This window comes from Coturnix japonica, chromosome 1 (assembly GCF_054131305.1).
Source record: "Coturnix japonica strain WE chromosome 1, WE-NBRP24, whole genome shotgun sequence".
Lineage (NCBI taxonomy): Eukaryota > Metazoa > Chordata > Aves > Galliformes > Phasianidae > Coturnix > Coturnix japonica.
Window position 1 is genome coordinate 13,125,908 of NC_140663.1, and position 59,745 is coordinate 13,185,652.

A 59,745-nucleotide genomic window follows, 5' to 3' on the forward strand; every position below is an offset into this window, starting at 1 on the left:
CAGGTTCAGTCTGTGCTGGGTTCTTTCTCAGTGATCTTCTGATGGATCAATAGTGAGGTGGCCAGCACTGCCTGTGGTCACCTCCTCCAGTGCACCATGCTACCAGGTCCTCTCAGGACGATGCTTCTCCTCCCCAAGGCCACAAATACAAGAGTAGAAATAAGGGATCAGGTGCAACAAAAGCTGTCTACAAAAGCTCCTCCCTGGAAACGGAGCAATGAGCAAACGGACTGTCATTAACAAAGCACAGCTTTAATAAAAAGGTAGAAAGCTTACATCTCAAAATGACTCATAAATAAACGTAACTGCATTATATAGCATATCTTTTTTAAATGTATTCATTATAATAATATATATTTTCTGAGTTACAAAAAATCCATATAAATAGCAAATTATCTTCTGGGTGCAGAATACAAGGACGCATAAAAAATGGGGGTACAGATCTGAAAGGAATCCTGAGTCCACACACCACGAGAGGCAGCAGATGGGACAGTGACACAGCTGGGCTCGGCAGCTGCTGCTGTCCACGTACAGAAGTTCTTCAAAACTGGGAGCCCACAGGGTGCTGCTGACCCTGCTGCTCCGGACAATAAACTCTGGAGTGGTTCTGTGTTCTCCGTGCAGGGATTTCAGGAGAACTCTATGGATTCTTTTGGTATCGCAACAAGAAAATGAGCTCTGTCTTCTGATGGATGGAATGGAGGCACACAAGGCAAGCTGCACCAAGATCCTGCAGCATGCTTCCTTCTTTGTGGTACGAGCGGTAGCAGCCTTTCCAGCAGGAGTTTCCTCTCTGTTCCTTCCCATGGCTTTTAGAAGTGAGCTGTGCAATAGATGTACGTGGATGGGAATGTTCTTGACTCCATGACTCCATTGCTCAGAACGAGGCAGGCTGCATGACTGCAAGAGGGCGCCAAGGTTGCAGGGCTGGTCAGCGTAATTCAATTTGGAATTCAGAGGAATTGTATTATTTTAGCACAGTTTGGTTTTCTGTTTGCAATGGAAGATGTCAACTGCTCATAGAAGAAGCAAAGGCTGTAATCTGCCCATTGCGCTGCTCCTCGTGAGAAGTCTGAATGCTCCTTAAGTTCAGTTATTTGTATAAAATATAATGTTTTCCTTTGTTTGGCTGAGGTCAAGAGCTCGGACATGAATAAAACATGAATCATCAGAGAAAACTCATGCTTACAGACTGCAATAAGGAAACAGAGCCTTCAGATTCTTGATTTCCAATTTAAGAGGGACTAAAAACTGGATGAACAAAGTTATCCTGAAGTCGAGCCGCAGCTCCTCCGTGCAGAACTTCATGAGTAAACAGACACGTGATAATGCTTCAGATTATGAAACTCTCAATGATTTTCTGTCCTTTCAAACATTATGAATAACACCCTTCTTTCTTCTCAGTACACAATGACTTGGGAAGATTTCTTTCCTGGTTTGAGTTAAGGAGCCCAGCAACAAGAGGCTGTGAATATTGCACGGTGAGTTAGGATACAAGTCTAGAAAAGAGACTTGCACTTGCAGGGGTTTTTCAGTCCAAAGTGAAGCTTTTCATTTTTTCAGCTAGTTCCTGTCTCACTTCTATATGTTTCTTCAGGTTTTGCACTTCGTGGGGGAGGTTAATGTCCCACACTGACACACAGGACTGTAATTCTGGGGGAAAAAAAAGACAATGCAACAGAGCAAATTACTGTGTGAACAGAAGTCTTGCTGAAGAAGGGCATCAGTGTGAGCATCAGTTGTAACTGTTCTTAGAAAAAAAGCAAAACAAATCAAAGATGGAGATTTTATCTTCCTATTCCAGTACTCGCTATGCTAATTGTCAGGAAGCTCTTCCTGATGTGTGACCTAAATCTCCCTCGCTGTAATAGAAACTGCTTAGCCTTTATCCTGCCCACAGGGAATAACATGTTGAATTATTATTCCCTTCCTCTTTATTTACATATTTGAAGCCTGTTATCATATCTGTTGGATGCTTTCCTAATATTAAGTAATTTATCTTCAGCATTTTCCCAGAGGCCGCATTTTTCTCCTCTGGACTATTCCTAATAGTTCAGATCATTCAGCAGTGTCCCAGATGGATGCACTCCTGCAGCAGAGGTCTTATCAGAGCTCAGCAGAGCACAGGAATTAATTCCCATGTCTTAGAGAAGCCACTTTTCTATTGGCATAAGAAAGGTTTTTGTCCCTTCTGCAGGAACATGACGCTGTTGACTCATGTTCCACGTGTGATCAAAATAAACCTTATTTTCAGCACCACTGCTTAAGCCGACCATTTCCTCCTGTTGGTACGGCTGATCCCTCCTAATTACGTTAGAGGTCTCACATCTGTCCTTACTGAACTGTATCCTATTCCTTCCAGACCATTTGTTCTATCTGTCAAGGTTGCAGTGAATTCCGGTCCTGTCCTCCACTGTGCTCGTGGCTCCTCTGAGCTAAGTGCTGTATGCCAATCTGAAAAGCAGACGCGTTATTCCTTCATCCACATCATTCACCATAACACTGAGTATTCCTGGAGGCCCCTCTCGAAACCTGTTTGACACGCTCCACAATTAGACATGGGCAGTTATTCTCCAAATAGAGTTTTCCAGAAAATTATGTACCCTCCAAAGAGTAGCTCCATCCAATCAATTCAGGCAGCCATTGTTTGTATGGAGCCCAGAAACATAACCAATGACAAAAATGAATAATAATTTTCAAAAGAGTAGATCAAATGTTGATCGCCAGCTCTCCAAACACACCTCAGAGGGTGGCCAAGCGTCATAGTTTCTGCTTCACTAATAATACAAATTAATAAAGCACAGTTCAGGTACCTTTGTGGTATTTGTCATCTTCGGTGTCGCTCTTGTAGCAGTATCCCAGAACCACCACCACGTTCTTCAGGCTCCCTTTTGCAAGGAAAGAAAAGGTCAGATTTTAATTTTGATGGGAGGTTTGTAATTGAAGGACAGAAAGAGGAGCTTACAAACGCTGCTAAGATGACAGAAACCACAGTTTTGCTTTGGGCCCTTTATTCACAGTCATCCACCGTGAGGAAAAAAACCAACATGAAAATAAACAATACAGTTAATGTCTCTGTTTAATGTAGGGGTTGACCAGAGTTCAAAGCCTGGATCAGCTGTTCAGCCTGCTGAACGAGCCTAAGAAGAAAGCACCCTGCTATTGGCCATGTGCAGAGGCAGCACTTGCAGAAAACAGGCATCACAGTGAAGGCAGAAGAGGCTGCAAACACTGTTCCAATGGTCAGCAGAAAGCGCCAGATACTACAGATACTTACATATAAACTGTCCTCTAAAGATGAAGTCTTGTGTGTCATATATGAATTTTCAAGTGACAGAGTTAGAAAAAGGCACGTTCACTAATCCATACATAAACTGAAGACAAAATTGATATCTCAACATCTGACAAATCCCTTTTTTTCTGAAAATAGTTACATTGCCATTATATATTTTCATGTTAAAATGAAGAAGGGTTCAGCAGCCATGGCACCATTTCCAGGGCTTCTGTGCTTACAAAGTCTTTGAATGTAGGAGAAAAGCCCGGCCTTTATAAATAATTGCTGGGATAAAATGATCAAAAGGAAAAAGTACACATCAAACGGCATGGATCAGCCCCTTGCCATCCTTGAGTTGTGTGCAAATGCAACCAATCTATTTCTCATGAAGTATTAACTTTTCTCTCGATAAAATTTTGATTAAAAATGCCATGTAGTCTGGAAGCCAAGCATATGAGACTCAAGGCTTAAGTCACACCATATTACTTTATAGGATATAATCGTCCTATCAATGAGAATAACGCGAGGCAGAAACCTTATTTTTATAGTAACTATTCTATCTATCTGTACAAAACACTAAAAATAAGAGTCCCTTTACAGCACTAATACTGTAGCTATCAGGAGAGCTTCACCAGGAGAGAAACCAGAAGCATAAAACTTAAGATGGGGAATCAACACAGACAGACAGAGATTAAGACAATGCCTATAGGACAGAGGACAGTGAGAGCTATGACGAAGCATGGCACAAAGAATACAGTGAGGGTGGGCGTGTTCTTATGCTGAGCAGTGATAAGCCAGAGGAGAGCTGTTACTTTCTATGGCAGCCTGTTGGTATTCATCTAACACTGGTCTGTCTGACACAGAGTGAAGTTGACAGCAGTAGAATAGCATGAATGAACAGCACACGGAAAATGCTAATCTGTTCCTGGAACAGCACATCAGACAGAAGCCAGTGATCCTAATCCTGGCCCCGATTTCAAAGTGCTTGTCATTTGATGGCTTTACTTACCTAGCTGAGCTGTTAGCATGACTCGAATAGAGTCACAGAAGTTATCTATAACCCGTACAGGGCGACGTGTTGATAAATCAAGCAGCAGGATATGTCCTCCTCCTGTCCCTACCCACAGCGCAGTATTTTTCTGCAGGCAAATTGTCTTCACTCTTCCAGAATAAGCAACTTTATGTTTTGATTCTTTGTTCAGTTTTTCCACTTCATCCCTAAAAGCGTGGAGAGAAATTGTATTAAATTTTGGTGGCACCCATCCCATAGCTGCCAGAACGTCTCCCTCAATGCCAGCCTTTTAAATGATCGTTCATCAAGACAACTGCAAATAGCTCATTCTGATTTAATTTAAACAATCTGAGATGAAAACTACTGGGCTTCTAAGAGCCAGACAGCGTGCTGGAAAATGTCTTTAAATAGGAGGCAGCTTCACTTCTCTGTTTTCCCTCAGTTTGTGGGAGGAGGAGGAGCACACCTAGAGCTCCTCCTAGGCGCCACCATAAAAATCAAATGGATGTAGAACACTAAGGAAGAGGAACAATTTAAAGGCAAATGTAAATTGCTGTCACTGCTACTAAAACTCTGATGTAAGGAGAGGACATTTTTTATTAGGGGATGCAGGCAGTGAAAATGAACACAAGGCGTGATTATCTTACCCGATCAGCTAAGGACAGCAAAAGACTTTCTTCTTCAATAGAGTTAAATTAATCTTCTTGAAATCACAGCTTGTGAAATATATAAAGGTCTTAGAGAAATGAAATTCCAGAAGAGAGGAAAGACATCCTCCCAATGATCTGGGCAAGCCCCTTATCTCCAGAAATGTGAGGTATATATATCGAGCACATCATATCAGTGCACTGGAGAAGGCAACCTTAAGTCAGCTTTCAGTGCAACAGGTCATCAGTTGGACAAAAAGGACTTACTTCAGAAAATGTGCACAATCAATTAGTTCAGAAAGTTTTTCCGTCTTCTTGTCCCAGATTTCCACAAAATGGCTGTTTTTCTTTGCCAAGTAGATGGATTTATCTACTGCTATGGAAATAATGTTTGCATCACTGTAAGCGTTATGACAGAACCTAGAAGAGAAAAGAACTCCAGTCAGAATCACAGGAAACATCCAGCAGAAAAAAAAGCCCTGACTATAATCAAGTTGTCTGTAACTCTAAGGAGATTAATTCAGCCTTAAATCCCAAGTGGGCTGGGATACAATTGCAAGGGCTCGCTGTAACCTTCCTGCACTTTGGTGTGAATTCTCACAGCAGTGAGGTTGATCTCCCTGGAGATGTATTCCAAATCTCTCCTACCGATCTGCTCAAATCACAAATACTTACATCACAGCAAGGCAAACTCCACCTTTTTTTTTTTTAACCACCTTTTCAATATCTGAAGCTGCCTGACAGCTGCCGCAGGGCCCACAAGACCATAAAGGTCACTTACCAAGGATGACTCAGCCCAAAAAGCAGCAATGAGATTGAGATCACTTTGCTCTGCTCGTCTCAGTGCAGCCAGCTGCCTTTTGGTCTGCTTTTCTCTACATACGAATTTGGCTCTAACGCCAAATCTACACATCAAACAATTGCTAGCCCTGTAATTAATCAGAGTTATCTTATTCCACTGTCTCTTCAGTTTATCTCGGAGAGCAGCTCCAAATCACAGACACCTGACAACAGACACAGCAACGCTGCTGCTTTCCCTAATGTTACTTGTTCCTGACAATTTCATTTCCTAAGCTGCACACAGTTTTGCTCCTACAAAGCTTGAAGTATCCCTCTGACATGCTGTTCATCTTGCCACTGAACTGAATTCTACCAAAGTTTTAGTTTCTTCCGTTATATTAACATGTTATTTTCCAAAGCAAATTCATTTCCTAGAATAATTCTCTTTATTAGTATAAAATCAAACACTGTATTACAAGCTCAGGAAAAAGGCCCATAACTTCAGAGCAGGATTTACCCAGATCAGAATTACAGCTCCAAAAACTACCTGAACAGAGAGAGGTCAGCAGTCAAACATGATTTACCCCTACAGGGCAAAGATAGGCACACGTACCACACCAACACATAAAGAGAAATGCTGCTCAAAATATGTGAATGTAGCTCTGAGTAAAGTAACCAAAGCTTCCACAAATGCCATCCAAGGAGAAAAGTTTTCATTAGTATTTATACACTTTTAAAATATATACTGACACCATAAATCCTTTATGCACCAACAACGCATTTGCCTTGTTTAAAAGCAGCAATGAAGACTTTACACATAACTCAGTGATGTTGTTTTAATGCACACTGTATTTCATTGATATTATGGAAGGAAAATAATGGGAAGAAGAATTTAAAAGCCCCAAACAGAACCAGACATCATACCAAAGTACCACCAGAAATCTTTGACACAAACAAGAAAAGAGCCAAGTGACGATACATAAAGGAACTTACAGTTGGCTTGACTTTGTTTCAATCAGCTTTTGGACAGAGAAATCACTAGATAAAGCGATGAGCTTTGTTCCACAGCCTCCCCAGATTGTATTTTTTTCAGATAAATACGTGGATTCACTTAAGCACATGAGTGGTGTGCTAACATTTCCTATAGTTAGTATCTTCAGAGGTGTTGCACCCTTACACTGCAGGAAGAAATACACTCTCCATTAGAAACAAAGAGCAGACAGACACACAAAATAGGAACTGTTAAAGCAGCGCCACACAACCCACAGAATATTCACAGCCAGATTTTCTGAAACATTCTGTCTCCAGAATGGCAGGGACCTTTATGAATGCCCAAAGAATACAGCCTGTGTGAACAGAAATAAAACAGAGCTGGGACTCATAACTTCTACAGCTGCTGGCCCAGTCCAAGAAAGCCACATTGATATCCTAGAGGAAATCCAGATCAGGCCATATTCTAGATCTGCAGTGCACTGCAGCTCCGTAACTGCCCTAAGTTGCCTATGGGCAGGAGCCAACCCTCAGGAACCAGCCGACAGGAATGGCTACTGGCATCTCTTTATCTGTGAACAGAACTTTGACCTCTAGGGAATCTAAACAATACTGTTTCCTTGAAGTATCTGTTCTACAGAGGGAAACTGTTGTGTAGATTGAAAAGAAAAAAAGGAACTAGAAGAGCAATAACTAAAGGAGATGGTCTCAATTAGAATATTCTAAATAGTAACTGTTAATGCCACTCTCTAGTCAGGCCTATCAAAGTCACAGAGTCATAGAAATGTTAAGTCCTAAAACAAATAATTTCCCTCTCTTAACTACTGGTTAAAACATTTATTATTTATGTGCAGCTCCCCTCAGACTGTACAGAAAAAGGATTTTTAATTTTACAGAAGTGATTTTAAAATAAGTTGCATGAAATAAAACCACTATCAGTAACTGCTTTACGTATTGCCGGCAGCGTTTTTAGAACAGACTATAAAGAATAAATCTACCTTAACTGCTCTGTCTTCAAACACTGCCAGTGTACCATCAGCTGTGCCCACCAGAAAGAAATTCTTCTGTTTGCTGAAATAAAACGAAACAAAATAAAGCAATGAATGCACGAATCAGGTAAGACAAAATTAAATCAGTAACCGCTGGTGCTTCAGAGTTTCACTGAACCCTATAAGCAAATAACCACCACCTGTGATCAGGAACGTAGTTTCCAGTTACACTGGGTACAAAAGTAAGTGAAAACATGGACAAAATAGGCAATTGTTGGAACAAAACCATCTCATGAATGTACAGCTGTCACTTTCTGAACATCTCTGTTCAGTGGCACTTCTGAAACGTAACACAAAATCTTTAAAAGCCACACATACCTTTGCTTTGAAAGTGAATTACAGTATAAACAGGTGATAGAATCGGACATCTTCTGCAGACGGTGCCGTCTTGTTTCATCTTCTGTGTTAACTGCCCACAGAGAACCAGAATGGGTTCCTGCCACAATCCAGTTTTCTTTCTCAGTAGGAAGAGTCACCAACGCCAAACTTAAGATTTTACTATCTGCAATATCCTGAGTCAGGAAAAAAAACAACAAAACACTCAACAACCCGGTTATGTTTTCAATGCAGGTAAACGCTAGTAAATCGCTGGTAGCAAAAATAAAGTACAATCTTCCTGGGCATTGGATCTACCCCTGAAGGTGTTCTCCATGACATCTAATTCTTGATTAGCAGAACATGTCTTCAGCTGTTCTATCTATCTTCAGAGTGCTGGGAAGGCCGCCTCAAATGGTACACTGGAAAATTTCTAAGATGAACACTGAAAAAAATACTTTATCTATCTCCTTGTTCTATATTTCCTATATTATGAAGGTCTCAAAAGCCATCAGAGCATTAAGCAAACGAAGCTACACAATATTGTTTCAATTTAGCTGCTAACACTAAAGCTACAGGTTTAACTTTTCTTTCCATTTTAGTTTTAGAAAAATAAGGCATACAATTTATACCAAGTCTACTAATTCAAATGTATCACGGTCAACAGATGGCAGATACTTTATGGAAATTCAATTTAAAAAGCTTAGATGATGAGTCATACTCAGTTCTGGAAAATGAAGAGAAACATATGGATATCACAGCTCATCAAGCCTGAGTAAAACTTTCCTATTGGCACAAGACTGGGATGAACAAAAAGCAAATTAAGAGAGTGAAGGTTATGACCCGAAGTGTCAGAAGGAGGTGATGTACCTGGGAAGAGAGGAATTGTTAAAAGACAAGCTGGATTGTTAGGGGACATGGAGACACAAAGGGTTGTACAGCTATTACTTCTTGTCCCAGCCTCCATGCTAGAAATAGCTTCCATAGAATCATAGAATGGCTTGGGTTGGAAGGGACCCCAAGGATCATCATGTTTCAACCCCCATTTCAGTGTAAGAAAGAAACATGGTGTTGGAAAGATAGAATTAGTCAGAAGTTCAAGCAGGAGAGAGGATAAGAGAGTGTTTCTGTTACATTTCATAGATGCAAGAATGATTCATTTATGAGAAATCTTTGTTCTTGCCATGATTTCTCACAGCTGAACTGTCCAGAAGCAATATCCTACTGTTCAAATACAGTTAACTCTTCTGAAACAGACCTGGGTGCCAATGAAGTTATAATAAAGGACAACTTTCACACATACCTCACAAGTATGTCCATCTGTATTTAGGTTAACAAATGAAAGCTGTGCTCTTTCTGTGTTCCCGTTGCCTATCCAGACTCCTGCCTTCTTGCAGCTTTGATTGGCAGCTACCATGCACTCTGCTGTGGAAGTGCTGGGTATTGAAACAGACCTCATCAAACAGATAAGCTCTGCAGAATTCAAAATCTCATACACCTACAAAGAAAGCCACAGTATGCACATGGTAATAACAAGGGCTTGTACAGGGATAAATAAATAACAAGGAACGGATAACAATGTTTTATGGAATACAGACATAACATCTCAGCAAGTGATAAACACACTAAGCAATACCTGGGAAGATGTTGGTCGTTCCTGAGGGTTTTCCTTCAAACATTTTTTAATTAAGAGTTCAACTTCAGGCCAGGGGGCACATCCATATTCTTTGACAGGATCTTAAATGAAAAATAAGATAATTTCTTAGCCAGCCTCTTACAGCAGAACTGCAAGTTCTGAATAACTTTCTCCTTATTTTAAGAACTCATTTAACTTCTTAGAAAACTGCTCTATGTAATACCACGCTCTGAGGCAAAATGTCAAATGAACAGCTTGAAACTGCTCATCTGCTACCACAGAAAAATGAGAGTCACAGAGTTAGAGTCTTTTTCATTAAAAGCAGTTAAAGTAAATGGATTCGGTCCCTTTTTCATAAGGAATGGATCAAATATGTGTGAGTTATGTTATGATTCATGCTGACCACTGCAGGGCATGTAATTTCTGTCTGTAGTCTTTTCAATTCCTATTGTCAATTCTTTTCTTCCCCCAGATTTATTCTCCTGTGTTTGCTAATACAGATGAACTTTCGATAAACTGCTTAGCAGTTCAGAGAAGCAACTCCAAATAGTATTTTTGATGTAAGGAAATTTTAATCCCCACTCAGAGCTTTGGTTGTGTATCTTATCACTATAGGCGCTGACCACTGTAGGAACAAATCACTCATGAGTAACAGTGCTTGTATTGCTTTTCTTTTTGACTCATCAACATGTACAGCAGATACTCCAGTCCTCCATTAAGCACGAATAAGGAATGAATAAAACACACAAATGAACATATTCTGCTCAGCAAACAGTGGGCTCTGTTTACTTGTGAACTCAGCCAGTCCTTTCTGTGGTGGAAATACATACATGATGACCATGTATACAGATGGAGCTGTATTATCTCCAGAAATGAATACTTCTGATTGTCATTATGAACTGGACTATTCTCTTTATAGAGTAGAAAACATATGAACTCTGTCTCTCAAATGGAGAAGATGTATCAGATCAACTGCCCTTCTCAGATGGAGTTTTCAGCCTTAAAGAACATTTCATATCCTCTATTGCAGGGCAATAAATGAGAACAGCATGAGTTATACTGTTATACATCACGTCCACCCTGCTTAGCCTTTCTTCAGCAACAAACAACCACATATTGCAATGCATATGCTGTTTGAAGAATGTTATATAGGAGGGCAGGGACTTCCAATGCTTGACACATTAAAGGGGATTACTATTTAAAACCTTTAGATGTGGTGGCTGCTCTTTAAGGGATTTATGTCTTTTTAAAGATTGTGAGATAAGGAGCGCCTCAATAATGGATGTTTTAATGTAATGTATCATGATCAAAGAAGAAAAGTGGATTTATCTTAACACATTGCATGATATACATAAACAAAGTAGTAGGTAAGGGTCAAGTCCAGACATGATTTCAGAAGATACCTCTAGCAATGCTCATTTAAGTTAGGTCTGGACAAAATTGTAAGTGTGGAAAATCTCTATTTCTTAATAAAATCAACCAGTTTGTTGCCTTGGAATTGCAACCAACATATGTTGAATAGATGCCTATTTCTCACTGTGTGAGACTGTGTGGAATGGGAAGTTTCTAAAAAGTGTTATTTTTTTAGGCTCTTCTGCTCACCATCAAATACAGCGTAAAACAAGAAACGTTACTTTAGAGGAGGCAGAGCAAATGGCCCCCTTTCATTCCAGATCTGGTAGAAACAAGACATACCTGGCAACTTTCCTTGTATTGCTAACTCATCAAATTCATTTGGAAACTTCACACCTTCCATTATTCTACCTCCTCCTGTTAAAATGTCATAGAGAAGCAAACCGAATGAATACACATCAGCTTGCTGATTGTAAATAACATTTCCTCTGGCAACCTCTGGTGCTCGAAATCCTGTGAATAAATAATACATGAATAGTTATGATTCATACCAAATTGAAGTCACCTTTATTCTTGTAAGAGTAAATGCTTACTGATGAAAATATCAGAGGAAGGAAACCCAAAATGTCACACTATTTCTGGGCTGGAATAGTTTGCACATGGCAGACTACCCAAAATATCAGTTATCAATGTAAAGGAAGGAGATGGTTCAGCAATTACAGACCTCCTGCACCAATACATATAAAATAATTAATTTGTAATGGAAATTAAAATGAAAGACAAGTCTGCAGTCTTTTTGAAGACCTAATGCTGAACAGATGAAGCCGTATGTCATAAACAATTTAAAGGACCTAAAGGAACCATTCAGGGTTCTTCAAGTGTTCAGTGGTTTAGAATCGATGCTAAATAATCCTCTTTCACGTGGGAGAACAGTGCAGGTATTCATTGTCTTAAATAAATAAAAAAAGACCTATCTATGCATTAGTGAAAATTAAAACAACAAACACTTTTAGAAGTATAATTGCAATATCTCAAAATCTACACTAAAACAAGACTAAAACAAGACCTCTGCCTTCCAACTCCTTCCAAACGAGTCTATGATTCTATCATTCTTAATTCTTCTAAACGGGGTTAAAGCACAAAAACAGTATAAATCTCGTACCATGATGTGTCATATAACCATGAGTACATTTGTGGATTTCAGCTACAGTGTAGATAGGAGGTACTTCTTACAAACTTAAACAAAACTGTATTAACCATTTCTTTGAATCAATGTAAACCAACGCATTTTTGCAGACCTGGTGTGCCTTCAGAGGTTTTTATTCCCATCCGGCAGCAATACTGGGCAATGCCATAGTCAGCTATTTTTGCAATGACAGCAGCATTGGGATATAGGGTAAAGAGTAAGACGTTGTGAGGCTTTAGATCACGGTAAATGATCATTGCTGAATGCAGGTACCTGTTAAAGAAAAATGTATTTATTAGAATCACTCATAATTCAGGGATACGTGTACACACAAACACTAGATGCATCATCCCCATAACAGTGAATTGCAGAAAATGTTAAGTATCACCGGCATGACCCTGCCTTAGTAAATAGTAACTTCAGAATTGTTCTGATATAGTAATTATTGCCACACAAACACTGCAGAATTTTAGTGCCAAGTCGTATCTGCAGTGTCAGTGCCTATTTGACAACAACCTCACAAGTTGAATTTTCCATGCAGATTTTGCAGAATATCTGGTTTCATGGTCACGCTTCCATCACTTCTGAGGACATTCATGGACTTCCGGAAATGTAGAAATGTACTGAATTAATTTCTGTGATACTTTAATACAGAATCCATGGCCACACAGCAAATTCCAATCAACGTTTTTGCCATATCTCTACTTCTATGAGCACCACTTGTTACCAGAAACACCAAACCCACAACCAAAAATCAGGTAAAAAATGTTGTGCTATATATTTGATAATATATATCTGCTAATCAATCAGAAAAATACAGGTATTTGTCTGCCCAAGAAATGTTCTGCTGAAGGTGTAAGAAAAGATTAGCTTCTCATTTTCAGTATGTCTGAACTGCAGTTGTATCCCATTTTTACAGCAGCACAGAAGTCACATTTACCTTAAGCCATCAGCTACATGTAGAGCAATCCTGTGCTGAAGTGTTCGAGTTAAGTTTGCTTTGTCTTGTTGAAGCAAACGATCAAGAGATCCTTTAAGGGCTAATTCCATCACCAGCATTCGGGGACGGACAGCAGCAGCCAGCAAAGACACTAAGCTGGGATGATGGAGGTGACAAAGCACTGCAAGCTCCTGAAAATTGTAAAATCAGATGAAATACTGTGGGCAGCACAGCTCTGAAATGTTTTGAAATAGTCTGGCACGGTACTTAAGTTTTCTAAGCCATTTACCAGGGTTGGTATTCCACAAGCAGCACTACAGCAAACAAAGCATCATTTCTTACTTGTCTCAGGAGCCTGAGGGAAGTATGTTTATTGAAAATCTTTACAGCAACTTCTTCTCCACCATAGGAAGCACGGTACACTGATCCAAACCCACCATCACCTTTTCAAAGACAACATTGAAAAGAACATTAGAAACAAAAGCTTATCAGCCATTTCTCAAAAATAGCTGAAAGGGTCCTATTTTAAAATGTGTGGATCATCCACTGCTAAACATCGTGATCAATAATCCAAGCACACTAAATACAGTGTCCTAGTGTAAAAGTTAATGGGAAATTCAGAACTGAATAGCCTGAAATTCTGTGTATCTTAAAAAATACATTGCCACTGAGGAGAAATCTCTAAGTTGTCTTTCATACGTTGCAGAACTGATTTCAACAGATTTGTCAGTGTAAGAAAAGACCTACAAAATAATGCTTACCCAAGAGAAATTCAGGAGCTTTGTCAAATTCCAGCTCATCGGTGTTCAACATAATGTTTCTAGGCAAGTCAGCCAGGATCAGATCAGGAGCAATCTGAGCAATGGGAATGGTATGTCTTGGCTGCTCTGGGTTTACTAAGAGGTCTCCTAAGAAAAATAAATCAAAGGCAATGGTCAGCAATCAAAAGGCACTGAAAGATGCACAGATCTCTAGAAGTGTACACGATGAATATACCTATATATATGTGTGGATGTGGATACGGGTGTAGCAGAACAGCAATTGTCCCATTCAATTTCTAAAGTGTCTTACATGTTTAAATATTTTCAAGGTTCTGTATCTGTACTAAATAAATGTGAAAGCAAGTGTTGCCATGTCACAACACCCAATTAACCCAGAGGTGTGTTTTCTATCTACAAAAAGAAAGGATTCTGTTAACATGTGAATACTACCTTTCAAGTTACTGCTGTACATGATCCCAAGAGATCAAGTAACAGTTTTACTATGTGCTAGATTCAATTACATGAATGAAATTGCATTATCAGTGTCATGACAGAAATACTCTTCACTGTTGCCATTTATACACTATTATACTGAGCAGCTGCAATCTATCCCATATTGTACAGTTACACAGACGTCTCTTGGATTAAATAAAAAAAAAAAAAAGGAGTAAGTTGATTTTGCCTTACATTTTGAATTATTTCCTATGGAAACAATGACACTTTTAAACAACATGAAGCACCCAGACATTATAAAGCAGATGCCTGAGATACAAAATTTATCTACGCACTTCAAATGTCATAAACATACATACCTTCTTCAGCCTTTTTAAGTAAGTCATCAAGAAGTATTTTCTGGTGTTCTTCACCGTCCTCAAAACTGTACAGAGCCCATTTCTTCAACAGTGTTTCCCCTTCACCGCATACATCTATATCCAGCAAACCTGGAAACCATTCTTCCATAAGAGAATCAATGTGATCCACAACTTGTCCCAAAATGATGCAACCTTCAACAAACCAAAACGGAAATTACAGCCTCTATCTGCCAAACTTACAATTACAAAGCTAAACTTTGCATTCCAAAAGGCAAAAGCACAACAAACCAAAAAGCCGAGCTGCAATCCAACTCGAGCACAAATCAGGCTCAAGAATAATTAACCTTTTCTGCAAGAAGGTGCTGTGATCTTCAAAAAACTGTCTGGGTTGTTGTCAAATACGGCTGATTCCACCAGACAATAAGCTTCAGGAGACCAGTTCAAGTAGATGCCTTGTCTCCAATACATTCTGTTAGGACGAAGAGCTCGTGCTAGAAAACATAAAAAGTGATTAAAAATCTGACTGTACACTTATGTCAAAGTAAACAAAATGGAGGCTGCAACTTTGCAGTCAGAACAGCAGTGCGCTCTGGCAGCCCGGAAAGCAAATGGGATCCTGGGCTCCATCAGGAGAGGGGTGGTCAGCAGGGATATCCCTATCTACTCTGCTCTTGTGAGGCCCCATCTGGAGTACTGTGTCCAGGTGTGGAGCCCTCAGTACAAAAAAGACATGGAGATTTTGGAAAGAGTCCAGAGGAGGGCCACAAAGATGATCAGGGGGCTGGAGCACCTCCCCTATGAGGACAGGCTGAGGGAGTTGGGTTTGTTCAGCCTGGAGAAGAGAAGGTTGCGGGGTGACCTCATTGCAGCCTTTCAATACCTGAAGGGAACTTACTCCCAGGAAGGGAGTAAACTCTTCGAAAGGGCTGATAATAGCAGGACTAGGGGAAATGGTTTTAAGTTGAAGGAGGGAAGATTTAGGTTGGATGTTAGGGGAAAGTTCTTTACTAGAAGAGTGGTTAGGCCCTGGAACAGGCTGCCCAGTGAGGTTGTGGATGCCCCGTCCTTGGAGGTGTTCAAGGCCAGGTTGGACGGGGCCCTGGGCAACCTGATCTAGTAAATGTGTATGTTTGGTGGCCCTGCTAGGCAGGGGGGTTGGAACTACATGATCCTTGAGGTCCCTTCCAACCTGGGTAATTCTGTGATTCTGTGATTCTGTGAACAGCCCCGCAAATGCTGAGTATGTGTCAGCTGACCTTCAGTTCTATAAGGCTACGCTACAAGCTAAATATTTAATGAGATGGTAAACAATGCAGGGATCACATGAATGCTTGAGTACATTCAGCTTTAAATATAGATTATCTTAGGCCACGTGTGAAAAAAATCAGTGATTTAAGCTGTACCTCTACCACACATATATGGTATAGCAAGATGCAACTGGAATTCTATACTCAGGTGATGGTTATAAGTAGCATTTTTAGATGCATATTTTGCACACTTTCCTCATCACCAGTTTTCACAAATCACATATAAAAAATCAAAGACAAATGAAACTGCGAAGTTCAGGAGCTAAACTTCAAGTCAATACACTGAAATAGTAGAGAACAATTACTAAAAAGTCACCACTTCTGACCAATGAAGAGCTTTTGAACATTCATATAGGGAGAACAGATTAACCCATCTTTCTGTGAAGAAAACTTATCCTTTCCTATATTCCTTCTGAAATCAAATGACAATATTGCACACATATGAAAAGTTAATCTATTTCTAGCACTCAGAGGAGAGAAACGGGCTTCTTACACTTTCACTTTCTTTTGCGCATCACTGTGGAGATCTCATGCAGCAATTGCTCCTGGCTACTTCTCATAAAAATACCACTGCCATTTTTCTTACATTTCTTAGTGGCCCAGAAAATAACGAAATCAAAATAGAACTGGGGATTAGACATTTAGAATGTACGTGTTCATGTTCGGAGGAAATATGCTCGCTACTGCATTTGAAGCAAAAGATTTGTACCTCTTCCTGACAGCATATAAGGTGATATTTCAAGTAACCTGTTGATCAGCCTGGACCAAAATCCCATAGGAAAGTATGGCATCTCATAAAGTCTGATGATAATTTCTGAATTTTCACAGTGAGGAAGCTCTATAACCGGTCTGTGATCAGACAAACTGAAAGAAAAAAAATATTGTACCTTGTTTAATGATGTACTTTATCCAAACTTATTAATGGCATACATTACTTAACGATGTAAAATGCATTCATTAATGAATGAATAATACAAGGAATCCAGCTGCAGACAGTGTATTGTCTTATTCTGTTTGTTTGTGATAAAGTAAATTTCTGCTATAATCCAAACTCATCACAACCTCACAAATAATTTCTTCATTAAGAAAAACAAGCACTATTTAACACATTAGTGAAATCTGTACCTGAGGTAGAGAAACCATTACCTGCTTCAGACAGCAAAAAGACCACATTCAGAACATCTTTTTGGTTGCATTTAATCACCGTGCTGTTTTGGAGAGATTCTGCCTCTGAATACCTTCACAGGTTCTGACTTCAAGCAAATAAGTCATAAGAAATCATGGTTTTAATTTACCTTGCAATAAATATCTGTAATGTCAGCAGACCATAATGTGAGGCTAAATTATAATCTTCCTGTTGTGGAGCACGGTAACTATTAAAGAAGTACTTTCCTCATAAAGCATTTTATTATTCAAAGATGAAAGCTTTATCTGCTACAGGATCAATTTAACATGTCTCTGAAAGCATTTACTAAATAATAAGTACATAATACGCTTTCAAATGCCAAATTGCTCTGTTGATGAGTTAAGCTAGAAAGACCAATGGGAGGTTTTTATTTTGATCTCTCTCTATGGCACATTTGTGGGTCTTTGCTTACCTGCTTGGGATTAGTAGTTGGTCCTCTCCTAATGGCAAAGCGATCTGAAACTTCTCCAGAAGTTTGAAGTATTGTGACATATAGACCTTAGGAAACTTGCTCTTCTTTAACAGGAATTTTTCCACATCTGAGCGCTTAACAATTCCCTTAGGATACTTAGAAAAGCCTTCTACTTTCACAGTCAAAATCTTTCAAAAAAAGGAAAACAATTTGAGGTGTACAGTCATTGTTACATCGTATTTTCCTTACTAATGTTGTCCCTGAAATATTTGGTAGTCTATTATTTGTGAGGAAAATTAGACTCCATGTCACAATGAAACCAATGACTTCCATAATGTGAACCAGCAAGGAGACAACAGTCTTGTATTTTTGCATTCCATTTCATTCAGTGAATGAAAGGTAAATTTTCAGAGGTCAGGTTATGTGAATATTTATCAAAAAGTGGCGTTTCTAAATCAAGATATCAAGTACAGATTCACTTAAGCAGACAAGCCATTACTTTTCTGTCCTAATACAGGATTCTGTATCATTGACTTTCCTACATCACTAGTACAAGCATACAGTGACCATTCCTCACCCATTATCACTACTTCAATACAGAGCTTCTGCTTTTTTCTTCACCTATCACAATATTGTGGGATAAGTGTGCATCCCTGAGGTTTTTTTACTCTATGGGTATTCCTGTGCCTGGTGCCAATTAAATGATGTTCCACATTACATAAGAAAAGGAATAACTGAGACAGGCAGCTGTCTAGAACGCAAAGAAAACAGAAAGAAATGGGTAATTTGAAACACAAAGAAATACTAAATAATGAAACTGTAAAGAAATAGTGAAAAAGAATCATTGGTAAGTGACAGTGGCTTGGTACAGGGGAAAAAGTTTCATGAATGTAGATATAAAACATCATCAGAGACTGACCTGTGCCATGATTTTACACAGCCACTTAGGATCTACGAAGTACAGATCTCTTAGCTGTAGTGCTGGGTCCTGAAAATGAAGCAGTACACCTGCACAAAACACACTGTAATTAGCAACACATTCCTTATGCTCCCTATTAAGCAACATAACCACCTCACTCCGGGCTGTCTTCCCTATGTGACTTGATACAATCAGTTTGAACACTAAATTCAGTTATTGCATCTGCATCAGTATCTTGAGAGAGTAGAAAATCACGGTTTGTTCAGCTTTACCTCTATTTTCAGATGTTTTGTTAGGTTTGTTATCTGACTTGGGCATTTTTGGTGAAGCAGTTTTGCTCTATGTTGTTAATTATTTCATATTTAATTCTGTATAGTGCTGATACAAGCTGTTACCTGCCATTCTGTTCAAGCTGTCTCAACAATTGTATCTTTCTTCAGGCACTTTGCAGCCTAACAAGCAGGGTGATACTTCCCAGGAGTGACAAGACACATAAGATGTTATAAGAGTGATGCTTTTTATAATGAAATTTCTTGATGAGGATTATCAAACTGCAATATTTTACCCACGGGCAGTATTTCAGTTCAACACAATGGGTCAACCTTGATCCATACAAGTCTCATCTGCTGCACATTTGCAACAAATTGCAAATAAAACATCCACTGAAGATCATATTTTACCTGATTCATTCAGAAAGTGAATTGCATGAGGGAGCTCATTTTCATCCAGTTGTAACTTGTTTTCTTGTACCATTTCTAGTAACCGTTTCTGATCAATCACAGGAAATTCAACCGGGACATTTTTTCTTTCCAGCAAAATTCTCTTCTCCAGCTCCAGATAGCTGTCAGGAATTAGCTGGCCAACCACCGGTTGATCTCTGATCTGCACAATTAGGAATAATAATATTAAATGTATTGATTTATCCACATAAAGTGTAAACAATATTGCAACTCAGATGTAAGCTGCGTATATTAGCCCAACTGTAGCAGCAGCAAGGAATAAGAACACTCTTATTGACTAAAGTGGCTTCTGAAAAATAGATGGGACTAATTCTTTCAGAATTAATGTATGCATGTTTTCCTGCAAAAGAAAAAGCATAGGAGAAAATACTGCTTTACTACATATATATGGGAAAATAAAAAATTACATCTAAAAGTCACAGAGAGAAGCTCTGATTAGAAGTAAGAGGACAACATTCACTGTATGAACATAGTGCATCTCATGTTAACAGAGCACAATAGATAAATAAAAGAATTTTTAAGATCACATTCCTTCTAATCTGTAATGTCTCCAGACAAGTTAAGGGGAAAAGGGCATTTGCTTACGAAAGAGTCTCCACAGTCTGGTGACACAGCGGTAACAGCGGAAAACAGAAGAGAATAAATCTAGCAAGAAGAGTGACACAGCCAAGGATTCTGTTCTTGTTTCCTATAGCCTGAGTTCCTTCCTGGACACCTGCTTTGACCTTTGGTATTAGCAAGCAATCAGTCAGGCTTTTTATTCCCTACAGGTGCTGAATAAGTTGTTTTGTGAGGGGAAATGGGAAACAATTGTCTTAACATTTCCCAATTGGCTTCTTAGTTTCTTGAAGAAGTTACATACCAATGCATTGTGGCATTTTTATGTGTCAGAAATGTAATTACTTTCTTATGGAAGTTCGAACACTCAAAGCATTTGAGGGCCATGTTTAATGCTTAATTCATTTTTGATGAAGTTCTAGGCAGGCACCTTGTACCTCCTTTCACAAAGTGTCTAAATTATTTATGGAAAATATCTCCTTTCCTTTGGACTAACTTATTTTTGTAAGGGAGTTTAAACATCACTTAAACCATATTCAGAATGCATGTGGATGCTACAGAAACTATTTCTTCTGCACTGGTTAACTATCCCTTGAGCAGTGGATCACACAGCATTATATCAAATCAGTAAATAAAGAATTAGTTGGCTTTCAGAAATCACAGAATCTTATTTCCTGATACCCTGAAACCTCGCAATAGTCATTATTGCAATTAGATATTGCTAACCAACAAAAATGGGTAGGTTTTGATCCCATTTATTCACAAGAAGAAGATGGACAATTTTAAATCAAATATTCTGTTTATGGTCTTAGTGTTTGAGAAAGAAACTTAGCTGACATCTTTGCTAAATTGATTTCTTGGTAGAAAAATAAATATAACCAAAACTGGTGATTTTCCATCATTATTTTGCTCTGTCTGCACTTTATAAAAGGCAAGATTACCACACAAAAATGTATTTAATTAATATCTTAAAATATATTTACTTTACTAAAAACAGGCTGTTTTTAATGTTACAAACAGTATGCAGCTTACTTTGAAGTGAAGACTCTCCTTTATTATGATTTTCCGAAGTCTCATAATGGAATCCGATTCTTCTTTGGCATTCACAAAGTGATAATCCTGGATTGCTGGGAAGCCTCGCTTATTCAGCAGCTCTCTAGTAATTTTACTCATGCATTCCTTATGTTGCTTTTCATCAGAAACATCTAAGTGGGTGCCAACAAGAATGACGGGGGATGTTGAAGCACGTGCCTGTTAGCAATACCCATATGATCCATTAACTCAATGTTGATGCTATTTTATATGCATGCAAACGGTGAACAATTTGGACAAAATAATCAGTACAATAATAACAGAAACTGTTTACTCCTTTTTTTTTTTTTAAATATAACCCTTCTAAGTTTGAGCAATGGGTAAATCTTAAACTGAAACACCACTTCATGTCTTTATTCAGAATACATTTAAACTTCAAAACCAGAAATCTATAGAATGAACTTTTTAAAGGAAGTGGTTTAGGTTTGGATTTCATTCTTGGCAGATGAATAGTACTGGCAGTAATCCAGGCAATTGTATTTTTCATTAGAAGAGACTAATGAAGTGGAAAAGCACAGGGTACTATGCCAGCTGTCAGAGGAACAGTGGAACAAGAAAACACCAGCAAGCACTGCATAGCAGGGGACAGCACATCAGAAGTGCTCTTCCTTAATGCTTATCTGGCTGTATCACTGCTCAAGGTGAAAAGAACGAAGAAGGTAAGCTTAGCAAACAGGGCCCATATATAAAGTCCTGATGTAATTGCATTGCTCAGCTGTGGCTAACTATCAGACTGAAAGGGAAAGACAAGTAATGTTCACTATGGTGGTGATTCCACCAAAAGCAAAAAGAAAACATAAAAGAAATCTCACAGCAAAAGAAAATATACAGGCGGATTCTAAGATCAGTTTCCCTGCTATAGTCCTGGGATCATCCCTTTTAACAACAGGATGATAAGCATAAACTTAACAGCATGATTTCAAATCAACGTCTAGACAGTTTTACATGAGTGGAATTCCACTTTTTTCCCAGAAATTACAATGGTGAGAAGAAAAAGCACACTTAACTCGTTATCCATTTAATACAGCCCCCTTTTTATATTTATCAGTCAATCCAAGATATTGCCAGAACATACAAACTGTTCTGCACATCACTCTACCATCTCATGTACAAAACAGTGTCGGTCTTTCACATCCAATTCATAATACATTTCAGCACTTGCTTCATCGTACTAGCTCTTCTTGCTAAAGGGCTTCTTTGTTATTCCCCCCTCTAGAGAATAACTTGCATTTAACTTGCATTCAACAGCAGCTCCCCAGAAAGTGGCGTTCCATTCTGTATATATATACGACTTAATACCTTGATGTTAAAAAGCCATGGCTTCATAGCATCCACCTCTGCTTGTCCTTTGCTGAGATCATAAACAGCAAGATATAAAGCTCTTTGGGTCATGAAGTGAGGATGGGTGCTGTAGAACTCCTCTTGTCCTAATGGTAAAAAATTCCCACTGTTTAGAACCTCATCCCCTGAGCATCTGCAGATCATAAAAGGTAGCATAACACTTGCTCTCAGATCACTACTTCACAAATGAAATTAATGCTAGCAGAAAATAATCTAAACTGATAGGAAACCTGCAATAACTATGAATTTTAGGTAGGTATTCTGTGGTATTTTGTTGACTGAAATGCAGTGTTGAAATACGTAAGCTGGTTTTAAACCAAGACCAGTGTTTAAAAATAACATTTCTAAAGTCTGAAACACCCCTACATTTTAGAAGTGCTTGTAGAATCCACCAGACTTAGAAAGGTTTACCGACATCCCCAAGCCTCTCCCTAAGTGCACTGTCTTCTGTGTCCTTACAAAACAGTGATAATGTATAGCCTAGAGAGACCCTGACTACAAAGGGAAATCTGATCTGAATGGAAGATGGTTCTTCTGGTGATAAAGAGCAGTTTCTTATAATTCTGAAATTACAGTTCAAGAGTGCTGTGGTTGAAATGAATGATCAAACCACCTTTGGTGATGAGAAATTCCTGAGGCTTTATATTAAATTGAAGAACTTGTTGCCAATCAGCAGAATTCCCTAATGAATACGTGGTCACCTCCTCCTTGGTGTAATTTTGTATCATTCACTGTCTACAACTTGAAATTTTAAGAATAAGCAACGCGTTAATGCGTTGAAGAAGTCAATAAATGAAGGATAATAAACTCAACATACCTCCGAAATCCCAGACATTTAATATAAGCTCTTTCTTCATTTTGCCTTTCCCTTGAATGATCCAGTCTTTCACATCAATGCCTACTGTAGCTTTTGGACAGCCCAGCTCGGTTCGTTTGCATTTCATTAACTGTTGTAACAGCGTAGTTTTTCCACTACCAGTGTTCCCAACAATCATTAGCTTCATTCTGTTATAAGGTACAGCCTTCTTCAGTCGTTGTTGAAGAAATCTGGCATGAAAGAAGTTGTCAGAACTCACAGAAATGTGTAATAAAGAAAAACACCAACAGAACTCGAGACCAAGCAAGAATTGAAAAACAAACAATTTCCTTCAAATTTTCAGCATCAATTTGGTACTACTGGGATTCTAACAGTATATTTGAATTTCTGGTTTGAAAATTAAAGCTTAATTCATAAAGTGTCTTTTTGGTTTTGTTAATAACTCAAAATAGACTCTATGTGATGCACTTGGGAACACAAGGAATGCTAGAAATAACCTGTAAAGACCATTTATTGCACGGTTTATAGAATTATTAAATTTTAAAAGCCTCGGAGACATGTTTTTTAAATGACTACGATCAGTTTTGTGTGTGTGTGTGTGCATGCGTGCAGAGTAGTAGCTGTACTGGAAATCATATGACAAACCAGCACTTCTCTTCAAACGAATGTGTTGTCCTCTCACTGCTCACCACATACCCCAAGAAAACAAAACAAGAATATTTAGAGAGCTATAGGGAAACAAACCTGATGATGTCTCTGGCTTTGCATCCCACATGTTTGAAGTCCAAGTTAAGATGGAGGCCTTCCAAAGGAAGATCCCAAATTTTGGACAGTCTCCCCATTTCATCTGGAAAGAATCTCAAATCGGGATTATGACTTACATCCAGAGAAGTCAAGTTTTCTAGGAAGCCAATTTGAGGAGGTATCTAAATAAAAGAACATTTAATAGACAACTTACTGTTAATATATATATATATATATATATATATATATATATATATATATATATTAGTATGAGCATGAATACCACAAACATTTAACAAAATTAGGTATTTTTACAGCTGTAGTTTAGTTTTGTGTTTTTTTCCTTTTTTTTTTTTTTTTTTTTTTTTAATGAACAGACCAAACACCCCTCACTAATATACAAAGAACTCCGTAATTCATTCATTATGGAAACTGATTATATCACACATTCCAGACAGAAAGCTTAATAGAATAAAGGGATTTTCCTGCATAGGAAGAATTATTCCCAGTAACACACCATTTCACTACTAGAAGGTTCAGTGATGTGAGATGGTGACAGGAAAATTGTATGATCACTGACAACCAAAACTGAAAAGTGAGTTGATTTTCTTTAGGTAGAATTTCACACTTTACCTCCTTTAACTTGTTGTTGGACAGGTGTAGCTTTTCTAGCCTAGACCATGCACATGCCTTTTCACTCAAGTCCAAGACTCCAATTTGATTATGGTTAAATAACAGCTCCCTTAAGTTCAACGATTTCCAGTGCACCGGCCCAGGCAGGCTTACGATCTTGTTTTGGCTTAAATCTACTGATCGCAAACTGAAAACATGAAAATGAGAAAAGTTACTAAATGAAATAAATCCAACTGAGATTAATTGGAACTGTACTGGCTTTCAGTAAACAAATGAATGGATTAGATATCAGGACAGCTTTATATCAGGAATGTAGATGGGAAGATGGGAATTACTACAATGAGCAAAAGTTATTAAGATGATATTATAAGCAGGTCTTCACTACCTTAGAAAGAATAACAAGAAAATACAAATTAAAATATAATATGTTCTCATTCTGTTTGCTAGTGAATTAAATGTCATGAAAAAACATTCACATCCATTTTGTATATATTTCAGATAGTAAATTACAGTCAATATTAGCAAGCGTACATATTAAGATAACAGAAAGGCTCTTTCTTCTTTCTGTGGTTACTAATCAGCTCCCCTACCAGCACTCATATCTACCCAATCTATCAGACACCAAACTTGATATCTCCTCCAGCGCTACTCCCACCACCTCATTCTAGTGACCTTAGAAAAAGTTCTGATCTTCACATGATTAATGTTGTGAAGGTACAGCAAAATAAATGTCACATGCATCATTATCACAATTCCATACAGAGGAAGGAAGTGTCATTCTCAGAGAAAAAATATCCTGTGATATTTGGGAAGTGAAAAAAACAATTTCAGTGGACACGTGCAAAAATCTGAATCTGCAGAACTTCTTGAAAGGGAAAAGTTGCCGGTATTTTTTAATTGATTTATTAATTAAAGCAATTCTGGTCTTCTTAGAACAACTGTCTGCTTCAACAGTCAAGTAACATATTTCTAAACATAACTATTTGAATTTGAGGAACGACACTTCCCTAAATAATGAAGAAAATGGATTAATTTGGCTCCAGTTAAATGACACTACTCAGCAATTAACCTCGGAGAGAGAATTTTCTAAGAATCACTGAAATATGCTGAATTTTCTGCTTAACAAAGTCCACAAGATTTTCTTCACCAAGATCTGTATATTAAACTAACTTCACTAAGTAAAAAAACAACTTACTGTGGTAGAAGAAGAATTGTTTCTGGAACTTTATTAAAGCAATTTTGGGATAATTTTAAGGTCGTTATGCTAGATGACAAGTCAGGTACTGTGTCTAGAACAGAAAAAGAAGTTAATACCATTATTTTCCGTAACTTTAAATTATTTTTCATACTGCAGTTCTCTAAAATCACAGATAGACTAAAAGGTCAGGCAATCATATTCTATACGTAGGTCCTTATATAAACTGCTCAGGACAGAAACTGAAATGTATTTTAAGACTCATTTACTGAATTTTGCAAATTAGAAAAGCATATAACAGAGTTACCGTATTTTCTTTTATGACATTACATCCTTTCATATTCCATCTCATGTTGGCCTTAAATACTGAAATAACCTTTATTTATTTATATATTTATTTATATATTATTATATATAATATATATATATTATATTTATATAATACATAAAACTTATGTAGTTTTCGTATAATTCACAAAATAACTTCTAAACCTTTGCAGAAAATATGCTGAGCCACTGAAATACATTCAAGACTGAATTAAATTGCTTAAACATGAAAGTTTAGTGAAGCTGAGCTACTCTGTGGTACCTGAGCTATCTGCACCTGACTTGATGATACAGCACCCCTGCTGTGGAAGACCTGCTTTTTCTGAATCAGAAGCTGTAGGCAAAGTGCGATACTTCAGGGCATCTCAAATGACACCTATGTTTAGACAAGTGAATCAAACATCCTACAGTATTCAGAAAACTATGCTGGATTATTACTATGTAGTAATATTTAACATATATCTCAGTACATTATTAGACCTGTATTAGTGATAGATTTTCAAGCTAACCTTGAACAATTTCCTCTGCCTTGAGCCTTCCCCAGCAGTATGCAACATCTCAGCTACACTCAACCATTTTTACAGCTTCCACTACAAATATAACAAGAACAGTTCCATCCATCAAGCTTCAAGCATGTTGCTGCCAGCAGTGAACAAAAGATGAAGAGGTATAGACAAGGACAAGCACGTGTGCGATTTATTCTCCTTCAAGCATATATGCTGTTCTCCTTCCCAAGACTCCAAATGCTGGTGAGTAGGAATGCAGTGAATGGTCTCCAGAAGGTGGGTCTGAGATACTTACCAAGAGCATTCATCCTGGCATTGAACAGCTCCAGTTTCGTACAGCCCATTAACACATTCTCAGCAAGGGATGAAATATTGTTCTTACTGATGTTTAAAATTTTCAGCTCTTTCAAGGACATGGGTGAAGATAAGCATGAAATCTTGTTTCTGTTATAAGAAGAAAAACCCACATTTTATTCAGAAACAATTAGCTAAAAAATTGAAAGTAAAGTGTATTCATGTGACATTCACACACAGGTAGAATAAAAATACATTTATCTAAATAAAGACTGACTAGTCAGCAAAAATATTGATGCTTGTGGTAACACAGAATAACAAGATCGATATTAGGATTGCTTTAATTAACATGGAGAACATTAGTCTGAGTGTACAGTGCCTTTAGTACAAAAATGCAATGCTATTAGATTCAACCAAGACTCACAGGTGTTCTAATGCACTTTGTCATACAACACAGAACTGAAAAGATTTATACATTCATTAAGTAACATCATTGTTTCATGGTTGATTAAATGATCCTTTCCACGCTACAGTAGAGACCATTCTGGATAATAGAAACATTATCTCTGCTGTTTGTTATGTTATAGTATGTTTATGAATGCTATTCTCACCCTTCCAGCAATAGCTGTTCGAGGTTTTCAGCAATGTTCGCAAGAAACTCAGGAATGCCCATCAGCTGATTGTATGAAAGATTAAGTTGCTTTAGGGTTGGACATCTGAGATGTGGATCCAAAGCAAAGGAAGGTCCAATGTCATTTCGAGAGATATCAAGATATGCGATACAGTTCATTTTCAGCAAATAAATAGGAAAAGAAGTAAATCGGTTGCTATGCAAATCCAAATAAGTCAAGCACTTCAAGTTCTGAAAGTAAAAAAGAGATGTTAAAAAAATAGACCGAAAACATGAATTTATAGGTTTTAAAATGGTTTATGCTTTACACAGTTCACTTGGCATTTGTCTAACTAGGAAAAATAGAAGAAAATATTAATAGTATTAATGTAACCAGTAATATTTCTATTACTGAACAAAACATAAGCATTATTTAAAATCATTTAGCTCAATTTCATACAACTTAACAACCACAAACTGCCTGCAGGTCTCAGTTTCATTTGTTATGTTACTCCATATGACATCCTAAAGCTGTTCCCTGATGTAAACACTTTAAAACAGTCCCACAAAAACGTTTCTGTTTCCAGCTGCACTTAAAATCTGAATGAAAACAAGAAATGTATGAAGCATGCCAAAATATACACCCATACTCAAGAGTGGTATTGTTTTGAGTAGATGGCTGAAGACAAACTATTTACTGTAACTAATCTTAACTTGTATTATATAAAATTATGCAGCATTACCTCACACAGTTGTTCTGGAATGTTTGTAAGGGCATTTTGGTGGAGCTCCAGTTTATCAAGATGTTCCAAGTGACTCGTTAAGCTGCTGTTCTGGCTGATGGCATCAATGTTCTCCAGCTCATTTGATGAAAGATCTAGTGATTTAATACATTCCTTCTCTGAGATCAACGAGGAAAGACTGTCTGATGATCTTAAATGCAGTGAGCTTTTTGAGATTCCTCCTATAGAAACAAAGACATGGGAAAAAGAGCATAATTTCACTTAACACAAAACTTAAATTCAGATGAATCAGACTAGTATCTAAATAAACCGAAGACAGAAGAGAACGTTTGTATATTAATCAAGTTCAAATCCATGAATGTTTCTGAGGAGACAGAAATTTAAGAGACAGCAGGGAAGAGACAAAGGCTTATGCACTGCACAACAAAATAAGGGCACTCATGTAATTACACTGTCTGTACAATTGTACTTAAATTATTTGAGAAGTCCATGAAAAGATTTGGCAGTATGCATACACTATTTGTACTCCATAGTAGCATTTAAATATATACCCCTGTCTTCATAAAGAAATATATTATTTAACTATGCTTGTGAAAACATTAAGGATTAAACAGCCCAATATACGCCAAATTAAACAGTTTACTTACTGGGAGGCTCATCTGAAGGCATTAATTTTCTTCTTTGTTTCACTAATGGCTCATAATCTGAGCCAGGTCCCTGGAAAATTCCAAAACAGAACAGAAACAAACAATAGGCATGGAAGTCTGCAGATATATGAAATGATCTGAATTCAGGAAATTTCTTTTAATATAGTTATTTTTAATCAGAACTTGCAGGTAGAAAACAGAGAGACTGAGCTTTTTAACACTAAAAATAAAAACAAGTCACCAATTTATAAAACTTTACAATTCGTGCACTATGAAAATACAGTAGATGTTAGAGTGCAAAGAATATAGTGCATTTTTAACAACTTAAATGATTTTCACTGGGGTGGGGTGGTAGCATGAAGAACAGAACCTTTCGTTACACTTGATTATTAACAGTTTTACAATGGGCAACACAAATGCTTTTTCAGAAGGAACCTGGAATGAATATAAACATGGCTTACCACAGAGTAGGAATGTCGTGTTAAAGTAGGAGAACCTCTTTGAAAAGCGAGTTCTCTACCATGTAAATCAGCAACTGCAATGGAATTGGACTTCTTTTTTCTAAAAACTGAACCTTCACTTCCTAGGACAAAGAAATAAGACAGGAAGATAGGTAAATAAGATGATGTTTTCAAATATGAGGCTTCAAATTCAACTGTAAGATAGTTGCTGACATACAAAGGAGAGACATATTTCAAAAGATCAATAACAGTAGGGACTCACTGGTTAACTGTGTGTGCAACCAGCCTAAAATGTTTCAGAGCACAGGGGCCATGCCTACCTGACATAATCAGAATACAAATTGCAGCTTGTTACACTGGTGATTTATCACTTAAAATTTCCATCAAGTTTATATTATTACACATTTTGTAACACATCTTTGTGCTACTCCAGTGTCAATAACTTTTTAGTATGGAAAACGTCTGTATTTAAATTGATACTTTTGTGTTTCCATATTTATTGAGAATGAAATGTACTGAAATTAGTTGTGCTCTTTTCATTTATAGACAAGCCAGGGAATAGCACATTTCTGAATCACAGTTACCACACTTCATGGTGAGACATAATGTGCTCCTGAAGCACCTGTGCCTCTGCCACTGTCTATAGAGGAAGCATACAAGAACTGCTCAGAAACAGACATCAGAGCAGCTGATGTAAGCTGACCTCAGAAGATCAAGATAGTCAATAGCTAAAACTGGTTGAATGAATCCCATCCTTTCTGCAAGAGAGCAACTAAGTGCATTCCAGTTCAGAAAGAACTGATTTTGAATGGATAATTATATAAAATACTTTAAAGCCCTACTTTTACAGGTAAAGCATATACTTATTGACCATGAACTATTTTTCAGGGGTACCATAAACAAAATTGTAGATAGCAGTATATATATATATGTATACATATATTTTTTCCATGAGAAGTGTTTTATGCCAAACACAAACAAACAACTGACAAATGATTTTTTTAAATTATTTTTTCCTCAGCTGATAGTCTTACAATTGAAGGGATTCATAGTTATGGCCTCACCTCAGTATACTAGACTTGGACTATTAAAAAGCAATCAAACACAATTACCTTCGCTGTCAATATCATCACTCGAAGGAAAAACAGTGTCCACTAAGGGGTCAGAAATGAAATTCCAATCATAGTTTTTATCCACTCCATCTTCAGTGAAGTTCAAATCAGAACAAGCTGCTGATCTATCCTCAGAAATATTCTTCATCTGGTATTTCAGCACCATTCTTGCTAGTGCAGAGCCTGCATCTGTATGTATCAGAAACCAAGAAGGCAACACGTTCTCTGAAAAATGCATACAGCTTAAAAGATAACAAATACTTGATTACTGTTCAAGGTTTTGCAGACTTTCTGCAACCAGCCAAGCACTATGGAGAGAGTCTCAACCAAACGTCTTGATCTAAAACAATTAATATTACCAAGAGATATTAACACATACTATAGTAAATTCTGTGTACACTCACTTTGTCTTCTTGGTGGAGTAAGCTTATCTGGGAACAAAGGAATGAGCCAGGAAGGCTCAAGTCTCCCAATACCAAATCCTCCAAGACATATACTGCTGTTGGCGACATCAAGGCTAAGCTTCTTTAACAGCAAGCTGATAATTTGGCTATCTCCTCTCTTTATACTGATGGTTAAAGCACTCCGAATATCCTGCTCTCGAGCACCGTTGGCTAACAGCAGTTCCACCAGTTTAGGATTATTTCCTTTTTCACAAACCTAATGCAAGAAAACAGTTAACAAGTTTATGAAAGGGACTCAGAGAACAACTGAGATGTCAATAAGAGACATCCTCAATTTTAGACTCACTATGTTTTTAGATTTATGTTCCCTTTTCAATTACACAATTCCCAATGACTCAGGGCTTAGGGAATTGCACTTGAGCACCAATTCACATTTTCATGAAGTCTAAACCAAAATACAGTAAATGCCTGATCTCTATCATTGCAGTTTCTACCATAAGCTCACAGAATTTTCAGGCAAAAATGAATAATGATTTACATTGTTTTGTTATTGAATGTGGTTTAATGGAAAAAGAAACACTCTTCATGGTCGTTCTGCCACATCAGCAGGATATCAGATGAAAGGGCAACAATGCTGAGACTCACCATGCCTTGTCTAGAGCTGGGGACTCAAGCCTACTGGCTTCAGTTAGCTCAGTTCCTTCCAGTCTCATGGCTTGCATTGCTACACAGAACACTGTTGATTATGAAATATTTTTAGAATCAATGCCAGTTACTTCCACATTTTCCATTGTGGTTGACTAACACAAATTAGCTTGCTTTAGACCCCATGGGTGGATGGTCTGTTGAAAATCCATCTGTGCTGGATGATAACCCAGACAGCTCTGCTGGCAGAAGGCTTCATGGGAACACTTTCTGATTTACTTTAGGCAGTACTTGGTTTGACACTAAAGGAAAACATACAGTTCCTCCACATTTTTTTTAAAGACAGCCATGGTTAGCAGGGAATACTTATATGCAGATGGGAACAGCCAATACTAAGGTCAAATGTTAAGACACCAGCATGTTTCAGATAGTTCAGGTTCTGTATGTGATCACTGGACAAAGCACTTTGCAGCTAGTGTGTGTGCAGTCATTCTAAGATATTATGTTACTGTAACTAAGTTGAAAGAAAGCCTTTAAATCAGCAAAAGAACTGATGACTGTAATGATCTGTAAGTACAATACAAAGTAAGAGAGATCACCACCAGGCATTTCAGAAAGAATCTTCACTGCAGATCTAGCAAAGTTTAACTCTACTGTGGCACACTGAAACCTACTTCTGCACTGTGTTGTCTGCTGGGCTGTCTGCATTTTGGCCTCAGAGTGCTTAGAATGAGCTGAATTTGGTCATGAACTGGGCTCTAATGGGTTTGATCCCATCTATGCCTAAACAGTTCAGAAAAAAACACCTGGGAGTTTGAAAAGTGTGAACTTGCCTCAGCTGATGTCTTCTTCCTCAAAAATACTCATAAGCTAAGTCAGTACTTGCATGAACCCTGGTTTGCATGTAAGCAGGGCAAAGAAGCAGAAAGCATGTCTTTAAAGTGAACTTGCATCAGAACTGAGCTAGCAGAGTGGACGTGTTCAAGGTGACAGTAAACATGAGCCTCAGAGAAGTGAAAAGTGTTTCAGTGAGTATCAAACTGGGCCTGAAGTCACCAGGAATAGCAATGGTTGTCAGCGCCTAGGTTACAGTTGGACTGCCTTAGAGAGTGCCACTGTATATATAAGGAGATAGGAACCCAAAAGCAGGCATTTTAAAGCAATGAATCTGCATATATTTTCACATATTACCTGATAGATCAAAGAGCTTGTCTTCGTCTTCTTATTAATATCAGCTCCCAGTAGAAGCAAACATTCAGCCATAATACTATTGTACTCGATACATGCTTTTTCAAGCATCATATTTTTTAAATCATCATTTTCAGCTATCTTAGCAAAGCATTTACAACACAGGCTTTGAAACTGAATGGGAACACAAACAATCAAAGTTAGGGCTAAAAAAAACACCAACATTTTTCAAGATGTGGAGCATTCAAAAGAGAGGTGATACATACCTGTCGATCTCGCTGGTTAGTGAAGCACATAGACATTTGGTAGAAGATTACTGTGTCAAAAGATTCATGTATCAGCAGCTTGGCAAAACAAGGTGAAAAACCAAGAATTGTCAAGACTGCGTGAAACCCCTACAAGCAGAATGAAAAGACTGTAAGTATACTGGTTAAAATGTGCAATTTTCAAACAAGTCATGCAACAAAATCGAATTGCAACCTACAGATACACTCTTTATTTTTTATGTTTTGCTGTTAAACATGCAATAACTCACAGACCGAGAGAAGGCAGGAAGATCTGGTGTTTCTGTGTTTTTAGAGCTGTAGTGTCATGCTTGCTTAGCTCACCCACTTGAGCAGATATTAAGTGACATTTTGAAAAGGCCAATTATGCACAGTAATATCTGACAACATCCTGCCTGACACACGGACTCGTGATTTCCTGAAAATTGTACAGAGGAAACAATCTGCTTTCAAAGAGATGCATCATATATCCTAATGTTTTGCTCCAGAATCCTTGACTTTAAAAAAAATGTATAGGAAAACTGAAAAAATATGGCTAGAATTTAAAAAGAAAGACAAGATTATTCTGTGATTCTGCAAATAAAGTTCGCCTTGAAGGGTGAAGTGGGTAAACAATGGGCTCTAATTCAAACCTCACTGAGAATAAATGACTTTATTTAACTTCCTTATTTATCCACATTGTCTTGATGTGTCTCTATACTGCTTCCTAAGCAAAACTTAGAAGCTGTGGGAAAAAAAAGAAGTATTAAAAAAAAAAAAAGGAGGCTGCACTTGTGATATTTCCAGACTGATTTGAAACAGAAGTGCAGGAACTTTCATAAGCAGATCCCATAGGGCAGCTTCATTCCACCAGAAAAATTTAACTGGCAACAAACAGGGAAAGCTTCCAAGGTAAAGGAAACAATTTTCACACAAGGAGAACTGAATGTGTATTCTTAGGGCAGAATGAGGAGAATTCTGTTTCCATACTCAGAAGTAGATCCAAAATCTGTCACTCTGACTTAGAATTCCAGTAACATCCTTTTTTATTTAAAATTCTTAAACTAAGTTTATTGATGTTGACAAGTCTGTGAACCAAGATCTGTTTATTACTTTTCAAAGAACAGTGATGAATATAATAATGACTAAATGACTAGTGATCAACGAATGATGGATAGCGACTAAAAAATCTGTTCTAGTTCGCCAAACACCCAAACTTAAGCTTATATATCCTGCAATTAATATGTGCCTCCACAAAGCCCACCTCTATGACTATCATATTGGCTTAATTTTAAAGGCTTATACTAATCTAATAAGTGCAGTAAAATAAAAAAGAACCAAACGGATAATTTTGCCTCAACTATATAACTACGTCAAAACAATTTTATACAGTTTTTTTTTTTTTTTAATCTTTGTAGGTAGAAATAACACATACATGCATCTGGATTTCAGTGACCTCTTTAAATCGTCGCAGAGTAGAAACCAGAACAGTTGCCAGGACATGCATAGTTGCAATACACAAACTCTTTCTTGTAATCAAAAAGAGCAGAAGACTCAAACCCAAACTCTGTATGTCTTTAAGAAAAAAGAAAAATTAATATAGTTGATTGTTCAGACATTCTGAGCGGAATAAACCTGTGGCCTCAGTAGAGTGTTGTTGTTAATATTCTAGACAGTTATTTCCATTAGCTATTACAGAGCTAAGCATTACGAGAGAGTGACTGAACCTGGAGACTACACAGTCCTGCTGCCTCTTCCTGCCATGTAACCTACTCCATATCCAGCACTAATGGGTGTAATAACCAGGTAAAAGATTGCATGGCTCATCAAACCCCTCCTACAACATCATTCATATTCAACTAACAAAATACCTTCCATACCTTGTTCATCTGGATACATCTGGAGGGTGTGAAGCACAGTGTCAGTGGCTCCTTGCTGTGTTAAGATTTCTAAAGCACCAGTGCACTCAGCTACAGAAGTAAGTAGTTTTAATCCACACCTCTGAATGCTAGGATTTCCAATAAACTAAATGAGAAATGAATAGAAAGTCAGATCAACAGCCTGTTTTGCTATAATAGCCATATAATAGTTGCTAGTGATTACTGTTCATAAAGTATGCAAAATTACAGCTGATATGACCATAAATAACTAGAATTACAATTACAAAAAGGGTTTTTTCGATTACTTTTTCAATTCCTTATAACCTCCCTACATTACTACCAGTGATTGGGATGTTTTTTCTCACTTTCATTACAACCACTCACAAGTTGGCATCGTTTTCCCAGGACAAGTAGAGTGAGAAAATGTACTTTGTTTATGATTAAACAAAAATGGGGTTCTGTGAAAACAAGGGACAAGTGACAAAAAGAAGTTATGAAGCAGTGTAGGTATTGCAATATAGGTATCAGGATTTGAAGTCTTGTTTTCCATTTTAAAGCAATTCGATAGTTTATCTGTGATTATTTATCACATTTTTTCCTCACTCTTAGATGGAGGAAACCTAGATAAGGCCTAGATCTAAAAGCGTGGATGTCATCATGACTCACAATGCTCCAAAATTATTTCGGTGAGCTCATGCCCATCTCCTTCCTTATTCTTTCTCTTCTGTTTCATAAAAATATGAAAATTTCTAGCCCTTCTGCTTGATAATGTAGTAACCAAAACCACAAACCAGCAGCATAAAAAAAACATGTAAGATGGTCACAAAGCATTGAAAATGAATGCAATCTGAAGTGAAAATTTAATTCCTGTTAACTCCTGTTTCCTATCACCTTCAGGTCAAGAAACGTCAGGATAAAATTATGGAGTTAAATAGTGCAAAGAATGGATATAATTGAGAATCACTGCTTTGTTGAAAGTAAAGGAGTATGTATCAACAGAAGCCACTATGTGTAGCTGAGGAAAGATGTGAGAACACCTTTTGTGTATGGAGTAGTCCATTAAAATCAAAAACTGCACACTTGAAAACAATAAATAAACAGCAATGTTTTTGTAAGTACAAGTTAGAATTACTGTATAAAATGATGATCTAACGTTCTCTAAAACAGAAAGTAAGAAAAGAAACCCCCAATGACAAATGAAACTGAAGGTTACGGCTGATTTGATTAAATCAATCGTAAAATGACTGAAAAAACTAAGAATTATAAATGATTCATCACTGCACATGCAAAATAGGGACAAAATTCATTAGGATGAAGCTTTAACTATACCCTGTTCAAAGCACCAAGCACCAACGAATGAGTTCCCTCCAGCAGACACTGGCTTTTAATGACTTTCACTGTAAGCGTGAAAGCAGCATCTCCCATGTTTCTGGAAGAACTGTTCTGATCATTCTTTGTATCTGAAACAACAGAAAGCAGACTTCATCAGAAGAACAGATTTAATATCCTCTCCAATATTAACCCAGTATTACTAACCCAGTACTACAACTAGATTGGACAAACAATGTAAATGACTCAGCAGGTGTACTTTTGATTTTTTTATGATGCTTTCAGAACACTGTATTCACAGAAACAGGAACCTCTCTGGATTTACACTGTAGTATTGAGTACACCGTGTTTGAAATGAGTTTCCATATATTTGTTCAGCACTTGCTGTGAAAATATAAAATCATGCCAAAGAATTTTGCCCAGGGTGCATTGCAACACATTATTACTTCCTTGAGCTACGTGATTTCTTGGTGTTCCTGATTACTTCAGAATGCTTCTTCCATCTTGGAAGGAAACATGATAAAGAAGACATAAACTATTCATGCTTTTTCACTTGACAGCACAGCTGAGGGCAATTTTTACGCACAGATGACATCAGTGGGACATGAACATGAATTAAATAACAAAGAATGGTCTATCAGATTTACTTTTCTTGTAGCCATCAGTACTTGCAGTAAAATGGCAGTACAGAAAGTCCTGAGATTTCCTTTAAAAGTCACTTTAGTATTCAGATTGATTCTGATTACCCCAAATTATTATTAACACTTATTACTGCACAATTAATGTGCAAACTCCAATGCCCACTTTGTGCTCTCTGTGTTTCATTACATTTTAGGAAGGCCTCGTTTGAAGGATTCACACTAAAGAAATACCCTGGCCTACATGAAAGAATAGATGTACAAGGTCTTAATCCTCCTGTTTATTGAAAAAGTTTGGCAGTACTAGCATTATAATTCATTGAATAGAAAGAAACTGGAAACCTGAAATCAATCTGCATGTTAGAGGAGTTTAACTAGTTTCAAAGTTATTGGCTTTGTAAATACTCAGCTAAAACTGCTGAAAGATAACCGCATAACTGTTTGGAAAAATGAAATCAGTACCACAGGTCTGTACACACACTTAACACTGGGGGAAAAACGGGGATACACAGCAGTAAATAGTATACATGAGTTAAAAATTTCCCCAAACTCTATTATAGGTAAAGAAGAACACATTTTTCCATTTGTAGATTGTCCTTGAAGAGATTTTTTAAGGGGGAAAGGAATTGAGTTTGGTTTCTCATCAATTTAGTTTGTCCTTTGCTGTGAAAAATGGTGTACAGTAGTATATTTCGTATCTCTGAATCACTATCTTGGTGTCAGAGATCCAATTTTGCTGTTCCTCTTAAGATATACTATCACAACATTTGTTTTTTATATCAAACAATTGCATTTTGTACCAGAACAAACTATGCTGATAGCATTATCACCCCTTGCTCTCACTAAAAGATGATCTATGATGAGAGCGTACAACCACAGCAATGGCTCCACAGCAGAGCTGATGATGGGATATCAGCTGTGATAATTTAAGCCTGTTGCTTTCTATGAATGGAAAATCTTCTATCTTGTACAATCTTAAAAGATTTGGAGCTGCTCTGTTAAAACTGCAACTTTAGTAATTTTTTGGTAAAGGCTGTCACGTAAGATAAGAAAGATTAAAACCCAGCTATCTAACTAAATTGTCCAGTGTGGTGTATGATACCACACCAGTTACGTTTTTAGACGACTTACCAGGCATCATAAAGTGTAAAAGGACCCGAAGTGCTTCCAGTTGTACAGAGAGTGATTTTTCATGTTTCCTCATGGCTTTCACAACTTCAGATGCAGCTACTGTCATTATATCCAAATGAGGGAAACTGAAAACGTTATTTTCAAAATGAGTAAGAATACTGCATTCCTACGTTACACATACATTTGCTTCTTTCTCTTAACTTTTAAGCACTGTGCAATATTCCTTTTGCACACTCTAAGTATGTTTCAGCTGCATAACAAAAATGTTATTTTCATGCCATTACACGACTGCAAAGTACGTAATTAATTCAGTCTGAGACAACTGAGAGGTAATTCTCAGTTCAGTCCAGAAAACTGATACACAATATTTCATTCAGGGCGAATGGTGGATTTACATATTTCACTTTGATTCTATGTGAGAAGATACATCTTCCCTAACTTGCTGCTCTCCCACTGCCATAAAATATTGATGATTTCCCAGATACATGCAGAATAAACAGGAAAATATCAATCACGTTAGGCTCAAATTTTGAAGAAATAAAAGCCTTTGTGGCCAAAAGCCACTAATTCACTTCTAAGGTAATTCTTCTTCTTTTACTTTATAAAGCATTTTATTCCTACAAGAATGATTATGGAAGTTTTGAAATTTTCTTCCTTATAAAATCAAATTATTTGTAAAAAGTTCCATGAATATATATTGAGTCTGACATTTTTTCACTGACAGCTTAGCATATATATAGGTTTTGGAGAAGGCTGGAAAAACTTGGCAAGACACTTGGAATGGAATCATGTTTCCACCCTATGCTAATATTTCTGAGTCACAGGTTTGTTTTGCACTCATGTTCTATAGCATTTGCAAAAGCCAGTATTGGCTTTTAAGGAGAAATATTATCACAAGATTTTTATTAAATGGAGTAAGTATTATAGGAATTTTCTAAGCTATCATCGGAATTTAGTGCGGCTAACAAGAGAGGCTAGATGTGATTCAGTGTCAGCCTAGTCATTTCTAACATCTATGAACCAGATAATAAATTAAATGTGATCAGTTACAGCAGTGCATCTCTTTGCAGCAGACCTTCACTTTGGAAGTGGTCGTGTTATTTCTCAGTACATTACCTTCCTTCGAAAACATGATTCAGAATTCTGCAGGCGCTTTCAGCCACGTCAGGAGAATGTGGGTGTTTCCTCATTATATCCAAAACATTCATGTGTATTCCTTTAGCCAAAAGTGTCTTCCTAATATTTACTACAACACACAACAGCAAGCCTCACATAAGCAAGTCTCTCACTCTCTGTAGAGATCTCAAAAACATCACAATTGCTGATTTTTTCCTTTTTTATTTTCTTCCTCAAAATCATACATGCTATAGAACTGTCAGTTAGAATGGGAAATGATTCAAGCTGAAGCCAAATTCAATTTGCATATCTTAATCAAAAACTTTACAGTCCCTGAGACGACTAATAAATTTAAATACATGTGCTATCTTTACTTGCACCAAGTTAACTTAAAGGAAGGAGAATATATTGCTTTACTTTTATTTAAATAACAAAACTCTTCATTGTTACAGTGTTATATCAGATGGCTCAGAAACCCAGCCATAAAACAATGCTTTCTCACCTAGAGAATGGTAATTAACTGTTAATCTTCCTATCTAGTCAGTGGTTTTCAATGTGGTTTTCAATAGTTTTCAACCACTTGAGGTCCATAACCACCTCAATGGTATCTAACAAAAGAAGGCCAACTGTCAGCAGGCTTAAATACTCTACCCAGAGGTCCACATCTCCACTGAAAAATTTTGAGGGGGTCCACAAATTGAAAAGTTAGGAAACCAGGAAAGGGGGCGTAATCACAACTGAAACAATCTTGAAAATTGTTATGCATATGCTTAGGTTTCTACACGTGATTTGATTCACTGAAGTCAACAGGACTGCTCAAATTCCCTGTATTAAGCAAGAAAATATTAACTGTCAACAATGGTTACTCATGTGAGTTTCAACAAATACTGCTGATGAAATTCAAACTCGACAAATACTTAAACAAGCAAACAAAGAGGTGAGCCTCTCTTCATATCGTCTTGCAATTGCAACACATTAGCTGACAGTGACCTCTTTAATTCCACATAGACTCCTCAATACTAGCAAATAGCAGCTTTTTCATAGCTAGATACACATTTCCTACTGAACACAACACAAAGTTACACTAAAACACAAAATAATATTCTAATCAATTTGAGCACTATTCAAACAATACCACGCTTGAAACACTCTTCAGTACTACAGCAGTACTTTTAAGTGGAAATAGGAAACAAAGATAGTTAAATCCCCTTACCATTCTGTTGTGACAAAATTGCCAAGGTACCTGCTGCTGCCTGAAACACTTCTTTTGAGGAGGAGTGCATCAGCATGGACAGCATCACTGCTCTATCTATGGGGAACCTTTCACAGACAAATAAATCAGTATACATTGACCATATTACAGCACAACTGTAGTTCAGTTCCCTAAAAATGCACTAACCAACAAAAGCAAGTTTTTAGATTGTCTTCTCAAGCTTTTCCATAGCAACAGCTTTGCAAACTGTGTGTATTACCCTACTCTGAATCCTGCTGAATTCATTTCTCATCATGACTTCCAAGCAATTTTAGGTGCAGAAAGGAGTGAAAAAACAGCCTTAATGAATTTGGTATGATTTATATTAGAAGAAACTCTGAGAAAAAGTATAAGTGAAATGGAAGTCTGTCTTATGCATGCCTACATTCTCCCTGATAAGCAGCACTCCCCATACCATGCCCTTTCATTTGACTTATGGGAGAACATGCACTGCTTTTCCATACTCATATCCTAATCTTCTCTATATTTTCCACTCCTACATCTTTAATACTCCCTATTCTTGTTGCAACTGAAGAAGTTTCTTGTGAACAGTACAAATTAGTTCCATTAGACTGCGTTCTGATCCTTTTAAAATACAAGCAATCTGGCTTGAGTAGAGATTAGCATACTTTATGATAAATAAATTTTCCATGTTGATTGCCACACATTGCATCATGTATTATAAAACAAGTAAGAAAAATAAAAATAATTTGAAATATGAGACCCCTCAAATGGTGTAATAGTAGGCTTTTTTTTTTTTCCATAAAAGAAATAAAGGTATTAACACTGACTGATTATCTCCATCTCCAATCTTCTCATGAAGACTGCGTTGATACAGAAACAGGTTTTTCAAAGCCCAGCATGCAGACTCCTAAAGAAGACAAGAGGAGACAACACGATTAAAGAAATATGTTTTAAGAATAACAAAATAACATCTAAAAAACTCCAAATAGGTGGAGTGTTTTTCATTCTATGCCTATAGCAGGGGTGTTGGAACTAGATGATCCAACCCAAATCATTCCATGATTCTATAAAAAGAAACAAATGGCTTTATGTTGAAATACAACAAAGTACTGACTGGCACATTCCTTGCCAGTTGGGGTTGGCCAGAGCTACAAGCATGTGCCACACTCTCACTATCCGACTTTTATTTTGAGATTCATTTTAGACCAACATTAAGTCTTCTTCCAATGGGTCTGTGTTTTGCTGCCAACAGGTTTTTATACAACGAAGGTTCCAGGTAGTAATTCTCAACCACCTAACTACATTTGATCCAAAGGAGCAACTGAAACTGGCTGAGGTGAACAAAGGTAAGAATGGCGAAAACTGAAAGATTTTTTCCTATAAGCTAATCAAGCCTCTGAGGCCTTGCTTGTTTGAAGATACAGGGGAGATAACTTTGTTCCTAAACATTTTATTTAATGAGTAAGGCAGTCTTTCCAAACCCCTATTATTCAGAAATACTCACCAGTACATCTGTATTTTTCCGGTGCAGTTCTAATGCTCTGTAACATGCTTCCAACCAGCACAATTTCTCTTCCTCCTCCTCTTCTTTTCTTTCCTCTAAGTCTCGGTTTAAGAATATCGTTTCAGCTTGAAATACAAGATATTTGCAATCAATTATTGATGTAAAGACAAAACATTTACGTCTTAACCCTCCTGTAGTCATAGAGCTATGTTTCTTTCCTACATTGCCTATGTAGGAAAGTTAGTTGGAGTATTAATGTTATTCTAGGGAAAGGGAAGTCTTTTGACATAAATTCTGTGACAGAATTGAAAAATGTCTTTAGGGCTATAAAAGGAATCAAAAATTTTCTGAGGTAGTACTTTAATGTATCTGTAATTAGGTAATTACATAACAGGCAAGGTTGAGGTTCTGAGAAGACCTGCACATACATGTTATGTGATATTATGTATTTTCATACAGAGCAACACACACATAAAATTTAACTGCACATAACCACCTACCACAGAGCCATCTTCACTCTGAAGAGTGAAGCCATTTAAAAGCACAAATAGAGAAATACTTGGTCTGACAAAGTGCAAAAAAAAAGTAAAATATATCATTTTACACCTGTGATTTTCAGCATTTAAGAAAAGAATGTATCAATGCTGACTACATTACTTGAAGCTTACTGGATTGCGTGATGATTTCTAACACTTGCTTTTTTGAGGATTGTTACACAGCATTTCTAGTGACTTCTGTATTTCTCAATGACTGAGAGGATCGGCTTTTTGCCACTGGACGGTTAACTTCTGTTTAAAAATAGCAACTGGGACCTACTCAAGGAAAAGGTTAAGCATTTTAATTCATTCCAGAAATCAAGCATAAATTCTGATTCAGTGTTGCAGTCGACTGGCACAATATGAGTACTGCTGTGCATGGCAAACATGGCATCAAGTTAGCACTGTTTTTTCTAGAATTTTTTTATTAAGTAGGAATTACCCAATGTTTGTCTATGAACAAGTAGGCTGCCCTGTTAGGATCTCTCAGTGTGACTTCCCAGCTCTGAACATTTGGCAATATGGCATGAACACAAGAATGTCATACTATCATATTAACAAAACAAACCTTAACTAAGCATGCAGAAAATCAAAGCTATCTTATTTGAGGCTTTTACATTACAGAAACGGAATTAAGAACAACAGTAAATTAAATATTAAATATCAAAACAATGACCTCCCTATTTCCTAATTAAGTAATGTATTTATGTATTTAGAAATGAATTTACTCACTGAGAAGAGCTAAACAACTGAGGGCTGCAGCCTGTAACTTTGCATTTTCAGAATACATTTTCACAGCCTTCACAATGACTTCTGGAACCTTATGTAACACAAGGATATTGAAAAAGTTTCCTGAAAACAGATGAAGATATTAAGTGAACATAAACATATAACTAGTTTTAAATACATTTAGCATAATTTCTCAATATGTAATGCAAAAACTGTGTGTAACAAACTCTTGAAGTATTTTTAGGGTTATTCACATATCATTATTTTATATGAGGAAAGAATACAACAAAGAAAAAACAAACAAACTGGGATCTAAGTTCTTTGTGATGTTTTCTTAACACAAAGAATGAGGTTTAATGCAAAATGAAATATATGCTGTCAGCAAAATAAGAAGGATACAGTCTATGTATCATTTGCAGACTTCCTGCCAGGAAGCAAAAGCAATCATGGTCTTAAATTCCTGCAATGATTTGATTTATCCTGCCAAGAGAGTGTTTTAACCCTGCCTTGCCTTCTGATTTTATCCTTGTAAAATAGATCAAATGTACCTTTGTAAATCCAGAACACATACATCATAGAACAGAAGAAAAACTAGCTTTTCATGATAAATGTATTTAAAGCACAGCTTTTATCACAAGCTGTATGGTACATATTGAACACTGAATATAAGGAATTCCACAAATTAAAGTAAGAAAAATAAAATAAAATAAAATAAAATAAAATAAAATAAAATAAAATAAAATAAAATAAAATAAATAAAATAAAATAACTTCTCAATTTATGCATAATACAGCAACACTCACTTGATAAAATACAGCTCAACAGCTATGGCTTCTATTTTGATATTTAATTTTAACTATAGTTTGTAACAATGAGAATCACACTAGCAGCATGAAAGGTGAAATTCAAATCTGTATCAGTGTTTCTCAAGTACTGGAGAAATACCTGTATTTGAGCTTCAAAAATGGAATTACATGCACAAGAAAAGCCAACCCCACTTCTTTACCAGTCTCATGTGGTTGGCAGGAAGGACAGCCTAGCAACTTCACACTTGTTTCCCTCACTGCCTGCTGCTGTGGACACCTCTTCCCATACCCCTCCCAGAGTGACTGCTTATCAAGAGGAAAGGCATCTGTTAAGCTGAAAGAAGAAGTAATAGATCTCGTGGCTGTTTAACTGCCACTATTACTTGTTGGTTAGTAAACACTCGTGACAAATGCATGTTCCAGGCTGACAGAAGCCATGAAATCAGGTTGGTTGCACATAGAGCAGGATCATAGCGTGTCAATGAAGTTGCTGTGTCCCCATAAGTGCTCTGTTACCATTCAGTTGGCCTTGCACAAGAACCTGCTCAAGGGTAACATCACCTCTTGCCAAAGAGCTGCAAATACCACCTCAGAAGCCACCATGCTTTCTTTAAATGTTTATTTGGCTTTCTGGAGGGGGAAGTGGAAGTTGGTCTGGGTTGCACTCAAGTTTTATCTGTATTCTGTACAATATCTGCATGAAGGAGAGGAAACAGATGGTGACAGGATGAGATTGATTTGATAACAGGATTTGTGCAGTGGTACCGGCATCTGAAGCACCACCTGCAAGAAGTGGGAAGTCAAACTCATGAGAAAGACCTTGACTGAGTGATGAGGAACCTGCCATGCAGCACAGGCTACTCCAGCTGCTACTCACCATCTTTTTTAAAACAGCAGAGAGAAAAACATTTTATTTTCATTTGAACTCCTTATTACACAATCCTTAGCAACTGCTCAGATGAGCTTACTACAACAGCAAGAGATAGCACAGAGCTGCAAAGAGGTATATCAAATGCCTTTTAGACATCACTATTATTTTGCTTGATGTGACACCAACACTTGTTAGCTGAGATAAACAAAGTACCAAAGCCAAGGGAACTCCAGCAAACTGCTTCTCTCATGGCTGCAGGCGGGGGGCCCTGAGGCTGGCACCACAAGTGAGCAGGAATGAATGCAGTGCAGGTCTTTTGAACATCGGAGGAAAAACACATAAACTGTGAACTTACCCACAGTAAGCTTATGCAACAAGCAGCAACACACTTCCTGAACTGTTTCGCTATTGGGGAAATTTTTCATCGTTTCTACTATAACATTGTAGCAGCGAACATTTCCAGACATGAGCACTTCGACATTGCTGGCTAAAGAAACAGAAACAAAAATTACTTCTTAAGAGAAAAAAAAAACAGTAATTATGTTGTAATAGACTTTCATTACATAGATTTAGAAAGCAGTTTCTGTGTTTCAATTTTTGCTTGCAATATGAGAAAAGGGTGCCATTTTTTCTTAGTCTTGCTGTAGAAAGCATTAATGACTTTCAATACTTGGAAATAATTCCTTAAGTTCAGAGTCTGTATTAACTTTCATGGATTATTTCCATTTCACACCACACCATGTAACAGGAATCTCCTCAGTTACTATTTGTATGTCTTAAAGAGGAACAGATTTATAAATACTAGTTCAATATTATATTTTACAGTATTACAATAAATATTCCCAGGGGCATACAGCTGAGAAACAATCTAAAATTCTCTTTTCTAATAGATGTCATTTATTTGTTTTAACCATGTTCCTCTTTTGTTTTCTTTCATTTTTAGAGTGAATGTTACCAAGTCTGAATTTGGTTCAAATCAGTTCTACAAAATGATTGTTACGTATTGAGGGCATAGAAATATTCACCTGATGTTCCTATAATATTTTGGAAGTCAGTTCAAATTCTTTATTTCACAGATTCAAATAACGGTTGAGACTGAAAGGACCTCTGAGGTCAACTGAAACAACCCCTGTGATCGAGCAGGATCACCCTGAGCCAGAACCATGACCAAATGGCTTTTGAATATCTCCAAGGACAGGGATTCCACAGCCTCACTGGGTAACAAGTGTCAGAGCTCAGTCACTTCACCCTATTTACAGTTCATTATGCAGATCAGATAAAGAAATCAATGGGACAGTCAAACTATCCAGTAAAACAATGGAACGCACCCTTTTCTATACAGGACAGCAATCTTGCATTTAGTAATTAAAAACAAAATAGCATTACAGTAACTAAAAATACCGTGCATTAAAGAAACCTTGCAGTAGATAATCTTGGACAAAATCCTGGCCCCAAAAAATAATATAGAATCCTGTCACTGATGCCAAGAGAATCAGATCTGCACTACAGAAGTCTACAAACTTTCTTAATATTCTTTTCAACAGTTTGGTATCCTGTATATAATGATATCCTGCAAATCAAAACAGGAAGTTCTGGTTCAAAGCATTTCTGAATCACTCTATTAGCAAAGGAAGGTAGTTTTCACAATGCTTCTAAGATAATGGTGGTTTAGTAATGTCATTCTTAACTAGAAAATACCTTTTAAAGTTTTGCACACTTCACAGGAAGTCATCAATTCACAGGTGATAATCAATATATTAAAATATTCATAAGATTCTAAAATTGTTGACCACAGAGAAAGCATAATTAACTGCATATTTACATCCAGCAAGATCAAAGCAGTGCTACATACACAGTGAGACCCCATTTCCCAGGACCAGCCTGAGAAAAGGAGATGGAATGTGTCTCATCTAATCTTAACCACCAAAATTTGGACATCAAGGATCACACAGAAACTGACAAGGAGATCTGAGCAGTCCATAATTCATGGAATAATAGGTACCTCTGTTAACCTGAGGAAAAATACCCAATGGAGATGCCTGTTTCTCCCCATTAAATATAGGAGAAGCCTGGACAGATCATAGAATCACAGGGGTTGGAAGGTACCTCCAGAGATCATTGAGTCCAACCCCCCATCCAAAGCAGGTTCCCTACACCAGGTCACACAGGTAGACATCCAGGCAGGTCTTGAATATATCCAGAGAAGGAGACTCCACAACCCCCCTGGGCAGCCTGTTCCAGTGCTCCGTCACTTTGGTAAAGAAGTTCTTGCACACATTCATGCAGAACTTCCTATGCCAATGACTAACATTTATATGGCAAAACTCATGTGATACATCACTTCCCTACAGACTTTGGTGGACAGCTGGCAGTAAAGCAATTTCTCATCCAGCCAAGATGACTGAGATTAGAAAGAGTTCTTGGACCGCACTTGAACAAACAGCCACCATTCCATTTTTCATGACATATGAGCTGGAACAAAGCCTGTGTGTGTACTGAATGATTTTCTCCAAGGAGGCTCCTCCAAGGTGCACATAGTGTGTAATGTAATAGCATCGGCGCTGGCCTAAGTAGCCTTGCTTTGCATATTCATGCACAAACTATCTTTTTTTCCTATTTTCACTCTTTCATATCAAAAATTAAAAGTGCTAACTCTAAAAAGAACACCTACCTTGAACTCAAACTTTGTCATGGCCTCCTCTTGGAACCATTACGCTTTGTCTAATTAACTATTTCTTTTAAAAGTCCTTAAAATTTGGCACCCTATTCCTTAGTAAATGGCAATAACTTCTGGGTTAAAGTGCAATTATTTCTGGCTTAAGGAATGTTTAATTTTTAAACACAAACTGGAAAAGCAAAAAGCTTGTGAATGAGAAACTAAACAGCTCAGAGTCTGATGAAATGTGGGAAACTACAGCCTAGTTCCTGTTTTATGGCATTCTCTGGGCCAGCACGCTTCCTATATGGACAGGATGCACAAAGCACCATGAGACTCCACAATGTGTGCAGTGCTATACATGTTCCTCATTGCAGACATCACTGAATGATCAGAGGGGTGCTTGAGCCAAAAACCATTTCTCAGGGCTAGCTTGCACTGGGAAATCTTCCCCTGTGGAATAGCCTCTGCCAGCAATGTTTTTTTACAGGCTACATAAATTCACTGAATATACATCTGGTCAGTAGATAAATCTTATTATTTGATCATTTTTAAAAGGCAGAGCACTTGAAATTTAACCTCTACAGCTATGATAAGTATCTTAGTTACCACCTATTCCGAGCAGAAGAAAGATTCATTTAGGGGGATTTAATTATTATAAAAATGCCTGAGAAAGAAAAAGTCTTGTTAAAAATTACAAGTCAGTATTTCCCACAGAAAACAAACAAGTGATTTGCCTGACAGCTCTCAACCAATTCTCACTGCAAAGCTGTACCCTCTGGCAAAATGAGTCACCATTTCTGTAGCATTAACATCAGTTTATCTCTAGAAAGACATGGAAATTTTATTTTCTTCACTGTCACTGAAAGATTACCAGGCACTGAGGCGAGCTGATGAAAGATATGGGAAGAATGGTTTTCAATAAAGCACTTACTTGGACCAGCTAAGGAATGTAATGAATAAAGTGCAGGAAGAATCACCTCTTCTTTCTCTGGGAACTCTTTAAATACTTCCAGTATGATCATATGATCTTTGCTTTCAACAAATTCAGTCAGCTGCTCTTCTGGAACTAAATTAAAAAGGAAAAGAAAGACAGTATGTTTTAAGGAAATAATTCATATTCTGATACAAGATACTCCTATACCTGTACTCTCCATTCTCCTCAATTAACATTCCTTTTACAAATACTGAGCCACTTTACTAGGAGCTTTTTCTAGACTAATCTTCTGTAACTGAGTTCTGACTTCTAGATGCTTTCTTTTGCAAAATTGCCTTTCAGTCCTTTTCAGAGAACAAAGTTCAGGTGTTCCTCCCCAAGACAGAATGTAAGTAATGGAATACAGTTAAAAAGGTGATGGAATGTCATTTCATATACTCCATGATTTTATTTCAATTATCAAATTTTTTGATAATGGAGTTCTTTCCATAAAGACTACAACCATTCTCTAATAACATCTTACCTTCACAGTAATAACAGCTTAAGCTTTTTCCATAAGTGCTCCCTATCATTTCTGCTGACATAACTGCAGTTGTGCAGTGAACCAGTCCGTGCAGTGATCCAGGTGGAGAACAAACCCCATGCTTGAATTTTTTTTAGCAGAAACATTTTCTGAATCAGTTTTGTGATAAAGGTACAAACATTCATGTTATGATAACTGAGAAGGTATCTGAAAGTCAGGTTAAAGTAGCCAGGGGCAGCCAGGGAACTTGTATTATTACTGCCATTGAGAAGAAGGTATGTAGCTCCATAACCAGAAGAGTTTGTAGATCTGTAGAAATCAACCACTTATTACAGAAAGCATGCACAGAAAATCTAAGAAGTTGAAGCATCTTCAGAGTCTGAAGAAAAAAAGAATGGCAGATTTGAAGTATTTTGGGAGAGTGAAAGAGGGAAAGAAAAGCAGAAAATAGTTCCAGGCACACACATGGGAGAAAGACCTAGAAAAAGAAGCAACATAAAATGATGCCAGAAAGAAGAGATCTGATTAACTGGAGATCTCTGGATGTCTCTTTGAATGAAGAACTGCATGTCTTTGAAGCAAAAGAGTACAGCATTTGTAGCAGTAGTAGTAGTATTTCTCAATATTCGTTTTTAAGCAAGAAGCTCAATACAAAGAAAAACTGCTTACAACAATGGCATTGTTGGCCATAACACATATGCAGTTCCTAAAAACTTTGTGAAAATTAAATACATAGTGACATAATTCCTCCAAAGAAAGGCAGTACAGATATGTATGTACAGTATGCACTGACATATACTTAATGTTCAGTACTAACAGGATCAAAAGCAGGAGGATGTGTCTTCTAAAGTGCAAAGATTTGATTGTTTTTAGACTTGTTCACACCTTCCCGGCAACCCAACATCTATCAGTCTTTAAGTAAGACTGATTGTTGAGAATTAAAATCAAACATCACTGCTCTTTGTTCCATTGTTCCTAGCTTTGAATGCCATCAGTTAGAAATGCAGCAATGTTTTTCATACTAATTTATCAGTTAAATAGGTATCTGCAGTCCCTTCCCAACCTATAAATTCTTCTAACTTAATAACACACAAGACACAAGTACCTTTTTCAAAAAGCTTGTATAATGCTTTACATCCATGTTGCTGGATCTCTTCATTTTTAGGGAAGGTGTGCATGGCATTAAATACCAAGGAAAACACATCCACTTCTTCCTCCAGGAGCAGGAAAGCAATTACATCTAAATAGAAGAGATTATATGTTGGGCTGATGTTTACTGAAGCACTGTACTTAGCCATTACAATCCCAAAGTCTTTAATTCTGCTACTAAAATGCACTCAGTTGGCTCCAATCCAGGTTTTTGTAGAACAGAAGAGGCTGCTATTTCTTAAGGTCATACTTTAGAATACAATTGGTATGTTCTAAAACATTACTGGCAAAAAAGATAGTTTCCCCTCCATACTCTTGCTTCCACTTTGCACTGGCACTTGTCAGACCTCTCAATGAGCCAGTTCAACTTGCTAAACTGGTAGAAAATTAACCAGTTCAAGAAGACACTTCTTTCAAGCTGAAGAATTTCACTGACAAATAAAATTGCTGCAATAAAGAGAGCTGGAATACATTTACAGAGGAAAGCAAATGGGGTGAACCATAACATTTGACCATCTGTATCATGAAATCCTATTTGCACTCTCTTGGCCATTGTGGCTTATCACTTCCAGCTGGAGTGCAGTTCAAGTTTTTGGGCTTAGAGATGGAAAGAAAACTAGCACCCTTTTCTGACAACGTGACAAGGTACAATTTGAAATATTTTTCTGAATTAAGATAGTTGGAATGAGAGTTTAAGTCTATAATTAAAAGGAAGAGGAAATCAGGTTCATGAGGTAACGATCTTAAAAAATAGACTAATCAATACCATTCAGCATTTTCCGAATGTGCCTGTCTCATTCTGCTGCTTATAGCAGAAACCTGGACAGCCAGATGAGCTTTAAGTACCAAAAATAAAGTCTAATCTTTATTCTGTAAACAAGGCTGATTCTAATGTTTTCTAAAATCAGTGGAACAATAATTTAGTATTATATGCCACCATGAATAAAGCTAGCAGAATGCCTCCCTTGCAGTCACTCTTTAATTTCAACAGCTTAGGACTGTGAAAAAAAAGGTCTCAGTATTTGGTAAGATTAGGTCTCTGCAGGGCAGAATAACAAATACAGCAGAGGAGATTTTACTCCTTTCAAGTCTACAAACCAGTACTAAAGGAATTAAGTCAGACTGTCACCAAGTTTATACTTCGCTAAGAATAAGCTCTTACTTATTTAACTTAATTATACAGCAAGTATTTGGGTCTATGCTAATAACAAGCTGGCAGAATTAATCAGCCATGTTCTTCATGGCCTTGCAATTAGAAGATTCCTTTCTGCCTAGTTCAAAAAAGGTGCAGAACAGTCCTGCTATTACTTTGCATATGAGTACAAATGACTTTGGAGAGTAAAGCAGACAAACCAGGGCAAAGCATACGGTCAAACCATTCAGAATCACAGTTCTGTGTCTTAAAGGCTCAGATAAAGTAGGAAAATAAACGGACATTACCTGACATCAGGAGTAGATTTAATGCTTTTAGTCCTATGACTGAGAGATTTACATTTCCTTTGTGGGCTGTGAGCATTTTAAGAATCTGCCTAAAAATTAAAAAACAAATTAACAATAAAAAAAAGGGAAGAGTTATAAAGAACTACTAACATACTTTTAAAACCGAAGTTACTTAAAAAAGAACAAAAAACCAAGAACAGTTACAGAAATTAGCAGCAGTTTTTGAAGTCATTTAACTTTTAATTGTGTATACTTCTATTAATTCTACAGGAGACAAGTGTTATCCAGAACAGAACTATCCCACACAAAGCAGGGCCGTGGGGTGCAGCAGGCTGTAGATGGTACGGCAGCATTCTGTTTGTTGCAAGGGTGAAGTTACAGTGAATGATGAAGGATTTTTTATTTCTCAGCTGAGGGATTTGAACAGCATCCTGGAGAATTCTACCCTATCAAACTCTAAACAGATTCCTCCCTGATGTTTCTGTATGCACACTTTGGATACTGGCATTTCAGTCCTGAAGCAAATTCTTGGCCAAGTATACAGCTCTAGTGGACGGACTGAGTATCTGGGTGATGAATCAACAAAAACAAGGAACCACCCTAATCAAGCTGGTAGAGTAACTAACACCCATAAATGCGGTTCCTTAACCTCCTGATTAAAATGTTGTAGTCTTAAGCATTCCTAATGCACTTCATTGTCAGTTTGCAGGTGTGAGTGTACATGCATACCCACGCAGAAACAGTAGCATGAAGATTTCTTTACCTCCTTGCTTGGTACTCAGCTGTGGACAATACAGTGGGAGGAAATGCAGCCAGAACAGCTCTCCTGAACTGACCAAAGAGATGCCCCACACCATGTAATGTCATGCTCAGCAATAAAACTGGGGGAAGTTTGCAAAGAATTGCTGTTGCTTGCGGACAGGCTGGGCATTGGTGGACTGGTGGTAAATTATTGCTTTTATGCCATTTCCTTTGTTTTATTAATGTTTACTCTTTTACTTATTGCAATGTCTTTATCTCAGATGATGAGTTCTCTCCCTTTTGCCCCTCTGCTTCTCTTCCCAGTCCTACTGGAAAGAGTGAGTGGGTGGCTTTGTGGTGCTTAATTCTCAACAGGTGTGGATGTATAACTCACAACACGAGACTGTGAAATAGCAGCTGAAAACCAGAGTAATTTTCTGAGGACCAAGAGATAAACACTGTACCACCCAGAATAATTTAATTAACAAGCCTCACAAAGAAATCTTAACTAGCTGGTACAGCTTCACCTCAGTTATTTATTGTTCATGAAAAGCAACAAAAAATCCCTTGTGCTTTCCAACAAAACCAAGGCAGTTCATGCCCCTGCTGACTTTGTACTCTAGCCACCATTAAAAAAAAACACAAACCACAACAGACATACCACAACTTCATGTAAGTGACATGACAATAGCAGCCTTTCTAAGGAAGGGTATGGTGAAGACTGTAAAAGCAGAGAAAGATTTACTCGTAGAGTCATAGGGCTGTAGCTCCTTCCTGTCATTATCTGCCTTGAACAAGGCAACCTGTCAAAGTGAGAGCACACCAGACCAAGCCTTTCTCTCCCATTTGTATTATACTTGCAACTAGCGTTTGTGTTATGGAACAACTTCAGTAAACCTTTGCCAGTCTTCATCCCATCTAAACACAGCCACTTTTGGTTAGGCTCCCTCAGCAGACAATGGGGAGATATGGGCATGTTCAAATCAAGCATGCCTTGCTTTAGCATTGCTCACTGCAACGATGGAAAGAATCATCTTCTGAAGGTAACTGTGTCCTTTGACTTCACAGGTAGTTGAGGTGACGACTTTAAATACTTTATTTTCAGACAACCATGATCAGGTGTAAGAAACACCCTGTCTTGATTTATACCACTTGAGACTTGTGGATATAACACATCAGACTTGTGAATAACACACACGCAAAACTGTCCAGGTGATACTGTCTATTCAAATAAAACATCTTCACAGCCACAGCATCCCAGAATCACTGAAACTGGCAAGGAGCTCAGAAGATCTCTTAATTCAGCTCCCATCCCTGGCACAGGGTTGATTACAGCTGATTGTGCAGAGCCGTGGACAGTCAGGTTCTGAATATCTCCAAGGCTTCGGACTTTATAGCCTCTCTGAGAAACCCTTTTCAGTGTCTGATCAATCCCAAAGTATTAAAAAATAACTGATTGGGTTTAAGAGGAATTTTCTCTATTTCATTTTGTGCCTAACGCTTCTGGTCCCATCACTGGGCACATCCCAGAGAGGAGGCTCAGTTTTCTTTATTCCCCCCATCAGGTAATTTATGCACACAGACAGACAAGACCCCTGTTTGTGTGAGTCTTTTATTGTAAAACCTGAAGAAATCCATAAAAATCTTTATATAGAAGCTGATGTAATAACTTTACATAAATGCACCCTATTGCATATTTGTGTTGCCGTGATATAAAACACTTTGAAAGACTCTTTGCATACACCATACTTACTGGTGAACACCCAGCACTTCCCAGTCCTTCCCAACGTCCTTAAGAGCAATGTTCTGTAGAGTGCTTGGACAAATTTCTATCAGTTTGCAAAGAAGTGACCAACCCATCTGTAAAATAATAATACGGTTATTGTAGAACAGATACTCCATTTGGAACCCCAGCGTTGTGTTTTAATACCCCGGCTTTCAGAAGATACATGTTCTGAAAAGATACCTAGCTAAATGAGAGGTGTTTAATTAACACAAGACAAGACAAAGGACACAAAAAATTAAGAGCTGAAAGTAAAACACGCTAATGATTCTCAGTGCATCACCTGGAACAACACACCACCTTGAGGCTAGAGAACACACACACAAGAGATGCTGAGAGAGAAAAATAAGTCAGGAGATCCCTGGTATTCCATCATGGGCCTCTAAAGATCACTGGACTATTGCAGCTGTTCCAGCTTCACTGAAGCACAGCACTCACCATAAGAATTTGATGCTTAATTGGAAATGACGAGGAGAAAAGATGTATTCAGTTTTGGAAACTGTCACTCTAAGTCAAGTGCCTGGACTTTCAAATAGCAGAAAATTATGCTGGAAATAAACAAGATAAATAAGCTGAAATAAAATGCTCCTCTTTGGTTGTCCATGCTGGAGAAATCTGTTCCCTGATACTGGAACAATGGTCTTTATCATTATGACAGCATGCTGGGCGTATCAGCCTTCAAGCTGATAAAACTGAACATGTGGATGATAGCACTGAGCAAAATCCATGCAACAAAAAAATTAGCTGATGAACAAGAAAACCCCACTGTACTGGAAGAGAGGAAGAGAGCTGAGAAATGTCAAAAGTTCAAGACAAAATAGATTTCACGTATAGGAATGGAAACAAAGCATTCCTGGCCATGTTAAAAAAAGAAAGAAAAAAAGAACAAAAAGTGGAAGTAGAACTGTGCGCTGTAAAAATAGGGTTTAAATAGGAGACAACAATCCCTGTGGCAGGGGGGTTGGAACACGATGATCCTTCCAACCCAAGCCATTCTATGATGCTATAATTTAGGTATAGCTCAAAAACAATAAGCACAATTAAACCAGATTTCAGCAGGAGAGTTATATAAAGCCAAGACAAGGTCAAGACAAGACAGCTACCAAAAACAGGAAAGTAAGCGGGCTTTTCTGTGGAGTCTAACTGTATAACTGCAGAGTTCATAGAGATTCTGTGATCTCTAATCCTGCAGCATGAAAGACAAGAGACATGAGCAGCACAGATTACAAACTTGGCAGCTTTCATGACCGCTTTGGCACGTCTATGAAAAAGGTGATGTAGCTCCCAAGGCAAGAGAATTCTGAGAATACTTCATAGGTCACAGGCACCACGTTCACGCTGTCTGCAGTAGCTTTGCTCTTGTTGTAGTGTACATGTGCAGAGCTAAATATTTTAAGGCGATTTAACTCTTCAGCTCAAACTTGCAATTTGAGCTTAACCATGAATCAGTTGTCATGCTCTTCCCTTGCTTAGGCAGTGAGCTGAGTTGTTCTGTGTTAAAGTGTAAACCAATTACTGTGGACAGACAGGACAATTAGGGGGTTGGACTCGATGATCTCTAAGGTCCCTTCCAACCCGCACGAGACTGTGATACTGTGAATTAGTCTAGGCTGTGTGACGGAGTCCCAATCAACTTTAGAAGAATAGTCTTAGCATCCACCAAAGCTCCCCAATATGGGGTTATATATCATCTAATTTTCCATGTTCAAAGCAACAAATATCAAATCTGCAAGACAAATACATTGCAGAGGTGACCATTAATTGATACACTGTAGACTACTTAAAAAAGATTCTGAAATACCACTTTCTGCCATAGGAACTGCTAAACTTAGAACCCAATGAAAATTAGCACAGTGACTTTACAGAAGTAACTTTTGTACTAAAATGGACTGTAATATTGATGTTTCTATTGATCGCTTTTACTTGCATTATTGTGACTCCAAGTGTGCCAAACATTCGTAAGGACTGTGTAGTCAGGGAAGTCAGAAGCAAACATGTGACCCAATGATATGTGGTCAGTTTTACAATATTAAAATCACAGCCTGAGATAACAAAGAGCTTATTATCAATTTACAGTTACATAAGCAAGCAGAGATTTTTTTAAATAACAGAAACACTAAAGGTTACAGGGGACAGAAAAAAGCACAGAACACAAAGATATTCTTAAAAGCATCTGAGCTTTTAAGACACAGACAGCTGATAGCAGCACTGAAACTTTGTTATTTTTAAATCGAGTCCTTTTCATTTCTAGCATGCAACGAATTGACATGACATTAGCTCACACCCTTCTGTGTGACATAATAAAGCTCTGCTGGCTGCTCTTTCCTCAAGTGTGTACAAATTCCGCTCCACAGTTTCTAACCCACTCGTCAGCGTCAGCCAGGAATTGCATAAAGAAGCTGCCAGGTTCACTTAAAAGATGTCTATTTTACTTCATGGTGGTATTGACCTTATAGCTCAGTCACTTTCTACTTATAAAGGAGCAGTAAGGCTTATGCCCATAGCCTGACTTGCACTGACACCTGAAATATTGAGCTGTTAAGCAAACTGACTCTGTACAAGCTGGTGGAACAGCAACAGCACACAGTGCTTTGCAATTGGTGAGTATGGGATGGCAAAGAAAATCCTCATTTCAGATACGGCTCTCACTGTGCTTACTCTGTTATGTGAGTCACTTTTATCGCAATGCCAAAAGGGTCAATCAATTTATTCAATGAAAACTCATTAGCAGTATGAAGAGACTACACTGAAATTGGGGCCATGTCCTCTCGCTGCTGCCATAAGATTTTGTATTCACAAAGGTTGCAATGGGTGCAGCAAGGAAAGCAGCACTGCTGAGACACTGTGGGTGTTTGCAAATACTATAATAGAACGTGAAGAAAGAGCTGCCCATGGCATTTTGTGCAGATTGGAGCTCTGCGCTGCCTCTGAGCTTTGTTTTGATGCCTTAGTACAATGGAGTAATGCAAAGAAGTCATTTTAAAGCTCTGCACCAAATCAAAGTTGAGATTTATACCACTATTAAAATGAGAACTAAATGATCTTTCTAATGGAATTCTTAAGAGCCTCATGCAGCCCTCTCAGATCTGCTCCTGGCTGTGCTTCAATCTCATGTTTTTAACTTCCTTGCCTGAACTCCTCAGCAGCGGTTTTGTAAACTGTGACATATCTAATATGCTTCATCCTGAAAAACAAAGTAATATTACTGCTTTATCCTTCTTTATTTCCCAGCAACCTGACAGAGAACCTTTCATATTTTAATCTGAATTTTATGCTCTGATCACTAGCTAGTCTATGAAGTTAAAAAAAAAAACAACAACTTACACAACAGTATTATTTAAGAGGCATATGCAGCATGATTTGTTTTGTGGACTGGAAACAAGTAAAGGATGCCAGAAATCTTGTAACCATACCAATGTATTTAATACACAAAGAGAGTGAGTTGCACACATCTGGAGTTTGTAAATGCTCTCTGGGCACAGTACAGTCAGGAGCTCAATACATGCCTACACTTCGTGGGATGGGCCCAGCAGCAGCACTGTGAGCTCAGCACCAAGATGGTCAAGTGGCACCCCTTGTTTACATGGGGCAACATTTGTAGGGGCAGCCAAGCAAAAGCAGAAGCTGAAGCTGATCAGACGGCTGCAGCACCTCTCCTGTGGACTGGCTGGGGGAGCTGGGGCTGCTCAACCTGGAGATGGCTCTGGGGACACCTCACTGTGGCCTTCCAGTACTTAAGGGGAACTTATCAACAAGAAGAGGAACAACTTTCTACAGGAGGGACAAGGAGAAGGTGGCTTTAAATCAAATGAGGGGAGATGTAAATTAGATGTTAGGAAGAAATGCTCTACTCAGAGGGCTGTGAGGCCCTGGCACAGCTGCCCATAGAGCTGTGGGTGCTCCGGGCCGGGTTGGATGGGGCCCTGGGCAGCCTGAGCTGGTGGGGGGCAGCCAGCCCACGGCAATGAGTGGGGCTGGAGGCTTTGAGGTCCTTTCCAACCCAATCCATTCAACGTCTCCACGATCAGCCCGTGAAGCGCCCGCAGACCCTGCAGACCCCGCCGCCCTCACAGCGCTCCTCGCTCCGTTACCTGCTGCACGCCGGCCGCTCCCGCGTACAGGTCGAGCACCAGCAGCAGGGGCACGTGGGCGTTGCAGCCTCCGAACAGCCGCGGAGCTACGGGGACACGGAGAAGCCGCGTTAGGGCCGGGCGGAGCGGGGTCGGGAGGGCAGGCGGGCGGCGGCCGCCCCTTACCGCTCTGCCGGGCCGCCAACTCCAGCATGTCGCTCAGCGTCTGAACCACAGTCTCCGGCCGCTTCCTCTCCTGGACGTTGCGGAGCCGGACGAGCAGCTTCCTCAGCGCCTCCTCCTCTCCGGCCGCCGCCGCTCGTTCCCAGGGGCAGCCGCTGGCCATGGCCGCGTCGTCGTCCCCCCGCGACGGGCTCCTCACCCCATCAGACGCGGCCCGTGGGGACGGAGAGCCAACGACGCGGGCCCGTCCCGCCGCTCGGCGTCACCCGGCCTCACCCGGCTATTTTGGGCCGCCCCTCCCCGCGCTCCGGGTGCACGGCCACGGCCAAACCCCGCGGGTGGGAGGAAGGGAGGGAGGTGAGGAGGGAGCAGCGCTGCCGCCATTAGGGGGCTCCCTCGAGGGCCCGCACGCTGGAGGCCAGCTCTTATTCAGTGATTGACAACACGAGAGTCCAATAGCTGCTGGCTGAGGGTCGTGTGAGGGTTGGGTAGTTGGTGCAAACGTTGGGAAGAGCTTCTTCTTGGCACAGACTGCATGGAGAGCTTGTGTTATCCTTGTGTTGTCCTTATCTGGAGATTTCAAAGCCCACCTCGGTGCTTTCCTGTGCAGCTTGCTGTAGGGAACCTGCTTTAGGAGGGGCTTGAACTCAATGATTTCTAGAGGTCTCTTCCAGCCCTTGCAGTTCAGTGATTCTTAGTGGAAGCTGGGCAGGAGCTGTGGCCTTTCCTGAAGCTGAGGCAGCTGAGGTGATGCAGAGGGCCTGGAGGAGCAGGTTAACCTTGGCCAAGGAAGGCATGTGCTTGCAAGTGTTTTGGCCCCATGGGCTTGGTTAGGTCTGTGGGTTTGCTTAAAAGAAACCTTTGTTGCCTGTAGAAGTAAAATTTCACTCTAAGCTGTGCAGTGAGAGTTTGCTGTTGTGAGATAAGGAGGTTCTCCTGCCCTGAGCATGCATTGCTTCACTTGTGGTTGATGCAATCTTCCTGTAATCTGGCAATGCTTCCGGCACCTCAGCCCCTTTCCTGAGGGAAAGTATGTGGGCAGCAGCCTGCTGAGCACCTTTGTAAACAACCTTCAGAAGAGCAGTACAAGTGGTGTGTGTTACATAGAGGAGTTGTATGCGCTTTGAGTATTAATTAAGGGAATCATTAAATTGTGAAATTGGAAGTACGGTTTGGCAGTTCATGGTAGGAGTATGGATTTGCTTGAAGCTTGTGCTCAGGTTATGGTGTTTGATTGATAGAAAAGCGTGATGTTGATTGAACAGCTGATTTACAGGTCATTACTTTCTCAAAATAAGCTCTAAGCGACTGTGATTGCTGATGCCTCTGAACACTCTTGATACTGGTGTATTGGTCCTGAAAGGCTCAGACATTGCTGCTCTCATCATCTGCACAAAGAAACTATTGTCTCGGCATCCCAATTACAGTCTGCTAATTAGGGCCCAGTTTGTTGAGTGATGTGCTGGTAGTATCTCCCTCTCTAAAGCACTGGGAGACAAAATGTGAAGCAGCCTTATAAAATAGTGACTGATAGTCTGAGATGTGTGGAATTCATTACATCTGGACTGAAACGGAAATAAGTTGAAGTAAATGGATTGATTTCACTCA

At 38.3% G+C, this 59,745-nt stretch overlaps 1 protein-coding gene and 1 long non-coding RNA gene across 5 annotated transcripts; one reads left to right on the forward strand and one right to left on the reverse strand.

The window, feature by feature from the left end:
• Positions 1 to 231: 231 nt before the first annotated feature.
• LRRK2 (leucine rich repeat kinase 2) lies at positions 232 to 58,525 on the reverse strand. Of its 4 annotated transcripts, XM_015851507.3 has the most exons (51): positions 58,141 to 58,525; positions 57,976 to 58,061; positions 53,855 to 53,961; positions 51,361 to 51,449; positions 49,877 to 50,011; positions 48,246 to 48,380; positions 45,011 to 45,142; positions 42,982 to 43,101; positions 41,714 to 41,838; positions 41,037 to 41,116; positions 40,207 to 40,313; positions 38,994 to 39,123; positions 37,878 to 38,002; positions 36,109 to 36,239; positions 34,780 to 34,924; positions 34,335 to 34,474; positions 32,903 to 33,031; positions 32,640 to 32,810; positions 30,804 to 31,059; positions 30,400 to 30,588; positions 29,288 to 29,409; positions 28,827 to 28,896; positions 28,180 to 28,400; positions 27,438 to 27,688; positions 26,828 to 26,976; positions 25,700 to 25,793; positions 24,505 to 24,691; positions 23,872 to 24,053; positions 23,128 to 23,357; positions 22,269 to 22,396; positions 20,910 to 21,128; positions 19,260 to 19,461; positions 18,580 to 18,668; positions 17,661 to 17,848; positions 16,772 to 16,926; positions 15,100 to 15,246; positions 14,756 to 14,947; positions 13,944 to 14,090; positions 13,525 to 13,625; positions 13,183 to 13,373; positions 12,355 to 12,515; positions 11,399 to 11,569; positions 9,704 to 9,804; positions 9,371 to 9,565; positions 8,071 to 8,264; positions 7,702 to 7,774; positions 6,707 to 6,891; positions 5,201 to 5,353; positions 4,284 to 4,492; positions 2,814 to 2,888; positions 232 to 1,653 (listed from the first exon to the last, which is right to left on the reverse strand). In XM_015851507.3, the coding sequence occupies exons 1-51, from the start codon at positions 58,298 to 58,300 to the stop codon at positions 1,532 to 1,534; spliced, it is 7,596 nt and encodes a 2,531-aa protein (XP_015706993.2). In that variant the 5' UTR covers positions 58,301 to 58,525; the 3' UTR covers positions 232 to 1,531. The 4 variants fall into 4 exon arrangements, 3 of the variants coding, with proteins under 3 accessions (XP_015706993.2, XP_085365912.1, XP_085365959.1); XM_085509786.1 differs by lacking the exon at positions 32,640 to 32,810; XR_014932179.1 differs by lacking the exons at positions 232 to 1,653; positions 2,814 to 2,888; positions 4,284 to 4,492; ... (9 more) ...; positions 13,525 to 13,625; positions 13,944 to 14,090 and having other exon boundaries at positions 14,792 to 14,947; positions 15,044 to 15,246.
• LOC107308009 (uncharacterized) lies at positions 51,842 to 52,262 on the forward strand. The gene is made up of 2 exons (XR_001552591.3): positions 51,842 to 51,972; positions 52,070 to 52,262. It is a non-coding gene; the product is annotated as an uncharacterized LOC107308009 (long non-coding RNA).
• Positions 58,526 to 59,745: the final 1,220 nt, after the last annotated feature.

Bases quoted from the DNA above. Each gene is read 5' to 3' on its own strand.
- LRRK2 (XM_015851507.3), bottom strand. From the start codon at position 58,300: ATGGCCAGCGGCTGCCCCTGGGAACGAGCGGCGGCGGCCGGAGAGGAG. The intron at 51,450-53,854 runs GTAAGTATGGTG...TTTAATTTTTAG, and splicing joins GAAGTGCTGGGTGTTCACCA to GCAGATTCTTAAAATGCTCA. The intron at 27,689-28,179 runs GTAATGCTGCAT...TTTTACTTTCAG, and splicing joins TTCCAGAACAACTGTGTGAG to AACTTGAAGTGCTTGACTTA.